Source organism: Trachemys scripta, chromosome 15, assembly GCF_013100865.1.
Source record: "Trachemys scripta elegans isolate TJP31775 chromosome 15, CAS_Tse_1.0, whole genome shotgun sequence".
Lineage (NCBI taxonomy): Eukaryota > Metazoa > Chordata > Testudines > Emydidae > Trachemys > Trachemys scripta.
Window position 1 is genome coordinate 12,147,889 of NC_048312.1, and position 72,089 is coordinate 12,219,977.

General features: G+C 39.8%; 2 protein-coding genes across 6 annotated transcripts; one reads left to right on the forward strand and one right to left on the reverse strand.

Annotated features, from left to right (window-relative positions):
- Positions 1–7,730: 7,730 nt before the first annotated feature.
- STX2 (syntaxin 2) lies at positions 7,731–48,149 on the reverse strand. Of its 5 annotated transcripts, XM_034791019.1 has the most exons (12): positions 47,954–48,148; positions 41,177–41,223; positions 37,795–37,869; positions 33,597–33,696; positions 26,269–26,343; positions 25,249–25,322; positions 24,954–25,062; positions 19,509–19,582; positions 19,264–19,401; positions 17,353–17,463; positions 12,149–12,274; positions 7,731–10,262 (listed from the first exon to the last, which is right to left on the reverse strand). In XM_034791019.1, the coding sequence occupies exons 3-11, from the start codon at positions 37,813–37,815 to the stop codon at positions 12,191–12,193; spliced, it is 786 nt and encodes a 261-aa protein (XP_034646910.1). In that variant the 5' UTR covers positions 37,816–37,869; positions 41,177–41,223; positions 47,954–48,148; the 3' UTR covers positions 7,731–10,262; positions 12,149–12,190. The 5 variants fall into 5 exon arrangements, with proteins under 5 accessions (XP_034646910.1, XP_034646907.1, XP_034646909.1 ...); XM_034791016.1 differs by lacking the exon at positions 41,177–41,223; XM_034791018.1 differs by lacking the exons at positions 12,149–12,274; positions 41,177–41,223.
- A 6,893-nt stretch (positions 48,150–55,042) lies between these two features.
- On the forward strand, positions 55,043–61,177 carry RAN (RAN, member RAS oncogene family). The gene is made up of 7 exons (XM_034791285.1): positions 55,043–55,267; positions 56,092–56,134; positions 57,165–57,249; positions 57,331–57,456; positions 58,375–58,562; positions 59,326–59,496; positions 59,628–61,177. Exons 2-7 carry the CDS (start codon positions 56,099–56,101, stop codon positions 59,670–59,672), a joined length of 651 nt encoding a protein of 216 aa, XP_034647176.1. The 5' UTR covers positions 55,043–55,267; positions 56,092–56,098; the 3' UTR covers positions 59,673–61,177.
- The last annotated feature ends 10,912 nt before the right edge of the window (positions 61,178–72,089 follow it).

Here is a 72,089-nt window from a genome sequence, read left to right on the forward strand (position 1 = left end):
CTGATAACACTTATGCCCAAAGAATCATAGGTCACATGGGATTCAAGTATCCTGCCTAGATTCATCCTTGGGTTCAAATCCTGATAGATAGCATGGTAGTAAAGAGAACCTATATTATCATAGAAATCCACACCCCCAAAATGGAATAGGTAAAGAGCTATAAAGAACTCTTCAAGACTATGCAGCTCACATGATGCAAGGGGTTGTGAAATACATGGGACTACAATCCTCCATTAGTGTCAAAGCTACTCTTAAACCAGATCTTACTCCATATTGTAAATATATGCCAGAACCGGAGTGGGGAAAATAGAAGGTCCCAGACAACAAACATCTAAGAGATCTCATTGATCCAGCCAGGATCAGGAGATTAAATCAAGCTGCCCACTTCCCCCATTTTTAAAAGCTTTGGATTAAATTAAAATAAAAACAGGCTCTTAAAATACTTAAGTATCCTTTATGAGAAGAGAGGGATCATGACAGGGAGCCACTACAATGGCAGGTCAAACTGCCCAGTATTTCAGTATTCCTTCCCCATGCACATCAGCTATCTAAGACAGGGGTTCTCAAACTGGAGGTCGGGACCCCTCAGGGGGTCACGAGGTTATTACATGGGGGGTCATGAGCTGTCAGCCTCCACCCCAAACCCCACTTTGCCTCCAGCATTTATAATGGCGTTAAATATATTAAAGTGTTTTTAATTTATAAGGGGGCTTACACTCAGAGACTTGCTGTGAGAGAGGGGTCACGAGTACAAAAGTTTGAGAATCACTGATCTAATGCATTATTCTGCAGAAATTCTCAGGGATAGGTGTCTAAAAAGTAATATTGCAACACCCTGATAAAAAAGCTCTACACTGTAAAATACTGATTTAAGTGATTTTTATGTGATTGCTCTACTCTTCTGAAGAGGAACTATAGAGTGAAATAACATTTTTGCCAATCACCAAATGAACAGAGTGGCAGAGGGAAAGGCTGTGACACTTCTGAATGTGTAATTGATGGAGGATTGGAACTACTGTAAGGAAAAAAATGATACTTTCTGCCTCAGGACTAGGCATCTATATAGTCAACTGCACTCAACTATTATCATAGCTTGGACAGGGATTGAAGAGATCCAGCATATCATTTTTTCCAGGTGGTCATCCATAACAATCTTTTGTAACTTTCAAGAGGGGACTAATTCAGCCCTAAGGACATGTCTACACTACAAGGACTACAGCAGCACAGCTGCAGCTATGGTGTAGACACTACAATGATAGAAGGGATTTTTCCATTGCTGTAGTAAATCCTCCCCCTGAAGAGGCAGTAGCTAGGTTGATGGACGAACTGTTCCACTGACCTAGCTGCATCTACAGTGGGCATAGGTCAACCTAACTAAGTCATGCACGATGTGAAATTTTTCACAGCCCTAAGTGACGTAGCTAGGTCAACCTACATTTTAGGTGTAGACCAGGCCCCAGTTACACTCATGTAACTGAATGATGGCTGGGAAGAGATGTAAGGTCCAGTGATTTAATCATGAGAACACCTGTCAGCTAGTCCAAGCATTGACACAAATTCCCTTTGTGGCCCTCAGCAAGTCTCTTTACCTCTCTACCTCAGCTCTACCCTTTGTAAAACGTGGATAACATTTTAATCACAATGGTGTTGTGGGGATTAGTGTTTATAAAGTGAGGCACTTTGAGGATGAAGCTTGAGATTTTTCAAAAGCTATCAAAGTAATTTGGACCTCCAGTTCCCAGTAATTAATATTATTCAATGGGGTGGCAAGGTTCTATTAGCCAGATTCAAACATCCCATGCTGTGCGCATATCTGAATCTCACAAGCCTTTTTGGGATTGGACAAAAGCTGTTAAAGCATTCTCATTCAATCTTGAGGCATGCTGTAAAGAATTGGGTTTATACATGTATTATGTTTCCTTCCTCCAGCTGAAATAACCAGCAACATATAACTGCTTACTTTTCAAGACATTTTAAGAAACACTGTTACACGACAAAGTTCTACCAGTAGTTGAGCTGGGAAAACAGGAATTCTTACAAGTTCTTTGTTCCTTGACAATACCTGTTAAGATGCAGTATAAATATTAATTACTTCACTAAGATTATCCTTTATAAAATTACATCACTTCCTTCTTGCGGGCCAAACTAGGCAAAAAAAAAAAAGAGGGTTTTCTTCTAATTAGAAACTGAGGGGGAAAGATGGTTCATTACTTAGAGCAATAGGTTGAGCCTTGGGAGAACTCGATTTAGTTCTCTGCTCTTCCACAGTTTTCTATGTGACCGTGCCCATGTCACTTAGTCCCTTTGTGCCTTAGTTACTCAGCTGTAAAATAGGGATAATAGCACATCCCTGTTTCAGGGGTGTTGTCAGGATAAATACACTAAAGATTGTGAGGTGTTCAGATACTAGGGTAGTGGAGGCCAGAGGTAACTTGGATAGAATTACAAGTTAGGCGGAATGGTGCCATTGACTTCCAGAGTTGAAATACCATTCTTCAGACGGTGTAGTATCTTACTTCACAAGCCCCATTGACTTCATGGGGTAAGGTATTATTCAGCATGAGTAAGGAGATCACAATCTAGTCCAGAGATAGTGAGCTAGAGCTTAAAAATAGGTTTTGTTCAACTTCAGAATTACACTTCTCCCTCGTGTTAAAAATATCAAAATCCAATTTTTAAAAGCTAGTGGTAGGTTCATTTTTCAGGGCAGTTTAAATTTCTAGCCTGAAATTTAGCCGTCAGAATAACCACCTTAAACTTTTAGCTAACAAAATCTGGTCTATGATCAAGCAAGGCAACAGGTTCTCCTTGGGGTCAGATTCTGATTCTCAGAGGTTTTAGATGTGTCACATAACTGAAATCAATGGACATTCTGATATCATGCTAGTGTAACTCTATTGATGCAATATCCATCAATATAACATCAAGTGATTAGTGTAAAACCTGAGAGAGATCAGAATAAGGCCTTTGAACTAATCAGCTTTACACTTACTTTTGAGAGTTAGAGAAATTCAAGACATCATGTTTCAGGGTACACCCCTATTCCCTACACTGCACTCCCTGTACTGGTTTGACATTGGGCAGTTCTCTGTTTAGATTTTTCTCAAGTTACAGTAGCTCCCAGGTGGTGACTATCAAACATTTCCTTGTCCTTCATTTTATGACTGAAACTGTATAGAAAAATAGCAACTGTACAATTTGTGTGTAAGTGATGAAAGGTTTTGTTCCTAACCTACAATGAAAAAAGTCTGAAATACATTTAGCTATTTGTAATTGGCAACCCATTCAACAGACACTTTATTATTACAGACATAATTCCCCTTATTCTCAGTGAATTAAATTAAACTGAACACAGCATTTAAAGGCAGTATGAAACACACTGAATAGAGTAAGTACCCATCTCAATAGTTGATAATACTTACTATTTCCATTCTTTTTTCTTTTGGGGGGAAAAATAATCTATCGAAGAAGCACTTTTATTCTTGCACACCTGAGATTCTATTGTATATTCCTCAGATTATCTGGTCTTCAACCCAGATTGCTGTTTGCAGATTCAGACACTGCATGTTTGATAGCGTTACCCAAAATAGTCTGTGACTGGCACTATGTAACTGAAGAGCCAATCACTGTACATGACAAAAAAGTTTGAGTTGCTTCACAGGTGCAAAGACTGACCCACTGACCCGAGTAGGAGGAAGAGTGCCATGATTATTTTTAGAAAGACATACGAGTCACAAGAACACAGAGTACATTTGATATTAGTTAACTGTAGTTTGAAGAACGTCCAAAGTAAATGTGCTTCAATTCCCATTTTGTGCTTGTTTGTCAAAGGAACAATATCAATGATGGCACTTTAAGAATGATAAATTTCAAGTGGGAAACAAGTCTGCTTACTCCACACATCCCCATTCAGCCATTCTACCATCACCACTGGCTGGATTTCCCCTTTATTTTATTGTGATTACATCCCTGAAAACACTGCAGTGCAGTACTAAAGGGATGCTTCATTGGAAAAGCTGTTGCCTTTAGATGAAAGACGTAATAGTTGCTGGTATCCATTCAGGAGGAAGTTTCAAGTCTCACCCCAAACGTGTTTCTGTCAGAGAGTAATACAATGTGTACAGGTACCTAATGTATTTTCCAAATAAAAACTACGGCATAAGACTTGTGTTCTAGTTAATGTTCTCTTACAAATTAGCCAGATTCAAACATCCCATGCTGTGAGCATATCTGAATCTCACAAGCCTTTTTGGGATTGGGATAAAGCTGTTAAAGCATTCTCATTCAATCCTGAGGCACGCTGTAAAGAATTCTAGGATAATGGTAATGTCCCAAACAAATATCTGATTGCAGACCATACAAAAGAACTTCCAAGCTTCAACCTAGTCTGAAAATAATGGTCTGAATTGAACCATTTTAGAACATTGCATGGCAGGTGCTGTCATCTCTTTCATCTTCCAGACGTGTAAGACAATGCATGTGACTGGATGCCAGTTGCAAATTAGGGACCATATTGTAAGTCAGTGCCAGATTCAGTCATTTGCGAGTGGCATCTCAGGTTTGAATCAAGCCACTCCCAAAGCCACCAGTGACTCACTAATCTGGACTTGGTTATTTGAATGTTGCTAGTCACCTCTCTTGCCATATGAAAGAAGTAAAGCGCGTAACTACTGCATTTGTTAGTACAGATGTTGCAACAACCAATATTCAAATTCAAGTACAACCTTACACTTAAATACATACTTACCTGAATAACGTAAGAGTATTCTACTGACTTCCTTGGAACTATACACCTGAGTAAAGTTCTTCAAGTGTACGTTTGCAGGATTGTGCATTTAAATATCTTGAATATGAAAGTGGCTATGCATTCTTTATTCCCACAGAGCAAAAAAAAGTTGCTGACTGTAACTTAACGTTAATGCCTAAAGATCTGGCTGTTCAAATTTTGTAACATAGGGCACAAAGTGAAGCAAAAGAGACTATTAATGTTGATTTTTAAAAGAATACAGTTCAAGTATTTTCCCTAGTCCATTTGTTTTAATTTCTTGTACTCTTCCACAGATGCACTGTAATGAGGAGCACCACAGAAATGCCTGTATGAACAATAAACAATTTTGAGTATCATGTTTGGTTTGGTAGCACAAACCTTTGAAGAAAAGCAAACATTACTCCCCAGCTCTGACATTTCTGCCAGTCACTCAACCCTTTTCAGTGAGATGACGGTTTAGCCTAACTGAACGCTAAGTTCAAAACCACTACTTTCATATACTATTTCTGACACCAAGGAGAAATAGCTTTAATGTAGACACAAAATTGTGCTATTAATCTTGTATTTTCATCTTGAGAGTGATTTCATGGAAAAGTGTATTTTAGCGCACATCAGAACCGCAAAGTGCCAATAAAGGCAGCACCCCCCTTTGAAGTGCACAGACTAAGGGAGAAGATGCCCCTGGTGCACATCTGAACTCAAAAGTACAGTGCATACAGTGGCTTCTCTGACAGTGTTCAGTAGCTGGCATAAATGAGACCTGGCTAAGCAGATATTTAGCCCTTTTGGCTGAGGGAAGAAGTAAGTTATCTTTTCTTTTTAAAGAAAATAATGTATTTCTCCTACCATTAAGGAAAACTTCTATGTATAACACTGTTAATGTCTGGTTTGAAAGTCCCCACTAGTGGGCAGAAATACTCCATCTTTAGCTACCAGCATTCTGTTCCGGTGCCAATACATTTCTGCATTCACACAGTAATAAATTCTTATGATTCAACTCCATTAATTGTATTACACACCAAACAGATTAAAACATTATTAAAAGTTGCAAAGTCAAGCATTCAAGAGTTAGGAAAAGCCAGAATTAAGGTTGCCTCTGCAACCTTAATTCAACCTGCTTGTACATATTCATTATTATGAACACAATCTTTAATTACATGCTTACATACTATTTTTTCCCCATAAGGCCCTGCCTCGTTCAGGATGGCTAGTGTTCACTTAATGAGAATTGTGTGCAATGGATGGCCCCAGGCCTCATTTACTGTACACTACTCAAATTCTACTCTGAAGATCATTTATTAATTTCATTATGGGCTTTTGTATAGCACTCAAATATTTATCAGTCTTCTCAACACCCTGGCGAGATGAGAGGGTACCAAAATTAGTGCATATTTTGACCTTGATCTCTGTGCCCCAGTTCCTGTTTGTAAGCATAATGAAACTGTTCCTCTGAAGAACCTCACATAAGAGAAGTATTTCAAGCCACAGAGTTTGTGCTTTTCTAACTAGGGAACTTGGCACCCACAACACCTGCTAGTTTAACAGCCCTAACTGATAGTGTGATTTATGGCCAGAGTGAGATACCTTTACTCATGTTGCATATAACAGTACCTTTGTCTGCTGGACATCCCATGGAACTCAATGTGATGTTTTCATAGACTAAACATTGTTCAATCAGATTAAGTGCATCAGAATCTGACCCTCAGTGATCTGAAATGACAAAGGCTATCTGGAAGCCGAGCTACAGATCCCAGCAAGGTTGAATGTCATTCATCTAAGTTACATCAAGTCCCTGACCCATGATTGGGCATCCGAGGTGCTATAGTAATACAAATAAATAAATTCCATGCAGTTAACAGGAGTCTTTCATCTGAGAGCAGAAGGCCCTGTCTGCTGTGCATACATATTAAAGATACTATAGCTCTACAAAAAGTCAGAAGGAATTTGCATGTTGTAGTGCTTAGCCAAAATTACCAACTGACAGCTCTGAGCTGCCCACTTGATCATTATGCAGTACTATTATAATCAGTCATCACTTCCTCAGCTTCCTCATCAATTGCATCAACTCGGACCTACATGGATTAAGCCTCTACTGTTGTCTTTATGTCCCTCCAGTCCATGTGACTCAGACTGATCAAAAAGTGTGCAAATTAGTGTTTGTGGATAGTTGCCCATTAAGAACTGGAGTAGAGGAACAATCAATTTCATGCAGGTCACTGAACAGCCCTTGGAATGGATGGTAACACCTTCTGGTCGCTGCTAAATTTAGTTTACAGAACCGCACCTATCCAAGTATGTACAATCGAATTTCTAAAAATGTATATTAAAAAAATCAGACAAAATCAGCTAAACCTCCTATTCTACCAAGAGTGAACTTCAAAGTCTCTTATTTGGGTTGAAGCAGTAGAAGCAGACACAAGATAACGTTAAACCTGCAGTGTTGAGGAGAAAGATTCCATGTATAATAATAGGCTGATACCAAACTGCAGAGCCCTTCAGGAACTCCCCCTCCTTCCTGTGAGTTTGTAGGAATTTCTAACTTCAGTTTACAGTAAACATTATAAGGAATTTGAAAAAACAAACCAAGCACCTGAACCTGCAATCACAGGAGTACCATTGCTAAAATGAGTAGCTCGACTGACTTCAAGATTTTGTTTGATAAAAATAATTGTTTTTCAGCTTTTTAAAAAAGCTAATGGGATTATTTCCTCTTCTAAAGTTACTCATATGTATAAAAGTTACTCATATGTATAAGTATGTGCAGTATTACTTCAGGATCTTGGCAGGGATTTTTTGAAAGGAAGTGCTTGACGCTATGGCTTATTCTCGCTCATTCCTATACACCTGTTTATTGGGACTTTACAATTGCTTTAAGAATCATGCCACCCACAATGAAATATTTCCAGTAGAATGTGTAAACATTTACAATAAACTCACCAACATAAAGTAGTCACAAGTGAAATGCTTGCATAGATAAATTTATTAGTGAATGGGAAATTAGAGGGTTTTTTTTTTTTAATTAAACTACAAACGAGTTCTTTGCTCCTGAAGTGACAAGGAAGTAAGCATGTGCACACCTGTGTGGAATTTGAAATATACTTGTATTTTCTTTTTTTAAAAAAAAACAAAATTGTGAGGCAAGTATATGAACAAATATAAAGTAGTAAAAACTGACCCTTTCAATTTATATTCTGAATGGATAATCTCTTGCAAATGAGTGTAAAAAGTTACACACTTTTTTTTGGTTGATGTAGATAAGCCACTTCTGTCAACAGCATTATCTGATTTTTCTTAAATAGAATAATCTGTACATTTCTATAAATAAGTTTTATTACTAAATACTAGAAAACAAAGCTATTAAATAAAAATACATTTTACTTAAGAACTGACCATTTCAAGTCAACCAACTGTCAGTATTTTGCATAGTCACTCCTGGGTGTCCGAACTCAAGGAAAGGTAAAGAAATTTGTTCATTAATTAAGATGAAAATTTCAATAAATTTCTTGATAGCCGATTTGTAAGAGTCCATGAATAATCTTTTACAAGTGTTTTCAAGATAAAATTACTGAATCAAGATCTTATTCAGCAATCCCAAACAAAATGCAACTAAAGAAGCCTATTTGTTCCTATCTGCTTTCACCATGGATCACCATTTGCAAAATACAATCTGAAGAAAATTTCACAGTATATTTGGACAGCATCAAGCAGGAATATCCTTCAACAGATGGCATACGTTGTAAATCTTACTAAGCATTTCAATTAGTTACATTTTAATGTATAACTTGCTTCTCAGACATTTTAAACAAGAACATTTTAATGTGTAATGAGTCAGTAAGCTGCAGTACTAAAAAGTTGCAACATTTAACATTATCTAAAGCAAAATATTTATCTTAAAACAGAAAAATGAAGAGATGTAAACCATGTTTTAAGAAGGCACCCTTTCTTCTTTTTCTATTTCACTTTAAGTGTAAATATATCTACATATCTATATGAACATATTCAAATGGGAAATCAAAATACAAATTATAAATATTTTACACAGAAATGATACAAGAACAAAAATAACCTGTAACATTAAATTCGGCTATTTTGGTTAACTTTGAAATGTTTAAAACTTTACAAGCAGCAATATATCTGTTATGATAGCTATTACTAAATTCTTCATACCTGTTACATAAATTCACAAAAGTAAATTTCATAACAAATCAGTGTATTATTAGCAAATCTAAACATAATGCAATTAAGGAAACCTATTCATTACTATCATTTCTCACCACCACTTGCAAACATTTGAAAATTAAGTCTTGATTTTTGCTCTATAAGGAACAAGATGAAATGTGGCTTATGCCGATCTGGTCAAAGTTGTAAAGCTAAATTGCTCTGTCAGTTTTAGTTTCACATGCACAACAAATTTTATTTTGGAATATCTTCCCAAACTGTTCAAATACTATATCTGTGCTTCATTATTGCATTTTTATACCAGGAAAACATTGCAGCCACTGTCTTGATTATATAGATTAGACACACATTTTAAGCAATTAAGCACAATAAATCTGATAAAGTAAATAGAACAATAAACTTCACAATAACTAGTGTTCCCCCCCCACAAAATCTAAGAATTCTAACATAATGCAACAAGCAGAAATGGACTTAAGTGCAATCTTCTAAACAATCTTTAGTTGGGGGGAGGGGAGGTTAAAAACAGTTCAAATTTTATAGTCACTATTAACAGAACGCTATTTGGTTGCTTCATAAGCTTTCTGGAAGCAGGATTTCCCCCTCAAATTAAAAAGAATTGTATAATATCTTTATGCACAAATTGATTTTTAAAATAAAATGAGGCACCATTAGTTGAAGAGGGAATTTTTTTCCTATAAAAACTGGACAGAGCAAGATGACTAACCAGTAAATGTTTTATGTAAAGTTATGTCTACATCGCCTACAAAACAGTGCTCAGAGAATCAATTATTTTGTTAACAAGAAGAGAACACAAATGTGATACTAAAATTCTTGATTAAAATTGCATTAGAAGTGAAAAAATTATACCAAATAGCCAAAACTCAATAGTTCCACAATTCCCTAATTAAATTCTGTGTTTATAACACTGAAATATCAAAAAATGGAATTCCCAAATCACTTTAGTTCAAAACCATTAAAAGCAGGCTTCACACTGACAGATCCATGTGGTTTCTGATGAAAATCCAATTCATTTCCCATATACACTTTGATTTACAGATATGATTAAACATTAGGTACCATTGTGTTTTCATCTTTAAATCACTAATAATAGGTCAGCATTGAACATCATGTGTAACATGGTGTAAGGCATCTTTTACCACAAAAAAGTTAGGATATTTGGTTTCACTGCAGATGTGATTTGGAGCCTGAAGATTCTTAAACTCTTGGAATGTGCTTGCTATGATAATGTAGCTGCTAGGATAATTCCAAGGATCACAAGCAAGACAGTTACACAAATAATTATGAATGTCATTTTCTGCAAAAAAGAAAAATCTACATTAATGTATCATCTCAGATTTTAAATCTATTTTAAGTAGTACATGCACATTCTAGAACCACAGCAAATAGTATATATGGACAGAAAATGTTGAGATGTAGTTGAAGTTTTTTGAAAAGCACCTCAATACAATGACATACTTATTGCCAGTATTTCTCTTCCAAATTGTACATATAACTGCAGTCAATCACAGCAGTCTTAAATTAACTTTTGAATATTTGCCTAACACCTATGTGTTTTATTTCATGGAATACTCATGTTTAAATCCATAAATAACTTCTGTTGATAAATTACTGTTTGCTACATATGGAAGCTGAGTTGATAAAGCATGTTTATGTCTGCAGTCGTAACTGGAAATTTGCGAAACTGCTCATCTTCTCCTTTTCTTGGATACTTGTTGTTCATTCTTATTAACACATACTGAGCTGAATAGAACGTAGTAAGAAAGTCAATAAGCAACTATTACATACTTGATAGCTCACCAGTAATTATTGCAAGAACAAAATGGGTTCATTGGACTAGATGTGTCACATAGGCTAATGCAAGATTAAGTGCTCCTGATTCTATGGTTTAATATGCAAATGACAGGATTTACTAAACTACAAATTGAGATGGTATTGTATTCGTAACAACAAAAACACACTCCATGTTAAAAAAGTGATAGTTTAAATAACTATTCCTGATGAGCTGTTTGAAAGAGAATGCTGCTTCTAATTATGTCAATATTTCCGGGTTTTAAAGATACAGAAGTAGCCATGGGCTGTTGTGAAGGCCAAAAGTATAACTGGGTTCACAAAAGAATAGGTAAGTTCATGAAGGATAGGTTGATCAATGGCTATAAGCCAAGATGGTCAAGGACACAGCCCCACACTATGGGTGTCTCAACCTCCAACTGCCAAAAGCTTGGACTGGACAATAGAGGATGGATCACTCAATTGCCCTGTTCTGTTCATTCTCTCTGAAGCATCTGGCAATGGTCACTGTCCGAAGACAGGATACCCAGCTAGATAGACTATTGTTCTGACCCAGTATGATCATCCTTTTAGTATACAGAGTATCTAAGAACATAAGTACAATAGAGTTTCCCTTTCAAGTTCTGAATCATTGACCTTTTCATCCTTGCAGATCATCAGTGTAGGTTGTGACTGAAGAAAATGTTGCTACCTAGATGACAATAACTTGTTCCACTCATATAGAAAAAGGCTGAGAAGTCTCAAAAACACAAATTTGCATTGTTATTTTAGAGTTAGTATCTTGTGCAGATTCCCACTTCTAAATATTGCCATCTCATAAAAGAGTGGATTAGAAAGCATATGATTTAAAAAGTCTGGTTTCTAATTGGGAAATCTTAACTCACTTGTGTTGCAAAACACACTCTGGCTTCAGAGTGGCATATGTAATATGGGTCTGTCTTGAAAGCTCTTTATAATTGTAAACACACTGTGATAAAAGTTAAACTCCAAGTGAAAATGATTTCTCACCTTGGGCAGATCCTCAGCTGGTGTACATTTTCCATGTAAAAGTTAACAGGCTTGTAACAATTTACACCAGCTGAGGATCTGTCCCATTGATTTTTAAAATCTCAAAAAATCTTACATAATGAGGGTGAAATCTGTAAATTACATAAAATTACCACTAGATCTCAGTTTTCATAATTCAAAAGATATCTACTTTTGAATATACCTTAGGGCTTTTATAGAAACTAGAGACTGACAAGATTCACTACTTCATCACGTCCATCCCCACTGCCTGGTCATTAGTATTACACTGTATATGTGTTAAGGGTTGGTACAAGATAGCTTGTTTGCGTAGTGAGTTCTCAAAAATAAACAACAGTGAAGCAAATTAGTTGATTAGTTACTTACTGCCGCATTGGCAGAGATATGCATGCTGAAGTTATCCAAGCATCATCGAATACCAACTGACAAACCAACAATTAGAGCAATTAAGGCAACCAACACCAGCGATATAATGACAATTATCCACTTTTTCTGTCAAAGAAAAGCAAGGAGATTAGTTTCAGAACAGTGTTAAACAGGCTCTGGATTTATTCTCAATCTTTAGAAAAGAAATTCAATCTTTTTAGAACCACCTTAATTTTTGAAGCCTGAAATGGTCCTGACTACCATTTTTGACTGCCACTTGGTTTCTTAAAAGGATCTCTAATCTAGTGAGGCTAGAGTTTATTGCAAATGTCAGAGTTATTAGCTTTTTTGCCAGCATTTACAAGGAAACATCTGGGCTCCCATATCTGATATCTACCTCATTTTAAACATATTAACAGTTCCCAATACTGAAAAAAAATATGTTTATTTAGAGGGTACTGGGACAGAAAATATATACACCTCAAACAGACTGTATATAATTTGCTCTTGAAACCAAAGATTATTTATCTATAAAATAATCTAAGTACAATTCTAGTGTCTCTAGCTAGAGTCAGGTCTTTCCATATGACTTGCCTGCTCTGAAACTACTTAACATGCCAAGAACAAAAATAAAATTCTTGCTGTAGTCTCCCTTGCCACCCCCCACCACACACACTATATTACATAACTCACAAAATTCCATTGCAGTTTTAAAAGAATATTACTATAATGCAGATGCTAGACTGCAAAACCATTAGTGTTCAGAGGTCAAAAAGCAATTGTTTTAGTAGATTATTGACTTCATAATGACTCATCTTGGGGGCTGAAGGGAAGAAGCATATTCAAACACGAAGCATTTTCAAGTGTCAATGCAAGTGAATTAAATGCGGCTTTTAAAAATAAACCTTTACAATGACATCACATCATTTCATTTCTTTGAACCATGTATGATGTCCATCAAATTATGATGATTCATACATTTTTAGAAGTGCATGTCAATGATAAACTGTGGCCACTGAATCTTTGAAAATAATATAGTATGAATGGAATTTCCACTTCGCTAAAGGAGATTTACAATGTTAGCAGAAAAATTAAATTATTTTTTTAAATATATTATTACAACCACATGTCCAGATAGGTCTTTCAATTATAGAGGTTCTAAGCCTTTATAAACATTTCAATCCTGAATAACTTTGTGCCATAGAAGTTACTTACCAGTGACACATTTTAAACACTTCTTTTGGGTGTACAGTTTTTATGCATTCAGAAATAATTTGCATTAATGAAAAAAAAGTTAATCTTTACTGCATGTGAATTGTGATATATTCCCCTCCCACAAGTTTCTACCCTTCAGAAGTAATATTCCAATTCACATTAAAGTCTATTCAGAACAAATTTGGTAAGCTATATCCTGTAATAACAAATGGAGTGTATAACAGACGGGAAGAGGAAATTTGGTAAAGAAATTGATTTCACTTTTTAAGGACATAGAGACCATGAACAATTTGAATATAAATTTTACAATCCAATTTCATTTGACCCATACATAGAAACTCTAAAAAAGCTAAGCGTTATTTCTTATATGTTCACATGCTTACAGTATAGAAAGCAAAACAAAAAAGGTTATTTACCTTTTCATAAATGTTGTTCTTCGAGATGTGCTGCACATGTCCATTACAGCGGGGGGGGGAGGGGGGAATTTCCTCCACGCACTGGTGCTGGGGCTTTAGATGTACTACTAGGGACAGCCACACCCATGCCTGAGCTGCTCTTGCTCCTAAGTGGGAAGTATAAAAGGAAGAACTGCCCAGTGTTTCCCTCAGTTCCATCACAGTGGAATGCCAAAGTAGACTTCACTGCACTGGGAAAGGAGAGTGGGTCTTCATTTGTCCCTATGAGTATGCAGCTTTGGGAAGAAAACTGGAAAGTATCTGTAGACTGATTCAGGTGGGAATCACACACTACTTTGGAGAGAAACTTAGCTGAACTTTGTCTTTGTAGACAACTGTATATTACTGATCAGTGCATTCTATTCCTCATGCTCCTAGTGGAGAGAATAGCCATTAAGAAAGCTACCATTGGTGAAAGGTGCAGAAGTAAGCATGATGCGAAAGGTTCAACAGAAGGGTTCATAAGAGCAGACAACATTAAATTCAAATCTCAAGATAGTGCTGGATCGCCACAGGCAGAAATAATCTAAACCTTTCGTGATAGAGTGAGTAAACACAGTCTTACCATCAATTTGAGCATGAAATGCTGAGATGGCCACCATGTGCACCATAACGGAGTGTGTGCTAGGTCTGACTCCTTAAAAAGTGAGAGGTAATCTAGAATCAATTGAGTCATTTTCTGAGTAGGTGGCATTATGGGAGGCCACCAGATGGAGAACTGTCACTTACTCAGGTAAGCCGCTCATGTGGAAGGTTTCCTGCTGTTAAGGAGAACATTCTGGACAGCCATTGAGCAATAAATATCTTGTGCATTCACTGATGAAACATGCCATGAGGTGCGGCACTAGGATTTGATAGAACACCAAACCATGGTTCTGTGTGACAAGGTCTCTGGTTATTGGTAATGGGAAGGGTTGTTGGTGAATTGGTTGTGTAGGTCTGAATACCATGGCTGTCTCAGATAGACTGGAGCTATGAGGATCATTCTGCCATGACCTTGTCATATGCATACAGATGGTCCTTGTCCCATAAAAAAAAACAGAAAAATGTTGGATATTGATTCTGGGCTCTGACCAACCCTGAAACAGAATCAGGGACATTTTCTACTTTGCCAGGCTGCAAACCGATCGGCCAACAGAAACCCTCCTATGCAGAACACAAACTAGAACAGCTGGGTTGAGAGACCATTTATGGTCTATGTTGAAGGATCTGCTCAGACAACCTGCCAAGCTATTTTGAATCTCTGTCAGGCAACATGTCCTGAGAGTGACGGAGCTCTGTATGCAGAAATTCCATAGCCTGTGCCAAGAGGCAGTCAAGCTATCTGACCTAATGCCACCCATTTATTCACATAAAATGCCACTGTGGTGGTGTTGGTGAGCACCAGGACAGTCTTGCCCTGAATGTGAGGCAGGAAATGCTGATGCATATGGAATATTGCTTGCAACTTGAGGAGGATATGTAAGCTGTATAGTCCACAAACCCAGAGTCTGAAGATCACCCAAATGTGCTCCCCACCCCATGACTGAAGTTTCCACTACTAAAGTCAAGCAATGCGGGGGGGGGGGGGGGGGAAGAGGGGGAGGGAGGACTCCCTTGCACACATTGTCTTGGCTCATCCACCAGCTAAGAGACGATGCTATCATGTCCAGAATGCATACTAGCTTGTCTAGATAACTGAGGGTGACAGACTGATCAGACCCATGTTCACAATGCTTGGAGATGCAGCCTGGCATTAGGAATAATATATGTACATTTGGTCATGTGACCTAGGAGCCTTAAACAATTTCTCTCTGTGGTCTGTGGATGATCCTTGAGGGGGACACAGAGGTCTTGTAGAGTCTGAAATCTGGAAAGAAGCAGAAATGCCCTGGCAGAAGTCAAGTCCAGGACCACTCCTTTGAATTCTATTCTTTGCAGAGGCAATAACATGGACATTTCTTCACTTAGTTTCAGACCCAGAGTATTGAACAAAGTTTGATGGACTATAGCCTGCACCTGGTGTCCAGAGCAACCCTGAAATAGCCAATCTTCCAGGTAAGCATAAACATGGATGTATCTCTAGTGGAGGTACGCTGCCACCACTGTGATGCACTTGGATAAAGATCCCCTGTGCCAATGATAGACCAAATGGCAGCCTGGTGAAACTGGTAATGATCATCCTGTGTCACAAACCTCAGAACTTCCATGTGACATTCCATCCTGGCCACAGGAAGTAGGCATCTTGTAAATCGAGGGAAGCATGCTCTCTCTCCTGAATCTAGGAAATGCCATGCAGAACTTCATGTTCTTGATATATTTGTTCAGGTTCCGAAGATCTAGGATGGGTCTCAGACGCTCTCTAGCTGTGGGTATTAGAAAATATTGAAGGGGAACCTTTTCTATGGCTCCCAATAACAGAGTCTGCACTTCTTGCCTTAGTACAGACTCACGAGAGGGCGTCCCTGAAGAGTGACTGGAAGGTGAGGTGGTGTGGACAGAAAGAAAATGCAGGGTATCATCCTGATTCCATCATGCTTCGCACACACACTTGTCTGAGGTGATGCACTGACTGCCAAGCATGTAGGAAATGGGATATTCTGTCCAGGGGGTACGGATGCGGGAGGAGAAGGATCAGTTTGGCCCAGGTCTGGTAGTATGCTGTCCTTGACCTAAGAGTCAAACCAATGCCTTGAGGCCTGGGGGATGTCTAGATGAAGAGACCAGGGAAACCGAGGGCAACAGCCTTCTCTTCTGTGACCTTCTTTGCCTTCCCTTAGAGAAGTCAGCCAGATAGAAGGGATAATACTGCTGTCTACGCTGGAACTGAGGATGGTAATTTTATCTGCTTTGCAGCCAAACTGTAGAGACCCAAGGACCTCAAAACCACTCAAGTCCTTCAGGGAGTGCAGTACTTTGTTTTAGATAAGAACAAGGCACATTCCTTAAATGGAAGGTCCTCAATTGTCTGTTGCACCTCCACAGGGATCCCCGAGGACTGCAACCAGGAGCATTGACACACAGTGAGTACTTGTCACCATAGCTCTCACTACAGAATCTGCCACGTCCAAGGAGGCCTGAAGAGCTGATAGAGAGACAAGGCAGTCCTCAGCAGCAAAGGACTGAAGAACCCTGTTCTCTCAAACCCGCTGTCACATTATTGGCAAACAGATTGCCTCCCAGTTAGAATAGCCATACTCACCAACACTGCATACGGATTGGCAATACCAAGCTGTAAACTTGCCATAGAACACAAACGCTCTGACCACTGACATGGATGGCAAGAAGGAACTCAGGGAGAGGTGGCTCCATCATTTATACCTCTTTCTTCAAAGCACAAGGAGGTTGGGAATGGTTGGGGCTGCCCCTGAGTATTGCTAGGGAAAACTCTCCAGCACTGGTGCATGGAACACACGCACACCCACAGTAGAATGGACAGGTGCAAGCACTCAAAGAACATCAAGTTACAGCATGTGAAATTAACTACAGTAAAAACTACCTTTATGTTATGCCATATCAATTGGGTTATTGAAAATCCAGGAAAAAAAACCTTACCCTTCGTGCTTTACTTTGATATTTAACTGCTTTTTTTGTCTCCTCTTTAGCATGTTCTACATAATCTGATGCATTCATCACATTCTTTTCTATGCTGTTGATCATTTCACCCTTAAAATAAAATTAAGAAATTTTTTTTTAAAACCACTACTGGAATTTTCTGGAGCCCTGCATAATGAACCTGAGTAAACAACATATCAAAATGATTTTAAACATGGAAAATAATTATGTATTAATGGCTGAAGTTTTTATTTTTGCATCCACATGTGATGGAAAAAAGGAATGGGAAGCAAGGTCTCATAGGAAAAACATTTTAACCTAAAAAGAAAAAATATTGGTAAGGGCAGGTAGGGACAAAATACTGCTAATTTAAAGCATATTCCTAAGAGAAAGGTATGCTTTAATAGCTAATCTAAAACTGGCATACTAAAGAGTTCAGAAGATTCTGAAGAAGCATATGGAAACGGCAAGAATACCTACAAAATATTCATCCAAAATTATTCACAGGTTTTAAGGAGGTGGATTCCTCCAAACTAACTACTTAGAATGCCAGTAGATAATGAATTTTAGCTCAGTTATGATGAATGAACTTTGGGAATGAAATGCAAGATCTGGAAAATATTACAGTAGATCTGTTACCTGTGTTTCTGTCCATCAGAAGAAATAATCAGCAGAAGTGAACAGCAAAGCATTAAAAATGATGCACAAATAACTTGTTCATTTCTCTACAAGTTTATAACATACCAGTAATTTTCACACTTATTCATTTTGTAACAAGGCAATATATCAGACTTATAGAATGTGAAATCCTCTAAAAAAGGATATGCTAAATATAGGCTGATTATTCACAATACTACCTACTGAATTCTTTCACAGTGGATCTAACACAGTTTACTTTCATTGTTAAAAAAAAAAAAAGTCAGTGAATCCCAAGAACAGAGTTTATACAGTTCAACTGAATATAATTTTTCATATTTTTATAAATACTGCAAATAGAGTTAATTGCTTTTAACCCTAAATGATCTTTTCTTCCCACCTCCTTATGAAGATAACATTTGTGAAATTGAGAGGTGGGGACACTGGCTATCACCCTCACGCTTATGGGCTTTGCTCCCATTAACATGAATGGAAATTAAAACTAAGTATGGGTATGTAGCATACCAATTCTCCATCACTGCCAATACACTTCTCACCCAACATTTAACCCACCACCACGTTAGTCTTCTGCAATAGCGAAGAAATTCTGTTGGTTTTCAAAATATTAACTGCCTGTTATGGCCTAGTTAGACCAAATTTACTCTTACTCTATGATCTAAATCTAGATTTGAATTCAGGTCAGTGTATTCACCCACCATATTATTTAGCCCTGATCAGGGAAAAAACGGTTACTTACCTTCTGTAACTGTTGTTCTTTGAGATGTGTTGTTCACGTCCATTACACACGACGTCCGTGCACGCGGCGCGCGCACACCTAATGTGTAATGGACGTGAACAATCACTCGAAGAAGAATTACACTATAGCACTAAAAATAGTTTTACACTTGTACTTAAATCTATACTGCAAAAATCTCATCCTTTAGCATCTGACACATTTTTGTATATCTTATGGATCACAATGGTAGTTATTCATTATCCCTAGCAGATGTGATCAGACATGGAGCTCAGACTAGACGATGCCTTCTGGCCTTTAAAAAATAAAAAAATCTGATGTGTAATCTTCAGTAGTTTGCCTTTAGTTTTTACAGGGTTGCGATTACAGCGTTTAAACAAAAAATGATACCTAAAAATATTGCAGTTATCAAGATTGCTAGATATTTGAATATGTCACTGTCCTGTATTGTTTTCACAGGAAAACTACAAAACATGCAAAGCATTTCATTACTAATACAATATTTGAATTGGTTCAGTTACCTGAGTCTCAACAAACATAGCCATGTCCATAAACATGTCATGTAGTGCCCGTATACTGGATTCCAGTTTCATAATATCTTTGTGTCGTGACTCAATTTCATTCAGAGCTTGTCTAGTAATTTGGGAGTCCGATATAATCTTTGAAGGAGGAAAATAGGAAATAACTAATAAGTATGTGATGGACATATTCCTGAATAGAAGAAATAGAATATGTGATAGCTATAAAGTGGGCTGTGAATACATACATCAGAAGTGAAAATAGAAGGATTACCACTTTCTAACATTTCTTCCAGTTCTTCATCAGTGGTGTTTTTTCCAGCTACGAAGAAAAGTATATTTTAAGGTTATAAAGTAATAGTACTTTATCTATTCAACATAAAGGTATTTTGCTATACCTAGAAGCCTGAGAATTCATCATGAACAATAATTACATACAACACAAAAACAACTTAAAATTTGTTAACTAAACATTAACTAATTGACTCTTTCAAACCCAAGTATTCATTGTGTTGTTTATGGGGAAGTGGTAGCAATGAAGTTATATTACAATCCCAGGAAAAATGTGCTAAATCCAGGATTAGGATTCCGGAGTTGATGACTCACAACTCTGTACTCAGACCTTCACTCCACAACAAGTAACAGGTTTTTAATAACAATTAGCATCCAAACCTCATGCCAGTGGGGGGGGTCTCTCAGCCATTAAGCACATGTATGAGAGATTCTGTAGCATGAAAATATCTGCAGCTGTGGTAACAGGACAGAAAAGAAGGGAAAAACTCACCTCCTGAAGGTAATGATTCTAGATTGTTGCATGGTCAAAACAATACCATTTTTAAGAAAGCTATTTTTCATAATAATGTATTCCCCTATCATGATGTCTCTATAAGGCGGAGACTGGAAGCTAAGAAACATGAGGTTTTTAAAGACAGTTTTCTATAGAAATTTGTCTTTGTGCAATCAAACTGTTATTCCTCAAGCTGTTTCTGATGGTAAGTAGTATTGTAAGAATCAAATCAAATATTTTTGCAGACACAATAGAAGGTTAAATATAATGAAAAAAATCATGAAATTCATTTTTCATGTTTTTAGTAAGCACAATAGGAAAAATTACTTTAATATAAAATGATAAACTATTTAACATTCATGTTTGTACAACTCCTATATTATATTGAAGATATTAATTCACATGAGTATCTAGGGAAACTATTTTCAAAATAAGGATCTAAATTTTTCTTTATGTAAGTAATGAAAACATATTACAAAGAGGAGATTAAAATTATTTTAATACAGGGTTCAGTTCACATTAGCACACGGGTTCTCAAACTTCATTGCACTGCAACCCCTTCTGACAACAAAAATTACTACATGACCCAACCCTGAGCTGCCCAAGCCCCACCGACCTGGGAAAGGGTGCCCCAAATCCTAAACCAAAGGGCTTCATTTAAGTCTTCAGTGCACACAAAATGCTAAAGACTCAACTTTAGTCAGAAACAATAATTTAAATAACTTTAAATAAAAGTAGCTATAGCTTGTGATATTTTAGGATTTTTTGCTTGTGGGTGAGTGGAGAGGATGGTAAACTGCCAAAAAAATTAATCAAGTGTCATTACCTTGGCAGGAGAAGCCAATGGAAAGCAGCAACTCAGTTACAAAAGGACTCAGTTACTACAACGACAAAAGGAGCAGCAACAAAGAGTTTTAATTCTCCACTACATCATGAGATCTTCACTCTTTCCCATATAATATGGTAGAGAGCTGATCAGATTTGCTGTCCTAGATTCACTGTAGCTCTCTTTGGTTTTACTGCTTTCCACATAGCTCCTCCCACTGAATAGTTGGGTTGCAGACCTTCCACTCAAATGTATTGTATTTATTTATATTGCTTCCCGCACGTATTTCTAATGCTACATGCAAGTCTCTGTTTTGTTTCTCTAGACCCACTGTTCTTTGCAACACCTTCTAATCAGTGTTGGCATCATAACATGGAGAACCCCAAGCTGATGGAAGGAGATGGGCAAGGAAAAACACCTCCAAAAACAAAGGCCTGAGTTTCCCCCTTTAGCAGTACCACTGCCAGAAGAGGTTTGGGTAGGATTTCTAGTAGTAAATCGTTTCCCTCACTCTCTGGGTTGAGAAGTTCATCTCCCCCCCCCCCCCACTGCATACGATTCCTGAGAGGGATACAGGATCAGCCTGTGAAATGCAGAACTTGCATGGGACACAGGACCCCCAGAAGACCTTGCTTAGCTAGTGCTCAAACATGGCCTAGTTTTAATTTGGCATAATTTGAGTATATTTATCTCTTCTGGTTATTTAAGTACAAAGTTTCCCAGACTTCTTAAATGTTAAAAGTAAACATACAAGTAAAAGTCAGGGAAAAACATAAGGGATATTTATTTAGTTTAAAGACGATCATTTGTTTTCATTGCTATTACTACACCAGTCATATCACATTTTGGCCACAAACTATTGTCAATTGTTGACTGGTTCATCCTTGAATTATTTCTTCAGTCATCACTAAAAAAAACAAATATTTTACTTAAACGAATACAAGTATGAAACACTGAGTGGAGAGCAACAAGTTACAATGAAGTAATGCAGTGGTGGCAGCCTGTTAAACTCACAAGATTTAAATGATTTAGGATACTGCAGCAAAACCAAATGACAATCATTTTCAATTTCTGTATAGTATCTGGAGATGTTCAGTGTAGGATGAGGTAGTCATTTATGATCATTCAGTGCTAGAGGCAGGTTGAAGCGTAACAAATACTCTTAGTGGTAATAAGAACAGATCATGAAAGAGTGAAGTGCTATTTAGAACTTGAATTTAACAGACGAAAGACTCTTGGTTTTTAGATCTATATATTACCAGATTGAATGTAATAGGAATTTCACATAGCACATCCAGATTCAATCCTGGATACAGAGATTTACAGACTGGTCTGTCAAACTTTGGTGGTTTGCTAATAGCTGGCTGATCATACGGTGCTGGCTTCTTCCGCCTTACTCCAGAGTCCGCACAAGTTGTGGTGCATCAAAACTTATTGACCCCATTATTGGATTTGGCTTTAGTCACATAAGGACCTCCACAAAATCCTGCCCAAGCTATGCTTCCAGGCCTGGCGTCTCCTCTCTTAAGCTCCTCTCTGTAAGGACTGCTGAGTTCCACCATACATGCGCTCCAGAAAACCAGTGACTTAAAGTTTCCCACCAGAATCATTTCTTGTGAAATGGTGGGGGTGGTCAGGCAAATACAGCCAGACTGCTACCAATGCATTAAATAATTTCCTAATATTGTTTTTTCATATAAGTAATTGCCATAGGGATGTAACAATGAAAAACTAAAGAGATGATGGTCTGTAAAATCATGAATGGATGGGCAGGAAGTCCACAAGAACCTCTGTATTAAGATGTTGTCCAAAAATATCAGAGTGTGTTAATTCCTGCTCAAAAAGTTTATTCAGAAATTTCTTTGAAGAATAAGTTCTTGATTTTTGTTGTAACTTGACATGATTCTGGTTAAGAATATAGAGAAAAAAACAGCTAGAAACAATTTCACTACTTTCTAATGTGGAAAACTTTGCTCCTCCATTAACTTAGGTGGAGGTACCAGAAAGGAGTGATCCCTTTAATCATTCTGTTTAATGCACTTACAGCAACCGATATTGTAGCAGGCAATAATAAACAAAAGTTGAACAAACCAGAACAGAACAAACCAAACCTCAGATGTGATTTACACTTCCCATGAACACGTCATCTCAATTCATAAGTTTGGATACAACACAGTGAAGATAGTATGAATTGGATAAAACACTTTTAGATCAAATATACAATGACTTGGGCAGCATTCCTACCAACATAGCCACACACTGTGTGGGTGAATCCATTTAATGCTGGGATTTTTAAAGAAGCTTAAGGGGATGTCCACAACCTAGTGACTTTCAGTAATCTGATTCCCTTCGGCTTCTTTGAAAATCCCCGCCATAAATTATAAGAGATGTACCTAACTAGTGAGGAAGGGAAAGTTAGTAGTGAAATAGTGTTACCAAAATAGTGATATTTCACTTCCTCCAGAAATATTCATGGATGGTTTTATGAATTCCACTAATTGTTAAATAGGTGAAAAAATTCAAGTTTTAAACTCCCGCCCCCAACAAGAGGATATCCAGTATCTTCTATTTTACACAAATGACCACACTGCACCTTTCAGTGAGGAGTGTCTGGTTTGCCAGGGGAGAGGGAATAGTGCTTTATGGGCCAAGGAGGGAAGGGGAGCAAGGCTTAGAAGCTGCTGCAAAAGGGAGAGAGAGTCAGCTTGGCAAAACTGACATATCCAGGGACTGAAAAGGCTGGGGAATTCAAAAGGGGCAAGCCTGGCGGAGGAAGTCTCTTTTCCCCAGACCAGGCAGAGCACCACTCACCCTTCTTCCCACTTAGGTGGCAAAATACCAGGTTCGGTCAGGACCTCCTGTGTGCATCGCGCTAGCCACTCCTTTCTATGGGGGCTGGGAAGGAATTTTTCCCTCACCACCAGATTGGCCTAGGTGAAGTGGGGGGTTTTCCACCTACCCCGCAGCAGGTTCAGGGAGGGCTTTGTTATGGTGAGGAAGGAAGGGTGTTAGGCTATTATGTCACAAGTCATTATGTAAGTGGGGGTGGATGTCCAGGGCTAGTACTCCAGAGGGAAGGTATACAGTGACCAGATAAATGGCTTGGTAAAGGACTTAAAAAGGGAGGTGTTGGTTAAATGAATGGAATTGCGGGGGTGGAGGGAAATCAGGGCTCCTATGACTGGTATGGCAGGGAGCCAACCCCCCTTTCTTATAGGCCACCTTAATCCTTGTTTGAGAGTGGGGGGGAATAGTAAAGTCCCAGGAACGGGTTGGCTGGTGGACCTGGATGGAAAAAAGAGGGGGGCTGGCACCAGCCCGCCAGGTAGATATTGAATGAACATGAAGTTTCCTCACTGTACACTTATCTGCCCGGTTGTCCCCGACATCTAATAATAAATTTGTGGCCTGATTACAACCATATCAAGTGTCTCCTATCCTTCTTTCGGTATAGCTGTACAATACAGGCTACAATTCTAAGAAGCAGGAGAGGTATAAAAACATTCAACAGCACAGGTCGACAATCTTTCTGGGTAATAATCTGGCAACTCTACAGTGAGTGAAATACTGGCTCATTGAAGTCAATGGGATTGACATTTTGCCACTGATTTGACTGTATATTCAGAAACTATGAAGGTAACTTTAGTAAAAGAATGATGATGTCTAGAAGTATCTACTGAAAACAAAATCAATGTTTAAACTAACCTTAACCTGTAGAATGATCAGTTCTTCCATATCAGAATCTATTAGACAGTTACACATAATATAAATAGCTGGTTAAATTGTAACATAAAACAAACAAGTAGAAGCTTATTTGTGTTATCATCTAAAGAGTTAAGTTCCAAAGGAGCAGCTATAGAGAAGTATGCAGGACTACATTGCCATTTTATTGAAAAAAACCTTGTCTGGTGGTACAAAATAAGAACTGGAATAGAGGAAAATAAAACTAGAAGACTGGGGGTACTATTTCAATTCTGTATAAACCAAAGCAACAAAAAGATGTCAATAAAACAAACAAACAAAGACCATTAAAAAAGTTAATTCAGCCACCTAGATCAGAAGAAAATTCAGATCACTTACTTATTTCTAACTGTCGCTGTATCCGTCCTTTGCTGCGTTCTCGAAATCGGGTCTGGGTCGTATTGTATTCTGTCATGACCTCCACAAGCTTCCAGGACAATACCGAGTGCTAGTTTTGAGGAGTAAAAATATATAGTACATTATTTTACAACAAAATGCACTTGCCCAAGTATAAAATAGTATGTATGCTCCAGCAATATTCCCTTTCCCCACCACACAATATTGTGTCTCTTTTGGAGCTTTGTTGATTTTGTTAAAATCCTCAGATTTCCCCATGCATACGTGATGATCATACCTGTGTTTTTTGTATCCTGAGGTCAACTGATGTTCGATTAGCATTTCCATCTTGATCAAAACTTTGTTCAATAGCTAGGAAGAATATAAGAATTCATACTGTAAGGTGTTAAGAATGCAACATATAGTAAAAGTTAACAAACATTTACTATTTTATAAATCACAATTAGTATTCTTTTCCTTTTTCCTACCCCCAAAAAGGTAGTTTCTATTTAAAAAGAGTTTCACCACATAATAAAAAGAAAACCTATTAAGGATATATTCTTAACCTTGCATTCTATAACTGTTTACACAGTCAAATTAAAAACAAAATTTTACAAGTATCTGTTTGTTGATGGGTATTATGTCATCTTTTGTGCTTGGAAGGAGCCTAACAAATTGGGGTTGCTACTACAATCTGAATAATAAATGCTGTTTGCCGGACAGAGGAATTTTATTAAATATTACTCTTAAACCTAGAAATCTATCAATGAAGAAAAGAATGACCTGAATGTAATCTAGTGGCACTAGAAAAAAAACAGTTATGTTTGAGTTGACATATTGTGAACAATTAAGACTCCTAAATACTTAATTAGTTGCCTAAATAACGGGCCTGATTTTCAAAAGTACTCAGGAGAGATATGAATTTTGGGCCAGATTCTCAGCTGGGGTAATTTAGCATAGCTCCAGTCAGTTTGTACCATCTGAACATATGGCCACTTATTTTAAAATAGTTGATTAATACATTAAACACTGGGCAAATATTTTTAATCTACAATTCTTTCCTTTCATCTGATAAAGGAGCATGTCTTGATACAATAAGTGAAACTAATTTTAACATTTTGAGTTCCAAGATTCTATAATATATACAGTGTATTATATTTTCTTAAAGTTTGGAACATCTCACTATGATACTATGAAAACCAAATTTGTATATACATATATTGACACCATTATATTGAGGGGCAAATTCCAAAGTTCTGGAGATACATATAAAAGGCTCTATATAGTATTTCAATCATGGAGGTTTTTTTGGACTTACCCTTTAACTTAGCTTGAGTTTTATTAGCAATTTTCTTGATTTCTTTGTTCAGGTCCTCGAGTTCTTCCTTTGTTCCTTTTTTTAAAGGAATGTGAAACAGTTTTTAGAATAATTAGTGATTGATTCTAAGCAGTACTGACAAGTAAGTATACCTTTTGGAAGGTATCCAAACTATCTTCTCTAGAACCTTACAACCTAAAATTGACTACAAGCATTAAAGGATGAAAACCAAACAGGTGGAGGATTGTTGGAGAGGGTGGGCAGCCCGAATCTTTAAATTACCTGACTTACTTGTAGTGGATTATATTAAATTTTATTGTATACTTAGGGTATTTGTGATGTATTTTAAGTTACGTTGAGGGCACCCAAAATGTAAATACCCTTTTTCAGCATTTATCTGCATCTCAACAAGTTGATTAACTCTCCAGTTACCTGGCTAAAATAAAGTTAGTGAGAAAGTGTGGTGCATGAATTCATTAAAAATTGTATAATTTTAAAAGAACATGAAACTATGCCAGCTGCCTAGTCTTGTGCATAAAGCAATGGACAGGGAGACAAGAGATCTGTGTTCTATGCCTGACTTTGCCACTCTGCTACGTGAACATGAGCAATTCACTCCCCCATCTCCCTGTGGCTTTGTTTTCCTAGCTGTAAAATAGAACTTTGTTTTCCTTTATTAAGTTCTTTGAGATCCTCAAGTAATAAGCTCTATAAGAGAGACGATTATATAATTTATGTGGAGTTCATCACTATTGTATCTCAGCTTCCTTCCACTGCTCATATCAATTTAATCATGTTTACTTAATGCTGACATTCACTCCTATTTTCTTGTTTATCATTCTGTTAGATATGCAAGAGGGTAGTAGACTAATTTGTGTGCCTGTAATAGAAGAAAACTGCAAAGATTAAAGCTTCATAGACCCTGAAAGAAAAACAATACTGGAGAAGCCACATTTGTTCAGAAGCGTTTGGATACTCAGAATCAAAACCAGAAAGAGGACTCTGACTTGATCATATTTCTAGAGAAACACCATCTGACACTTTAGATCAGTTGTCCCCAAACAGTGCGGTGCACCCTGAGAAACATTCAAAGGGTGCGGGGGGGGGGGGGAGAGCGAGCCATCCCCCATGAGGGCAGGGAGGGCGCGCCATCCAACTCCACTCCGCCCCCACACCTGCCCCCAGTCTCGGCCCACTTAGCTCCTGGGGGCAGGATGTGAACAGGGGTGTGGCCCTGCTTTCAGCACCCAGGTCGGGGCATGGACAGAGGTAAGGGGTGCAGCCTAGAAAAGTTTGGGGACCACTTTAGATTTAGATGCAAGAGGATTTTAGTTTCTATTAAGAGCTATTACTTTGGCCTACAGCACAGGAAATCTGAGAAGGTAGGCATCATGATCTTTGTTGTATTATGTATTAAGACAAGATTTTACATAAAGTCAATCAAACAAAAGCTTAAAGTATAGATGGCTCGCTGCCATATTTCTTCCTGAATGCTGGTACAATTATACAAGGAAAAGTTACTGAATTTACAAAAACAATTATTTGTCAGAAAATGTTTGAGCTGTAATGTTTGATTGCTGATATGATCATGTTGTGGATAGGGCTGAGTGAATAGTGGATTTTTTGGCTCAGGGTACTAAACCGCCCCCCTCTCCCAAAACAAACAAAACAAAAACAAAAACAGGAAAAATTCCAGTTCAATCCAAACTGACAACCTCCCAACCCTGAAAGTTTTTGAACCAAAAACTGAAGTTATTTACCCACAACCCCAAAAAAATGTCTTTCAGGTTTTTGTTTCAAACTGGCCACTTTCTGTGCCTTTCACCCTTTTTAGGGCTTTTTAAAAAATTGATCAAATATCAATTTGAAATGAAACATTTTGAAACTAAATGATTTGATTCTTGATGAAAAATTCAGTCAAAACCTTTTGCTGAATTCGACAAATAGGTGTCAGGACCTGAAAAGTTCCCCCCCCCCCCCCCCCCCCCCCCCCAAAAAAAACACCCAAAACCAAACCAAAACATAAGAACACAAAAACGTCTATACTAGGTCAGACTAACGGTCCATCTAGCTCTGAATCTTGTCTTTCGATAGTGGCCAATGCCAGGTGCTTCAAAGAGAATGAACAGAACAGGTAATCTTCAAGTGAGCCATCCATTATCATCCTCCCCCAGCTTTGGGCAGTCAGCGGCTAGGGACACCCAGAGCATGGTGTTGCATCCCTTGCCATTTTGGCAAATAGCCACTGATGGACCTAACCTCCATGAACTTATCTTATTCTTTTTTGAACCCAGTTATACTTTTGGCCTTCACAACATCCCTTGGCATTGAGTTCCACATGTTGACAGTGTGTTGTATGAAGAAGTACTTCCTTATGTTTGTTTTAAGCCTACTGCCTCTTAATTCCATTGAGTGATCCCTGGTTCTTCTGTTATGTGAAGTGGTAAATAACACTTCCTTTTTCACTTTCTCCACACCATTCATGATTTTATAGACCTCTATCATATTTACTCCTTAGTCGTCTCCTTTCCAAGCTGAAGAGTCCCAGTCTTTTTAATCTCTCCTCATATGGAAGCTGTTCCACACCCTTAATTTTTGTTGCCCTTCTCTGTACTTTTTCCATTTCCAATATATCTTTTTTGGGATGGGGCGACTAGAACCGCATGCAGTATTCAAGGTTCAGGCGTACCATGTCTTATTCCCTATATCTTTCCTAATGGTTCGTAACATTGTTAGCTTTTTTGACTGCTGCTGCTGCACACTTAGCGGATGTTTTCACAGAACTAACTATAATGATTTGAAAATCTTTCTTAAATTGTAACAGATAATTTGGATACTATCATTTTGTACGTATAGTTGGGATGATGTTTTCCAATATGCATTACTGTGCATTTATCAACATTAAATTTCATCTGCCATTTTATTGCCAAGTCACTCAGTATTGTGAGATCCCTTTGTAACTCTTTGCAGTCTTGTTTGGACTTAACTACCTTGAGTAACTTTGTATCATCTGCAAATTGCCACCTCGTTGTTTACCCCTTTTTCCAGATCGTTTATGAATATGTTGAACAGCACTGGTCACAGAACAGATCCCTGGGGGACACACCTCTATTTATTGCTCTCCATTCTGAAACTGAACATTTATTTCTACCCTTTGTTTCCGTCTTAACCAGTTACGGATACATGAGAGGACCTTCCCTCTTATCCCATGACTGTTTACTCTGCTTAAGAACCTTTGGTGAGGAACCTTGTCAAAGGCTTTCTGAAAGTCCAAGTACACTATATCTACTGGACCACCCCGTCCACATGTTTGTTAACAGATTGGTGAGGCACGATTTCCCTTTTCAGAAACCGTGTTGCCTCTTACCCATCAAATCATGTTCATCTATGTATCTGATAATTCTGTTCTTTACTATAGTTTCAACTAATTTGCCTGCTACTCAAATTAGATTTACCAGATTGTAATTACCCAGATTGCCTCTAGAGCCTTTTTTTTAAATTGCTTGTCACATTAGCTATCTTGTAGTCATCTGGTACAGAAGCTGATTTAAGCGATATGTAACCTATCAGTTAGTAGTTCTGCAATTTCATATGCGAGTTCCTTCAGTACTCTTTGATGAATACCATCTGGTCCTGGTGACTTATTACTTTGTTCCAAAACGTTCTCTACTGACACCTCAATCTGGGGCAGTTCCTCAGATTCACCTAAAAAGAATGGTTCAGGTGTGGGAATCTCCCTCACCTCCTCTGCAGTGAACATAGATGCAAAGAACTCATTTAGCTGCTCTGCAATGGGCTTATCTTCTTTAGTGCTCCTTTAGCACTTCAATCGTCCAGTGGCCCCACTTATTATTTGGCGGCTTCTTATTTTTAATGTACTTAAATAATTGTTACTGTTAGGTTTTGATTCTTTTGCTAGCTGCTCTTAAATTCTTTTTTGGCCAGCATTTGTGCACATTCACTGCTGCTGGTAGCCACCAGTTTGTGGGAAAAATCAAAGGGAAACACAAACCCTTTGCGAATCCGCACATACACAGTAAGTTCAGTTGGCATAGGCAGACACAAAAGCAGAGATTCCTTGGGTGTGACACAAGACTAGTGCATACATCAAATTAAACAAAATACTAATGTTATGGCAAAATTAAATTAATAGGAGGTTAAATCTACTAATGTCCACATAGGAGTAAGGATATCACGAGTTCTCATATAATGTTGCTTGTGCTGACAAATGGGAAAATAATCTTAGCTAAAATTATTTCAACAAGGCAAGCAAACAATAGAAATAAATTGCATTGCTGATAAACATTTAGATAAATTTTGTTTAAATGAGACCGATAAGTCAAATAGTAATTTTATAACCAAGAAAGCTAAGAGCTATGTATGCTCAAACTTGTAATGTCACAGGATTGAGATTCAATGGAAGGCACACAAGGAAGGATCCTGGATGTCCAAATTCAAAGTCCTTCTTGTAAGTTTCATTATGTTTAAAGGGCCTATGGGATTTCACATTAGGAGCAGGTTAGTGTTTTTTATGTTTATGTTTGTCACGGCAGGTCTTTAAGCTTGGGATACTTTACAAATAAACTTATTAACCAAATCAAGTCACAGCAATCCAAACCTAGTTCATTAAGAAGGTTACTTTTTTTTTTTTTTTTTTTAAAGTAGGATTTACTTTTTGGTCCAAATTTAAAGTTCAACAACTTAAAGTGCACTGAGTTTTTAATCAAGGGAAATTTTCAAATAGTTTTTTTCCTTATAAATAGTGCATTCTATACTTCTATCACTGATTCATTGTTTTGCCCCTAATCACATCCCTGTACCAGGCACTGCCCATTTTTCACTAGAGAATACTGTATACAGTCTAATAAGGAGAGATTTAGCTAAGCCTCTACAGTGAATCTTGGCACCGACAGCTATAATTAGCTTATGAATAATACCATTAGAGACATTAAAGGGTGAGATTTCCAAAGAAGCCTAAATTACTTGAGAGCACAAGCTCCACTGAAAGTTAGCAGGACTTGTGCTAAGTCACTTAGGCACTTTGGAAACTCTGGTCAATAATGCTGAATTCGCAAAAAGGGGTGAAAAGTGTGGGTTTTTTTTTTTTAAATCTAGAATGCATACAAGTGATGTTTTAGGCAACTGTGTTGTAACTAAGCAACTTTTTAAAAAATATGCAGTATTACAGTTAACTAGTTTCTCAATGCTTGCTCTATGTCAGCATCTTGCACTGATTTTGAAGGCAATTTTATATTATAAAGGCCATTTCTCACTAATGACCGCACATTGACTCCTAAATGTGAAAACAGTATCTAGCTATTAATAACACTTCACTAATTACAGTAAGTGTATGAGAGAAACATTGAGTGAAAGTAAATGTTACCAGTACCATTCAAATGAAAGCAGGGTCTTATGCAGTATAATTTTCTTTACAATAACATCTGTGTATTTATTGCAAATATTCAGGTTGAAAACTGAAAGTTCTCAAGGATTAAGGATTCACGAATGGGCAAAACAGTAATTCTTCACTACTGAAAAGTAGTTTGTGTACACGACTACAAATGCAAAACATGCATGTAGGCAGTGATACTGAAATTATGTATCCCTAATCCTTTCATCCATTAAAAAAGAGTGTTACAAACTTTACCAAAGGAAGCTTCAAAACAAATTTAAGATAGGGATTACCCATATGAATATTTTGGGCCGATTCTCAGGTCCAGTAGGACCCATTTGGGCTACTGACAGTGCAAAGGGGCTGTAAAGCTGGTCTAAGAGGCCAGCTACGGATTCCGCCAGTATAGAGCAAATTCTCGAGTGGTATATCCAACCCTACACCACCCCTACAGCCATTGGGATAAGGAGTGTGGCCAGAGTGCTTCAATGATCCCCAGCTGCCAGAATGGCCATCAAGGGGGACAATGCAGCTGGGTGCAACTTAGAGCAACCGTGGGACTGTTCTAAATTCAACCTGGAGTTAATTCAGCCCCCTGCCACCTATTAAATGTAGATTTGCTCCCACTCCCCAACTTGATTCTTATGTCAAATACAGCTCAGTATGATCCAAGAACTGTGCCCATCTTATTTACACATCTTCTAAAAAGTCTTTATCTTGAAGCCTGCCAACCACGTACATTGCCAGTTTATGTAATTATGTGCACCTATCACTGTTTCCTGCATCCTCCTGCCTCCAAATACTCCAACAGTTTGTTCAAACCCATTTGTTGACTCTCATCTTAAATTAGAGTTCAAGTTCTTTGGGGGCAAGGACAGCCTCTAAGCTATGTGTTTGTACTGGTTCCAGAACAATGGAGTAAATATCATCGTGATTAGTGACTTCTTAGACAACCAATATGATGAGGTTTAAACAGTTATTTAGTAGCAATCAGTTTTGAAGACTCATTACATGCTATGATGTGAACAGAGCCCTTCCCCATCTAGTTTAAATTAAAAAAAATACTTAAAGAAAACAATTCCATGTTTAATTGATACTAATTCATTTAAAAACAAATAAAGGGGAAAAACAGAACTCTGACCAAAAGAAAATGTAGAACAGAATACCAGTTGTAGAAAAAGCCTACTAGCGAATGGAAATAAATCAGCTTAGAAACTCTTCTACTCACTCAAAGTTTTAGTAGTCTTGCTATCCTCTATATAATGAATACTTATATTTACTTTTTATTCTGTGGTTTTGCTCTCAGCATCACAACTGTCTCTTTCCCTATGGCCCACCTTCAATATAGCTGGTAAATGTGTTCCTTTGATAGAGGAGGTCAAGGTGGAAGGCAGCTTTCACTGGAGACAAAGTTCTTTGTTCTGAAAGTGCACCTTTGTCTCTAAGCTGAGGGCTACTACTTCCCAAGTTGGTGCTCCTGATCTGGGACTTCACCATTACTGAAGACCAGTAAAGCACCTTGAGTGGGACAGTAGGTTCTCATTGTTGGAAAATGGAGGAAGGCGTATCAGTCTCACAGTTCCACCAATGTGTCCTTGACTTGAGATGTGAGGCACTTTCAGACAGAAAAGAAATGTCTTTGAGTTACTGCTTTTAGAAATGGATTAGGTTAAGTTTTAGACTGGCTTCTTGGAAAATTATGGAAACAATGTTTTGAAGACATTCCCTTTTTCAAATGGGATCTTAATGCTGAAATGGGCAATTTCAATTTATTTTATATCTGAGTCGTAAAAAATGTACATTTCATAAATTTTGCAACATTCACCTCCTACTTAAAAGTTCTATTCTCAATGAATATGGCTGTATACCCATAAAGAGTATTCATTCAGGATAACTATCCATACATATTAAATATCTAAAAAAGTAAAATACTTACTGCCTTCAGGATTTGGTGCAGACAAGATAATGCTGTGTTTCTTCTTAACTTCTTCCACATTTTGTGCTATTTTAGCTATATTGTTTCTGAGCTCCTCAACCTACAGGGAAAGAAAAATGTGGCAATGAAAATGCTAGAAAAAATTTGCTACCAACAGATTAGGAAGAAGAAATGCATCTTTGACTCTAAGAATTTCTGGAGTGAAAGGATAACTAGTCATTGGGATTGTCAAAAGTAGGAAAATACCATACCATAAAGAGGTCAAAAGAAAAATATCAGTATTGTAGATTCTTACAATACAAACCAAAGTTATTCAGATTTGAATACCAGGGACAAATGCTGATGGACCAACAATGCATAACATGAGAAAATGCAAAGAACCTTCTACATCTAAGGAGTAACGAGTCATGATCTGTGTCTTTCCCAGACTGAGGGTACATCCAATTATGATTTCCCAATATGGGGAAGGGAAATCCCTTTTTTCAAATATACACCAGATTTTGTCAGTATTTTAACACAGATAATATAAAAAATTTAAGGTTTAAAAAACATGCTTAACATTAAGATCAGTAGGCAGGGTCAGGAAGAATCTTTCCAACCCCCCCCCCCCCCACACACACACACAATTAAGTGCATTATGGAGGTTGTTATTCCTCTGAAGCATCTGGCATTAGTAATTGCTTAAAATGATATACTTTGTCACTTCCAGAACAAAAATTCCTACATCCCTGAAACTGAAGGCAAGATATAGTAAAGGAAGTTACTTTGGAGTTTCTACCAAACAAATTTGGCTTATGTATTTTGGGTTGGATTTTTTGTATTGTGAATAGACTATTTCAAAGCTCTCTTTTTTACAGTGTACGTTAAAGTCATGGGAACCTCAAGGACTTAGTGGTGAGTTGACTTAACCTGAGGAACTGTTTGAGACACCAGTTCAGAAAATCTTTCCTATTCAGATAAGCACTCAATCATATCCTTAACCATGTTTTAAACAAACCCATCCCTATAGAGGGCAACACTTAAAGGTGTTTAAGAGCTTGCCTAGTGGGTGTCACCCTGGTGTGACTACATGTGAAATACAAATACATAGTCAATATTAATAAATTCAGATACAAAATGATACATGCATACAAATAGGATAATGATATTCAGCAAATCATAACTTTTCCAATGACACCTTACATGCCCCATCTTGTATAAAATGCATCATAATGATGCCATAATCACATATCATCATTATGAAGAATGTGGAGTGCAGTGTCATAAGGTGAACTAAATGAAAGTTGAGTATCTTGACTGGCTGGAGTCTTCTAGAACAAACACTGTATAACTTTATTCGTATACCAGGCAATCAATGTATATGGTGGTTTACAAAGCACATTCAACAAGTTAAAAGACTCTGTTCTTGCCCCCAAAGAGTTTACAATCTAAACTGACTAGATAATACACACAAATTAACTCAAATGGGAGTGGGGGGAGATAGAAGAGGGTTCACGATCATTACATCTCTCCTCCCCCAAAGAGAAGAGGTACACAGCCAGTAAGCCTCTTCCTTAACAAACAAAAGTATCACAGCTATTAAATCCCAAACATGTCCCCACCCTCAACAAAGCAAACAACCAACATTAAATGCTCATGTAAATTAACCCCCCATTCCTCCCCCTCAACAATAGTCCCCTTCCCTAACCCCCAAATCCCCAACCAAAGCTTGCTGATAATATGAAAAGTTCTATGCTAATAAGTGATATATGTCATCACATCTCTGTAGATGTCCCTCCCCTTCCCGCTCAGTTCCTTCTAATCTCCCTGCTGCTGCTTGAACCCACTGTGTTTGCTGCAGGGAGGAGGTGCCACCTGCCCCCTCCCCTCCAGTGAGATCTGGGAATCTGTAAGGCTCTTGGGAGGAAGGGGGCAGCATGCCTGAAAACATTTTGATTGGTTGAAATCTTCTGAAACAGCAGCAGTTAGAAATAGAACTGAATGGCTACTGGCTGACTAAAATACAAGAGATACTTCATAATCTAGACAGCATGCCAGAAGTAGTAAGACATTAATAACAGTGACATAATAAATTATTCAGAGTCAGGAAAAAACAAAATAATTTGTATGGAAATTTTTTTTTACTAAATATGAACATGGAGAAACTGTTAAACCAAGTTCAAATTCTGTTCTTAGTATATGGCACATGTAGAAATACTTTTTGAATTATGTGTTCAGCTACGGTCAAAGACAGATTATTGAAGTCAAAGAGAAAAAGGGAAAACTGGTCTGCATCAAATTTCTTCTCTTGTATGCATTCTCCTTCGACTTCATTTTCAGCAGCATCATGAAGTCTTTTGACGACGGTAGTGATCTCAGTGACAATAAAAGTGATGCTAATTCCATTTCTTCATCTTCTAAAAAGAACTTTACTACTCCAACTGTTTCAATATCAAATTCCTACTCCTAGAAAGTTTTCGTATGTTCATTATATTGGTATTAGAAGGTTTTTGGATAGACAATCCCATAACCAGAAGAGTGAACTTAATTGTACATTTGCTAGAGGTATTCATGACAGCAATACACCGTTTTATATAGTCTAAAATCCTTATATCTTAGAATTTGTTAAAAAACTGTGCCCAATTTATAAACTACTAAATAGGAAACAGTTTGCAGGAAGTCTTCGAAATGCCAAAATAGATTACGTGAAGAAGAGCTGGTGTTCTTACTGCACAAGATCCTCATGTGTTGCTAGCATCTGCTGAATGGAGCAATACTCATAATGAGGGTGCCATCAGCTAATGATAACTCCACAACCAGTGGTTTACTCATTCCATTGCATAACTGAACATCACCACTGAGCAACAACCCAATATTTTGCTGACCATTTAAAAAATGTAATCAATTAATTGGGTCCACTGAAGGTTATTTCAGTTGTGACCGACAGTGCAGCTAATATTAAAGCTACTTCAGCTTTGTTGATAAAAGAGTGTCCAACCTTCTGTGTTATGATGTGCTGTGCATACGGTGCACTTTTTCCTCTGGTGATGTTGAAGATCTGACAACTTTCTCATCATGTGTCAAAAGTGAAAAGCATTGTCAAATTTAAAAAACAAAAACAAAAAAAACAACCAACCAAGTACCAGCAGCCATTTTTCAGCATCATTTAGTGCAGCACTCAATTTCATCCGCACTGAGTGAGCCTGGTCATACTCAATGGGCTTCTTCAATTAAACGTCTCGAAGATTTTCAGATATGTAAGGCGGTGCTTTAATCAACTACTGCTGAAAAAGAAGTGGCTAGGTGCCACCGATGAATAATCTGCACTGATATTCTTGACTACGATGTCTTCTGGATGTAAAACTCAAAATTCATTTTACTGCTTGAACCCATAGCTCAGTCCTTTCAGGATATGGAAAATGATAATTCTACATTTTTCATACAAAGAATGAGTTCCTGAGCAGTAAGTAAAATTTGTGAGAATACTGAACACAGATGACTTAAAAAAGCAAATTCTTTGAACATGATTAAAACATAATCCTGAAAATACATAAGATTTTCTTGCTGAAAAAAATCTCTTGCTCTGTAGTATCTGTTCACATTTTTACTACAACCTTTTTGCTTTAGCACTGAGCAGCGCTTCTTAAAATAAATCAAATGCCTAACTACCACATGAGAGCTTCCATTCATCTGTAACAATGCAAAGCTTCTCTCAGTTACATGATCTACCAGAAGAACATGCTAGGTATACGTGTTCGACACCATACGTTAAAGTAAGTCTGATGAGATCATAGTTATGTTTATACTTTACATTCCTAGAGGAAGTGTGCAAGAGACATTTTAGTTGGAAGTCCTGCAATATATTGGCAAATAGTACTCTCAGTGTTGCTGTGTGTTTGTTTTTGTATAGTGATTTTAGCCATCATGGTTACACACTATAATTTCTGCAGTATTATTTTTATATAATCCACATTTTCTTTATATCATGATGCCTCAACTTTTCCCTGACAAAGCTGGCTGATATAACAAAAGATAAGGCTTCGTTTATTTAGGATCATAAGGAAACAGGAATAATTTACAGAATATGGTATGAAAAGCTTTTTTTAAAAAGTTGATTAATAAATATACAAATCAAGAGTTAAGAGAAAAACCATTACCAAGATACACATTTTAAACTGATAAGTGTTGGAAAAATTATCTGCTCCTTGTTTCATTTTACCTGCTGGAAGAAATCATCCATAAAATAATCTTTTTCAACAACAACAGTTGTCTCTCCATCTTCATCTTTTTTACACTGTAAAACAAAAACAAAAAAGTTATTTAATTTGAGCATCCCTACGAAATGAAGCACAGGGATGTGTTCTGAAGCAGAATTAAGCAACTGATTACTTCTAGTTAAATAGACATAACTTTGTTGCTATGCCTAAGTACTACTGCTTTACTTTCCATTTACACTTTCCATTTGAAATCTTCAGCATAGCAGTCAACATTTATGAATGCTCACAAAAAAGGTGTTTTTCCCTCCCAGCCAAAAATTCACCAACATAAGCTAATGTTTCCTCTGCCATACTTATGATTCATGGGCAAGTAGAAACAACAGCTTTTGCTGCAACACAGACACATTGGGGAAACAGTTATACATCAAAAGCTCTCTCATATAGTTACAATTCAATATATTTTCCCAATTAAACAATTCTTAGTGTACAGGTTAAAATCATAATATAAAAATCAAATATTTTATTTTGTAGTAATATTTTTCTTTTTTCCCTTTTCTCAACAGAAAACATTCCAAAACAGTTAGAAGTCACTGGGAAAATGTTACTATGGCCCAAACCTGCAAACATTTACATACATGCTTAACTTTACTGTTTTCACTGAGACTATTCACAGTAGTAGTTTAGCATATACATAACTGTTTGCAGGATTTGGGCCAAAGTCTATCATTTGACTTCTTAAAATATTACACCTTAAATATGTATGAGACAGCCAACTGGTGATAGGGAAAAAATGACAACTCCTCAGATATTATATTTGAAAGTTGTAACCACCCAGGAAATGTAGATAGTACAATGGATTAAAACTAAGAGTAATAAGATGAAATCAAGTAAAGTTTAATAAGAAAAAATCCTAATGATAATTATAAAAACATGGAATAGTCTCCCATAGGAATTAGCAAAATCCTGACTGCTTGAGATACTTATAAACAGACAAAGCAAAACACTAAAAGATATATCATAAGGATCCACTATGCTCTACTGTCAAATTTATTATCCTATCTAATAGGATTCTTCCATGTTCTTATGTATTTATGTGCGGTATCACCCATTATGTGCTAAGTGCTTTTCAAACACGTAAGAGCAAAGTTTCTGCTAAAAAGGGGCTCGTAATCTAAAAGAAACAAGCAGACACATTGGGGAAAACCACATCTGACCACTACAAAATTTCAAAAGCTAGAGTATGTTTTCCCTTTACACAATATACCTCAGACCAAAAAGAAAAAGTGTGTAAAATCCACAGTAGGTTATGATTCAGAACCACCACCACCACCATCAAACCAAAACCACACACCAAAAGTTGCAGTTTCTGTATCATAACCCACATTTTACAAAGATACTAATGGACTGACATAAGAACTGAAGATATTTTTACCTGACAAGGCCATTCACATCAGGTAGGATAACAGCCTACTTCACTAATTTCCAGATACGAGGGGGTGTCAACTATTCTCACAAAAGCATGTGCCAAAAATGATGCAACTGCCTTCTCCATAAACTAGTCAACCAAATCTCTGTCCAAGCCAAGAATATCTTAGCCCAGGGGTGGGTAAACTTTTTGGCCTGAGGGCCACATCGGGGTTCCAAAACTGTATGGAGGGCAGATGTAATGTATTAAATTTCACTCCGTAGGAATGTGCTACTAACTGTGTACTACTTACGGCTGCCAGTCCTGGTGCTCTGAGTGGCATGGTAAGGGGGTGGGAAGCGGGGGGGTTGGATAAGGGACAGGGGATCCCAGGGGGGCAGTCAGGGGACAGGGGCGGTTGGATAGGCGTGGGAGTCCTCGGGGTCCTGTCAGAGGGAGAGGGTGTGGATAGGGGTCAGGGCAGTCAGGGGACAGGGAGCAGCTGGATGGAGCAGAGGTTCAGGGGGGGCAGTCAGGGAATGGGGCACCGGGGTGGTTGGATAGGCATGGGAGTCCCGGGGGGCCTGTCAGGGGGCAGGGGTGTGAATAGGGATTGGGGCACTCAGGGGAGAGGGAGCAGGGGAAGTTATATGGGGATGGAGTCCCAGGGAGGCAGTTAGGGGTGGGGGGTCCCAGAAGGGGGCAGTCAGGGGATAAGGGGGGGTTGGATGTTCTTAGAGGAGCAGTTGGGGGGGGGGGAGAGAGAGAGAGAGAGAAAGTGGGAGGGAGGGAATAGGGGGTGGGGCCAGGCTGTTTGGGGAGGCACGGGACACATGCCCACCTCCGCCTTAGTCAATAGAAGAAAATGGTGTCAGCCTCTGCTTACTACCTTTAGTTCTTGGGTGCTTCATTCAGAACTGACATCCTACAATGATTCGGATGTGTTCGTTGTGCCCATCCAAGGCTGTTAGTGTATTATAAAATTTTCTATAAAAGCAATTTTAACATTACACCACAGTGTAATGAGGCCTACACCCACTGATCTACTATATTTTTCCATCACTGCTTTATCACATATGTTAAATGATAAGTATCTTATTCAACATAAGGGCTAAAATATTACCGTAAAAGCGGTGTTATTTGTGTTACCAGAAAACTCTATTAATTGACATTTCTGATATCTCCCAATATCAATCTTCAATCTAGTAATCGGGACTAGTATATTTCTTAGGTTATGCAATTGCACATTCTGCACTCTACTTTTATGCAAAAGAGGCAGAAGACAAGCAAAAGCTATCAGGGATTTATTCAAAAAAGCAGCTTCCAGGTTGTGTCATAGGGTCATTTCAGATTCAGCCCTATCTCCTACATCTACAATGATTAATTGATGTTGATAATTATGACCTTGAGGCACTGCAAGATCCTGAAGTGCCTTCTGAATCACAAAAGAAAGATTAAATTATGTTCAGTATAGTTTTAGTGTTAAGTGTATTTTTAGTGATCTGGTTGTACTCCACGCACTGCCCATAGTAATATGTAGTGTCATAAGATAACCTACTCTATAGAAAACTTTTCCTGTATACAGTACACCTAAGTGCTTCAAGAAACCAATCATCTGCAGTGCAGTACTTCTACTGGATTGGTGATTAGCTGTATACTATTTTATAGTTTATTCATTTTATTGTATTCTAGTTCTTTGAAAATTGGTATTCCATTGGTAAGTATAACTGTTAGTTAACCAGAATTTTTGACTAACTGGCACCCCCTGTTCCCCCAACATGCCGGATAACAAATCTTTTACTGTAATCGTGTCACAAATGATAAATGAAAGTTAATATTTGTATTTCTACTACGGTTCTTTCTCCCCACAAATTCTGAGAAGCCGCCTGAGCCCAGTCCCTATGCTAGCATCATAAGCAATCCAATTACCATGTTCAAGGGGAGCTATAATGTCCAAATTAAAATGAGCAGAAACTTACAGTTTTTGTTATCCTCCCTCCACAATGCTTTGAGGCAAGGATGTAACCTGTTAGTATGAAAAACACAGCATATTCTCCTCAAATTTATTGAATATAAAATGAATTTTCTGAACATTTATAAAAGAGCCTGTTTGTTTAGTTTGTGTGTTAAAACTGGAACATCTAAGAAATTTAGCATCTGAAGGATCTTAATAATGGAATACACAATCTTTAAACTTTCCATTTAGTTAAAACTCATTGAAATCTTGTGCAAAGGCTATAGCTGAAGTTAGGTTGCAATTAAGCTAATTTATTAACAACTGTATTATAGCTACCAAATTCACGGTCCATTTTGGTCAAATTCAAGGTCAGAGGATTTTTAAAATAGTAAATTTCAAAGTTTGATATTTAAATCTGAAATTTCTCCCTTGCAGCAGGAGAAGGCCTCAGAGAGAGTTGAGTACTGGTGGATACTCTGAGGAGACTAACCCAAGTTATGGATTATATGATAAAGAGCCTTGTAACCCTGATGCTAGTTATGGGTTTTATGGTAAAGAGCCCTGTAACCAATTAAATGCCTAGTACAGGAGAGTATGGGAGATGGCAGGTAACAACCCCTCCCCAGCGTTAAAATTAATAAAAGTTGCGGCCTAGTGCTTACTTGCATGACGTGTGTTTCATTTTGCCACGGTGTCCAGATCAATTACTCACGTTCACTTTTAATTATCTCTTCTTTAAGAGAGCTGCGCATTAATACAGCACTCCCGTAAGATTCCAGCTTGACAATAGTGGATAATGATGTCCTCTGTCTATTTACCCTAGATCCACTGCTCCCATTAAAAATACTCGAGGCTTTTGACCCTTTTTACCCTGGGCTAGGACCCATTTACTGAATCTTTATTTTAGAACCTTAAAAACCATCACCACACACATGGTTTAAGGCTGGTTCAGACTAGTGCAAGTTAAGCACTTTGGACAGAGTGAATTGGTTCAAACTACACCTCTACCGTGATAGAACGCTGTCCTCGAGAGCCAAAAAATCTTACTGTGTTATAGGTGAAACCACGTTATATCAAACTTGCTTTGATCTGCCAGAGTGCGCAGCTCTGCCCCCCCCTCCCCGAGCGCTGCTTTACTGCATTATATCCAAATTCGTCTTATATCGGGTCACATTATATCGGGGTAGAGGTGTAGGTTTAAATCAATTAGCATGAATTGTTTCATACACAGTTTAATTCCAAATATGAACCTTTACCATATAGGAACTGTTTTATCTCAGAGAGATGAATGGCAGGAAAATAAGCACAGGATCATCTGGGAGCTCCTGGAATAACTATAAGCTGGGAAAGGGAGAGGAGAGAGAGAGGAGAGACAAACTAGGTTTCCTTGCTGTCAGTCACAAGGCCACAGTCTCCCATTCTCCCTAACCTTCCGTGGCACCATATGGGCCAGGAGCTACAATACAAAGTTCTATCGTATATGCAATTTTTAAAAAACTTTTTGCCCTTTAAAAAGCATAGGGAAGCTACATTAGAAAGAATGTTATTTAGGTGGCAAAAATCAAACACTAGAAAGATTTAAAGTGCTAGATTTGTGGTTGCCCATCCAACCTTAATTCAACAACCTTGTGCAATATACAGGCTAGTCATTACATGAACACAAACTATTTTTATCATAACACCCCTTCCTATGTCAGTACATAGGATGAGCACACAAGAGGGCAGAAATGAGGTTGCACAGGCAACCATAAATCTGGCACTTCCTATCTGTCAAGTGCCTGACTTTGCAACCTAAATAAACTTCTGTTAACATATATAACATTTTCTACACATAATTACTTACATATTACACTACTACGTATATCTTAATGTAAGACTGTAAAATATACTTCTAATATTTATACTTCATTTCTCAACTAAGTTTTCATTAATTATTGTTAAAAATTGCAGGCAGAAATTGATATTAAAGCATTTCTTCAACCACCCCACATGAAACACTTCGAGAGCCAGATTCTCCAAAAAGCCCTGATCCAGATATCAACACACACAGACTGGAAACACCTTAAAATATGTGATGTTAAAGTGTACACAGAGACCTATTTACATTGAAAAATTGGCAAGTCTTTTATTCAAGAGAGTCAATCTATAGACCAGATGTGGGCAACCTATGGCCCGCGGGCTGGGCCCAGCCCCTGAGCTCCCGGCCAGGGAGCCTAGTCCCCGGGCCCTCCCCGCTGTCCCCTCTGCCCCGCAGCCACGTGGGCTGCGCTCTGGCCTGCCGCAGGAGCGTGGGGAGTGCAGCTGGCTCTGGCCAGGTGTCACGGCTGCAAGCTCCTGCTGCTGGTAAGGGGGCAGGGGGGTTGGGTAAGGGAGCGGGAGGGTTCTGGGGGGGAAGTCAGGGAGGAGGGGGTGGTTGGATGGGGAGGAGGTTCTGGGGGGGGGCGGTCAGGCGATGGGGAACAGGGAGTTCTGGGGGGCCTGTCAGGAGGTGGGGATGTGGATAGGGGTCAGGAGGGCAGTCAGGGGACGGGGGGTGGGATCCCAGGGGCAGGGGATCCTGGGAGGGGCTGGTCAGGGGACAAGGAGCAGAGGGCGGTTGGACAGGGGGTGGGAGTCCCGGGGGGGCTGTCAGGGCGTGGGGGTGTGGATAGGGGTCGGGGCAGTCAGGGAACAGTGGTTTGGATAGGGGGTGAGGATCCCGGGAGGGGACGGTCAGGGGACAAGGGGGGGGGGGGGGGTTGGATGGATTGGATGTTCTGAGGGGTGGCAGGGGCCAGGCTGTTTGGGGAGGCACAGCCTTCCCTATCCGGCCCGCCATACAGTTGCGCAACCCCGATGTGGCCCTCGGGCCAAAAAGTTTGGCCACCCCTGCTATAGACAGTTTAATAGGTGTATCTGTATGTTTTGATTTAATCTAATAGTTAATAATGTTTTTAAATACTCATCTCTACAGAATCTCTATTTTTTTTTTAAACAAAGGAACTAAGTAAACTGAATTCAAAGAAAGCCACCCAACTATTTTCTCTAAGCAAAGGATTCCTGTCCGCAAGTCTAATGCTTTTGCATTTTCTTTGTACTATTGCAATTCTACCAGTTACTACAGTATTCCAGGGATTTGTGGTTAATTTCTTCTTCTCCCGCAACCAAATACTTCCACACAGATTTCACCAGTCATTAGTTAAATGTACTTTATGTTAAGCTGCATTGTATTAAGAAACTATCAATATCTTCAGTTCTGTTCACCAAGTTACAAGCCTCTTATATTTTAAAAATAAAGCACAATTAAAAAAAAATAGAACTTTATTTCCCAAAGGCATCATAAAAGAAAAAGACACAGGATAAATTTATGCAGATGGCAGGATGCATTTAAAATGATGTAAACAAAGCTCAAAGCAGACATGACAGATAATAGGATAGTAAGCTTTACACCAAATTGAGGAAAAGCACACTAAACGTTTAGCTTCCTTAACAAAGAGAAGGTTTATATCTAGACTTTTTAGAATTGCTTTTTTAAATAGAAAGAAAATTGCTCATTTTATTGAACAGATTTTTAAACGCCCGTTGGATTTTAAACCTTTATATTGCATGTGTATGCTGAGCTTGTTAATTGAATACAGACTATGAAAATACAAGATTTCTAAAATATATTACTATTCCTTTGGTGGGGCAGGGAGAAGGAATCCAAGACTGAGTTGGAATAGGGTTAAAGATATTTAACACAAAGCTTTGGATTTGAGCTCCAGTGCAGTTCAATTCTTTCCTGGGATGCAAAAGAGATCATTTTCACAGTTTTAACCATCCACAGAGCAGACATTACAACACTGCCAAGAATAATTTGGAAATATCCATACAAGAGAAATAAGAAGGGGGAAGGGATAGCTCAGTGGTTTGAGCATTGGCCTGCTAAACCCAGAGTTGTAAATTCAATCCTTGAAGGTGCCACTTAGGGATCTGGGGTTTAAAAAAAAAAAAAAAAAAAGACACTGTATGGGGATTTGTCCTGCTTTGAGCAAGGGGTTGGACTAGATGACCTCCTGAGGTCCCTTCCAACCCTGATATTCTATGATCTAAGACATAATCCCCCACAAAAAAAAAAACAAATACATCCAGGCCCATTTTCCTCTGAAAGATATGTGTGACTAATGGGAATTCCTCAATACAATGAGGGAAAACTATATACATTCATATCTGAATGTTGCAGTTGCTCTTTTCATATTTGTTCCGCTTTAGGAACTGTTTTAGCTAGTGTCCCCATCCTATCCAAAAATTACATAATTTTATTTGTCTAGAGACCAGACTTACAAATAGGGAAATACATTCATTTGACAAGGTTAACAAGTACTAGCTATTTAAAAAACCACGACCCCCATAAATAACTTAATATTATAGTTGACAAAAAACAGAACATTTGCTCTCAGTAATATTTAAAGAACAACCAAAAATTAGAAATCCCAAATTTAACTAGAGAGAATCTAGGATAGAAGCTTTCCCAAGGAGGTTGAGGTACTTTCACTAAATGTATTAACATAGACTTGATAGAACACCATGACATCTTAAGTTATTTATACAGCATATCAAGCACGCTGGGAGAGGAGGAGCAGTGGCAAAGTTTATAAATAAGCAAATTATCAATTTAGTGTAAAATAGTCTAACTCCTTGCCCTAATGTAGGAATGCTACGTGATCCCTGAAGGTTCCCCAGGCTTTGGCAGGTTACTGTTTAAAAACTACAGAATATAATCCCATTACACTTCAGTTAAAATATTTATTAAATCAAAATGCAATGACGCTATATTAAAACAAAGACAGGCTTAAAAACATAGGTAACAACATTCATATAGCCCACATGATTTCTCCAGGTTGAGATTTAAAAAACAAAAAAAACAAAAACAAGTCATCATTTCTGTGCTTGAAAAAAGCAGAAATTCTGCTCTGACAAATTCACTCTGACAAAAAAAGCTGCTGTAGTGATAGAAAGTTTTTGCTAATATTAATGAATATCTTCATTTGTGATACTGCAGTGAGGGAATTTTTGGGAAGATGAGAGGGTGATAACTTCGCTGTCCAAGTTTTCTTTGCACATTAATTTAGCCTGAGTGATATCATCTAGCATGTGTTCTGTTTTACATGTGTCCCAGAAACCAAAGCTACACATTTAAAAATGATAACATTTGGGTTTCGATGGTTTTTGCTCTTCTGACTAAAATAAGTGTTGAAACACTGAAAAATTTTATGCAGTCAATCCACAACAAGCACCTCAGGATTTTAAAATGAATTTTACAGACTGTACTTTAGTTAAGTGTTAAGTATTTTATTACTACACATAGTGTTTACTCTAAAGTCATAAATACATAAGCATTCATACCTGTTTTGTGTCTTTGTCTTAAGCATTACTAGATGCTAACCTACAAACTACTACAAATGGATAGCATTTTTTTAATTAACGTCAAAGTTAATTCTGTCCTTAACAAAAACAACATTGTTGCTTCTCCTCCCATTCCCAGGCAGACTGAACTCTGAATATGCTAAGTATCACAGATCTAATTCAGATTGTTGCTGCTTTCTTCTCCCCTCTCCCTTCTAAAAGCGTGTGTGCACTATATTAAAATTTGACACTCACCCATATAACGTGTAGGGCAGAAGTTTAGAGTTTTTAAAAAAAAAAGGGAGAGAGAGAGAGAGAGAGAGACTGGAGGAAGAAGAAAGCTGTCTGAAAAAAACAAAAACACAGAAACACCCCCCACTATTCATTAGAACAATAGCAACCCTGACACACAGTTTTTTCTGGTTAAGGATACTGTAATAAGCATTCCAAAAGGCCTCCCACCCCTACAGAGAATAGAGGAAAGAGACTACTCATTCTATTTACAAGCACAATTTCAATACTTGAGTTTTTTCTATCTCATAATATATTATTTTTAAGGCAACTGGTCCCCAGTCCTGCAAGCAACTTTGCATAAGTGGACTCCTGTACATACCTGGAGCCCTGATCGATTACAGAGACTCCATTTGATGTGCATTCTCCATTTTTCCCCTTTTGAAATATAATCAAAAACATTCTTATTTTGTTCAAGCCATATCCAGATAAAGTTAAACAAAAGGCATTTTCCCCAAACTCCACCCTCTCTTCTTTTCAGGATAAGAATGAGAGGAAGGAAAAGAATACAGAAACATACTGAACTACCACTTTATAAGTATATACAAAACATACAATTGACTTAGACAAGTTATCTTTTAACCGGATAACTTAAAAAAAAGAGACAAAGCCCTCCATTTCACTCTTGCCTTTACTATCTCACTGTAGATAATTCAAGCGCACAACAATTATTACCCATTGTCTCTGTCACTCAAATATTAAATTTGGGGACGGGGGGGGGGTCTTCATCCCCCCCCCCCCCAAAACAGGATTTGAAGTTTGTACGAGGAGCCCCAAAGCTTTCGAAACGTCTCCCCATCTCTCGGGAGTGGATATTCCGCCGCCGCCTCCTCCCAGAGACAGGAGCTGGAAAGGAGCCTGGAGCAGCTCAGAGATCTCACTGCCTCCAGGGACGTGTCTGGGGCGTTGCCTAAGCGATCCGAGCAGAGAGACCCGGGAATGTTCCCACCTCTGACCGTTAGCTGAGGATACAAATAATGAGCCACCAGCCCTCCCCACTGAGTCCCCGCCATCCCACGCTGCCCCTGACTCGCTGCTTTTTGTCCCCTCCAGCACCCCCTCCGCCCGCTACCCCTCTCGCCTGCCCCGTACCCCCCGTCAGCCCCTCCGCCGGCCCGGTCCCCGCTCCCTGAGCCCCCCTCACCGCTATCAGCTCAGCCAGCCGGTCCCTCATCCCCGCAGCAGCTCGGCGCCTCGCTCACTCTTCACACCGTTACTCGTCCGCCGCCGCCACCTCCCTCCTCGGCGGGGCTCAGCGGACGGGCCGCGCCGCCTCCCCTCACGCCGTCCGCGGCACTAATCCCCCTCCTCCTATGCCCGATGCCAAGGCAACCACCCAAGCCAGAACCCGCTCTGCGCATGCTCCGCGCTGCTCACTCAATCACAGCTGGGGGGGGGGGGGGAGAGCCAGGACCACCCACTGTGAGGCAGGACATGACAAGGTGGGGGCGGGGCTATGCAAATATTACCGTCCCAGCGCAAAGGGTGACATCAGCAGGTAAAGGGCAGCCCGGTCAAGAAGTGGTTGAAGCAGGACTGCCGGGTTCTAGTCCCAGCTTTGGCACTGAATGTCTTTGGGTTTGAGATCTGGGTGCGCCACTGAAATCAGTGTGGGTTTTGCCAAGGGGAGCAGAATCAGGGACCTGGAGTGCTTGGGCTAATGACTTCACCTGTTTACTTTTTTTTTTTTTTTTCACCTGTTTACACTTCATTTTCTCCATTTATAAACCAAGGAAAGCACCAATAGTCTGACCCTCTCCCACACTGGTAGGCAGCTAGGCTCCTGCTTGTAAAAAAGATTTCAGATCCCTGCAGGGCAGCAAATGCAAATTAGTATAATTGACTAGTGTATTTTAATTTTAAAAGTTTAAATCTGGCACTCTAAAAATCAAAATAGGGAGGGAGAAAGACATTCGACAAAAGGGAAGAGGGTGCATAGAAAATCCCTTATGTGTGGCTGAGGGAGGCATGAGAGGCACACAGAGCCCCTGGCAAGGGATGGAGGGATATGAATGGGGGACAATGGTATGGAGGGAGGAGGTGGCATGTAGCATGTACCAGAGGAAGGCATGGTAGATACAGATCCCCTGGCATGAGGGAGGTTGTGGGGGGAGTTGCAGGGAATCCCTGAAATAAGGGTTGTACCTAGGGCATATGGGGAATGGAGGAATGCAAAAGCCCCTGATGGTTGTGAGGTGCTTGGCTTACTGAAGCTAGGAACTGTGAGATATCCTAGTGATATTTAAGAGGAAGACTGCACTAGTAATACATTGCTATGCAAACTGTACAGTGTGGTCACTCAGGAATTCACAATAACTTCCAGGAAGACATTGATATTAGAGATAAAGAAGATCTGTTTCAGCTACATTAGTAGTATCAAAACTGACAATAGTTGTGAGTTCCTGCAGTAAACTGCACAGCAGCCAATATGGAACTGGGGCCTATCCTAATTACACCCCTCCACATTTAGTGGGTTGAATATGGTTGAGTTTATGGCAGGAGCTGGGATTGCTAAAACAGAATGAATTAGACAAAATATATTTTGTTTGTTTACAATGTGCAGTTAACAGCACTTTGTGTACAGTCAGATCCATGGTTTAGTTCATGGCAAAATTCCACCACTGCTCTGGAGGGAACTCGCTGATCCTATGGTCTACAAGGCTCTGCTTTGCCAATAAAAGAGACAGGTTTCAGAGTGGTAGCCCTGTTAGTCTGTATCAGCAAAAACAACGAGAAGTCCTTGTGGCACCTTAGAGACTAACAAATTTATTTGGGCATAAACTTTCGTGGGCTAGAGCCCACTTCATCAGATGCATGAAGTGAAAAATACAGGAGCAGGTATAAATACATGAAAGGGTGGGGGTTGCTTTACCAAGTGGGAGGTCAGTCTAACGAGATAAATCAATTAACAGCAGAATACCAAGGGAGGAAAAATAACTTTTGAAGTGGAGCTGGGGCGACGGGGGGGGGCCTCCCCGTGGGTGCTCCAGCCCCGGAGCACCCATGGAGTCAGTACCTATGCTCTGATGCCTCATGTCCTGGGTGCTGACAGATGTGAACAGCAACAGACACAGCTGTTCTATCTGTATGCCATTACTGCCAGTTAAATAAAATGTGTCAAATGAATGCAGTTTAATCCCTCCCACCCCCAGCATTGATTAAGCCTTTAGCTTCAGTTTTGCAACATCTAACTTGTAGGCGCCTTGCTTCCCGATGGACTGCACAGTGATGAATTAGGTACCAGCCTCTTTATACAATGAAAGGGGAGTGAGGTGACTAAGAATGGAGTTCACAAAACCAAGCAAGTTTAGCTAGCAGGAAATCCTGAGGAGAGGGGTATCTAAACTCTAGACGGGTAAGTGGTGCCTTCCTCCACTTGAGATTCACATGAGTGAACCCTCTCCTAGATTTAGATGCCTAAGCCCTTCCTCACAAAATTTCTGCTTGTTCAGTGATTATTGCACTCACCCAGGATGTGGGCTCAAATCCCCCCTACCTAATTCATTGGGCAAGAAAAAGTCAGAATTACTCCATGGCTTAGTGATTAGGGTACTCATGGGAGACCCAGATTCCAGGCCCAGCTCCAATGAATATTTTTAAGTATCTTACACAAAATGGAACAGCTGCAACAGGAGAGAATGAAAATAATCCAACCCATCTTCCTTTAAAGCCTAGTAGTTACGGTATCCTGATGGGAAAACTGGGTTAAAGTCCCTGCTCCAAATCAGAAAGAGTGGGGATTCAAAGATGTCTCCCATATCCCAGGTGAGTGCTCTACCATTAGGTTAGAGTGTGTAAGGGAGGGCATGGCAGCATGTTTTGGGTGGTGCCTGATCTAGTAGGTGGCATCTGGACACCCATATTGGATCAAGCTGCACTGGTGAGATAGGTGAGAGAACACCTAGGTTAAGGATCTTGCTATGTCTTAGGGTACGTCTACACTTACCTTGGATCGACGCTGCAGTGATCAAGCCACTGGGGGTTGATTTAGTGGGTCTAGTGAAGACCTGCTAAATCGACCACAGATCGCTCTCCCATTGACTCCGGTACTCCACCAAAACAAGAATCTTAAGGTAAGTCGATGGGAGAGTTTTTCCCGTCAACTGCAATAAGTCGACCTAAGCTACGTAGCTGGAGTTGCGTAACTTAGGTCAACTTAACCCTGTAGTGTAGAGCTGCCCCAGGGCACTGATTTGCTCAGCAGTGTAATGATTTAGGCAACTTTGCACATCTCCACCAAATGAATTTAGGCACCTTTCTTATTGGCAGAAACATAGCTGTTCTGGGAATTTAGGTGCCTCCACTGGTTAAGCAGCAGCTGAGTGTGGGGAATTTTGAGGATATAAATTTTGGGATTTAAATCTCTTTGTGGATCTAGTGTGGGGGCAGATTATCCTACAACTGCCTCCAGCAGGGTTCTCATTCAAGCCTCTGAACCATCTAGAATTGGCCACTGTCAGAGACAGAATACTGGCCTAGAGAGAGACTGAAGCAGCATGGCCAGGAGCGCTGCCAGCTTTTCTGCCGCCCTAGGTGGCGAAAGGTCCCGCCCCGAAATGCCGCCCCTCACAGAGGCAGTGGAAGGTCCCGCTGCTGAAATACCGCTGCGGTTGCCGCCCCCCAAATTGTAGTGCCCTAGGCAACCGCCTAGGTTGCCTAATGGGTTGCGCTGGCCCTGAGTATGGCACTCTCTATGTTCCTATTCATAGACAAATGGTCTTCCTTTTCCAAATCCACACTACTGCATTCCCCCCAAAGGCTATATCCACGTGTAGAGATTCCCAGCTCTCCCAACTTGAAGTAGTGTGCTAACAATAGCACAGTGTAGCTGGGGTAGCACAGCAGGCATCTTGGGCTAGCTACCCTGTGTATGTATCCCGCTGGACTCCCTGCATATGTACTAGGCTGGCTAACCCAACCTGCCACCCTGGCTACACTGCTAATGTTAGCACATGACCTCGAGTAGAGCTAGTGCAGGTATGTCTATGCAAGCTGGGAATCAGACACCCCAGCTCGAAGTGCAGATATAGCCTTAAGGAAGCCTTCTGTGCTCTCTAACTCTCTGTATGTATGACTTCACAAAACGTAGTAGCAAAATTTTAATACACCCAAAATTCTCTCTCTCTCTATATATATATATTTATATATAATCCTAAATCTACACACCTTCTGTTAACTAAAATCCTGAAATGTATTCATGGTATTTCTAAAGCATTTCAGATCACTGAATTAGCTTAGTTAGAACATCATTCAATGACTCTGTTTGAAGTAAAACAACGTTTACTAATTATCTGGACCAGTATTTAGAAACTCATAAAATCTGCATTTAACCACCATACAAATAAAGGTACAGACTGAAATGTTTTCTGGCCATGTCTGTATTCTTGTTAAAAGCTGATATAACGCTCATGCAATTTATTGTTATGGACTTCTGTTATTAAATACTTAGCTCCTATAGGCATAGTTAGTTTTAAGGAAGAAAGATGTGACTCAAATGATCATTTAGTACATGGAAGGAGTGCTTTATAAAGAACTCTGCTATACTGAAAGAATTTATGGTGAAAAAAGCTACGTATACTGGATGTGATTAAAAAAACCCTCTAAAACCAATTCCTTCTTGACCTCTTGAAGCAACGAGAAAACTACTGTAGGGGGAAAAGCTCTGTAAGTCTTAACCAAAGGAAAACTTCAGTAACACTTTGCATTTACAACAAGGAGTCCTTGTGGCACCTTAGAGACTAAGGGCGTGGCTACACTTGCAGATGTAGAGCGCTTTGAGTTAAACCAGCCTTCGTAGAGCGCAGTAGGGAAAGCGCTGCAATCTGTCCACACTGACAGCTGCAAGCACACTGGCGTGGCCACATTAGCAGCTCTTGCAACGGCCACAGAAAGCAGTGCATTGTGGTAGCTATCCCAGCATGCAAGTGGCTGCAACGTGCTTTTCAAATGAGGGGAGTGGGGTGGGGTGGAGTGTGACAGGGAGTGTGTTGTGTGTATGTGCGGGGAGAGAGAGTGGGTTTTGGGGGGGCTGAGAGCATGTCATCATGCTGTCTTGTAAGTTCAGACAGCAACAGACTCCCCTCCCCCCAGCACTGCACAGTAATGGTTGCTTTGTCTCAGAGCAGATAAGCATGCCGGCTGTCAGAAACGGAGCTTTCAAAGGGCATATCGGCATACCTGCAGTGATTACAAAACAATGACAGGAGTGGCCACTTGATTTAAGAAGATTATGGGACGTTTCCAGAGGCTGATCAGACCACAGTAATGCAACACCTTGCTCACACTGACTCCCAGGCATTTCAGCCAATGCGCACCAAGTGTTAAATCTTCTCACTGAGGTGGAATACCAGGAGTGCTCTAGCGCTGGACTCAGAGCACTCTACGTGCCTTCCAGTGTGGAAGGGCAGTGAACTAGGGCGCCCGCGGCTGCTTTAATGTGCTCTGACTCACAAGTGTAGCCAAAGCCTAACAAATTTATTGGGGCATAAGCTTTCATGGGCAAGAACCCACTTCATACGATGCATGGAGTGGAAAATACAGGAGCAGGTATAAATACATGTGGAAGATGTGATTTATCTTACTAAGTGTGAGGTCAGTCTAACGAGGCAATTCAATTGACAGCAGGATACCAAGAGAGGAAAAATAACTTTTGAAGTGGTAATGAGAGTGGCCCATTCCAGTCAGTTGACAAGAAGGTGTGAATAACAGTAGGGGGAAATTAGGTTTAGGTTTTGTAATGACCCAGCCACTCCCAGTCTTTATTCAGGCCTAATCTGATGGTGTCCAATTTGTAAATGAGTGTCAGTTCTGCAGTTTCACGTTGGAGTCTGTTTTTGAAGTTTTTTTGTTGAAGAATTGCCACATTCAGGTCTGTTATTTAGTGACCAGGGAGGCTGAAGTTTTCTCCTACTTGTTTTTGAATGTTATGATTCCTGACGTCAGATTTGTGTCCATTTATTCATCTGCGTAGAGACGGTCCGGTTTGGCCAATACATGGAAATGGCAACAAACAGTACAAGGCTTTTAAAACCTTGATCTTAAACTCAGGTCACATTATATGAAAATTATCTACATAGAAAACCACCAATAAATAATAGATTATGTTTAATAGCACAAAGGATCTGAACCACTTAATAAATTATAGAAATGCTAAAGTGATGCCATCTCTGAAGTAGGAATATGTCATCTAACTATTGCAAAGAATAGTTATACAAGGAGAGTATATTTTGGCCGAAGACCTAGGGGAAAACCAATATACATTTTAAAAAGATGCTGTCAGATCTTTGACTATGGGCTTTTGATGTCCATAATCTCAAGGAAAACCCATTAAACTACATGCAAGTTGGTTTATGACTGGTAGAACTGATCCTGCCAAGCTTTGAATGTGGGGAAATGAGCTATTTCAAATCTGACGCTTAAACCACTCTATTAAACATGTTGTTTTATTTACACATACACATACATTCCTGTGGAAAGCAAACCAGAGCAAAAAGAACAATAACTGTCAAGACGATAAAGCATGTGTACTCTTTCATCAGAGACATAAAGGGCAATAGCCTGAAGTTAGGCTTCAAATAAATGTGTTGGTCTCCAAGGTGCCACAAGTGCTCCTATTCTTTTTGCGGAAACAGACTAACACGGCTGCTACTCTGAAACCCGTATCCTGAAGTTGTTACTCCCAATTAAGTCCTTTTGCTGCTTCTAATTAGAGCCTGCGAGGGGGCCAGCGAGATTGGCTCCCCTCGCCCCCTTCTCCTCCATCTCCACCGCCAAGGCTCTGGCTTCAGCGCCGTACCGGGGGCTAACACCGCACGAAAGGCAGGGCGCTGAGCAAGCTAGGGCGCTGCGGGGCTGCCTGTAAAACGGGGAGGGCTGGTCCCTCCTCAGGGTGGGGTTGTGCACACGAGGCCCTGGGAAGGCGGGCGGAACCGGCGCAGCGCACTCAATCCACCGCCCCGGAGGATGCAGGAGAGGATTTGTTTTAGGCAGGGGCGTGGAGCGGAAGAAAGAACGTGGGGGGGGGGGAGGGCACCGCGCGCGCGCAAACGCCGCACGGCCGGCTTCTTAGCCTGGGCCGCGAGCGAGCCCAGCGCCATCCCCAGGCCCTGAGCGAACGTTCTACGTCACACCCCGGGGGCGGGGCGCGAGCGTCTCGATTCCCGCGCCCCTAGACCCGGAAGAGTGGTTGATTCCCTTTCCGCTCCGTGCTGCTAAACTAACGCGTGCGCGTGTTCTCGCAGCACTCCAACGGCGGTTAGAAGAACGTCTAAGGAAGCGGCGCGCGCTGGCGGAGGGAGGGCGCTCACGGTCCCCGCTCCTCCTATCACGTGACGCTCGACCACTCCCTCCGCTCGTTGTGTCCGCGCGGCGTCGCACTCCGGGTATTTGAACCGCGCTTCCGCCATCTTTCCAGCGCCTAGTCACTGAGGGGAGCGACACCGAGAGACGTCTCGGGAAGGTAACGGGGCTAGGCCTCCCCCCATTGCCCGTAGGATCGGGAGACGTGGGATGGGTTTAGGAAGGGATAGAGGGTGCGTGAGGGGGGTGGGAGTCGTCGGTCGCCGCCTAGGAATGGGGCTGGGGGAGAGGTGAGGTGAGGCGAGGCCTGGCTGGGGGCCGCTCCCGTCTCCTTTCTTTCGCGATGGGGCGTCTGGGCCCGTTGGCCACACAAGGAGCGGGACGGGCCTGGCTGGGGCAGCAGAGGGGGGCTGATGCGGCCTGGGTGCCCGCCGGGGGGGAGGGGAAGTGGCGCGCGCTGCTCCGTCATCGTGGCGCGGGGAGGCCGCGGGGCCCGTTGGCGGGGTGGGGGGGAGCGGGAGGCTTCCCGGGCCCCTCCGGCTTCCCGGGCCCGGGCTGACCGGGAGATGGTCTCTTCTCAGCGGCGGGATGTTGGCTCGGCGCGGAAGGAGAGAGTTGAGCCGGACGCCCCCCAAGTCCAAGCTCGTCTTCCCCCGGGGGTGCCTGGCTGGCCCCGCGGTTCGTCACCCCGCACCGGGCCTGGCGAAAGAGGGGTTCAGGTGGCTCCCTCTGTAGGGCCCAGGGGGGCGGGTGGGGAAGGGCGGCCGCCATTATCGCTCATTCTCCCGCCCCATGCGGCGCGGCGCTTCCTGTCCCGATGAATGGGGCCGGGACCACGCGGGGAGTTGGCGGGCTGGGAGGAGCCCGGGCCTCTGCGCCGGAGGCGGCTGGTGACCGCAGCGCAGAGCCCGGCGCCCAACCCCCGCTGGCCGGGCCCTGCGCCGTCTGGCGCGCTGAGCTCTCATGCTGCCATTTCTCCCGCAGACCCAGCATGGCCGCCCAAGGAGAGCCCCAAGTGCAGTTTAAGGTAAGGAGCCGGCGTTGCGCGGGCAGGTCTGACTCGCTGGGGCAACTTCATACGTGATTCCCGGCCGGCGTTAGCGCAGCCGCGGGTTTGGAGCGGAGGTTTTGATCCCACTTACCATTGTACAGTAAGTTTGCTCAGGTTAGGGCCTAGAGTGAATTTCTACTGCCATGCATGTTAGCTTCTATACCTAATTCGAATTGTAGTTTAATTAACTTTTTAAATCGTTGTGGTGCGCAACATAAAACCTACTCCGATTATGAATTAAAAGTACTTCCAAATGCTCCCTCTCCCTAGTTCCTTTGTCGCTTTTGCTTTGCGGTAGTCTCCTAACTTACCACTTCTTTCCTGTGTTGTGTGGAAAAGTCAGATACCAGGGAAAACTCATTTTAGGTAGTGTGCACTGTGTTACACACACTCTGACTCCTTGCTATAGCAGTCTTGGGTGTTTGTGTAAAATAGGAAGACAACCACAAATTATTTATCTGCTGTCCTATTAAACACTGGAAGATAAATAGTCTTTTCTTTTCTAAAACTGAAATACTGTCATATTGCATGTTTCTTGGTTTGGACAATGCAAGTCAACTTCATACTGTGGCTCTCGTGCTAGTCCAATGCTGTAGTGTTGATGGACAAGCACTGTAGAGGGTCTTGTTAACTGAAAAATTGAGAAGGTTCTATACAACATTCTAAAAAGAAGTGCTTTAAGAATTGGCACTTTCAGGCCAAATCTAGAATGTTCTTTTATCTGGATTTAATAATCTGTAACTGGTAGAACCAAATTTAACACTTTTTTCTTTTAATTTAAAGCTGTGTGGTGTTTGTATAAGGCAACTTGAAACTGGTAATGTCAAATAATGAAATATATAACAAGCTGGGCATCAACTGCTTTTAGGTAGTTTATAACTAAAAAACAAAACAATGTAATTTCCCTGCATGGAACAATTTATAGGATTGGTGTTTTAGTTAAAAATTACGTAAAAGTGACTTTAAAACATGTTCGCTTAATTTGTTTTCTGAAATCTTTCAACAGCTTGTCTTGGTTGGTGATGGTGGTACTGGTAAAACAACATTTGTAAAACGTCATTTGACTGGTGAATTTGAGAAGAAGTATGTAGGTATGTTTAAACTCTTGGAGATTCTAATACTAGTTTTAAATATTACATAAGCAGTTTCTAAAATTAACATTTTAATTGCAGCTACACTGGGTGTTGAAGTCCATCCTCTGGTGTTCCACACTAATAGAGGTCCAATTAAATTTAATGTATGGGACACGGCTGGTCAGGAGAAATTTGGTGGTCTGCGGGATGGTTACTATATTCAGGGTAAGTGTAAATTTTCTGTAGTTTTACAGTAACTCCCCTGTAACTTTACAGGGAGGGGTCAGTAATATGACAATAGTTGTACTAAAAAAGAGCATCCCACCCTAAGCAAACTGTAGCCATGCCAGCATGAGGAAGTAGTCACGCTATTCTGTATATTGTGTTTCGTAATAATCTGTGGCACTCTCCAGTAAAGTTAAATGGCATAACAAACTAATCGAGAAATGGGTTGCCAGGCTTAAATTTCCCACTTAGAGAGAATCGGAAACTGCATTAAACAGGAATATTTCCCTTTATATTTTTCTAAAGTAGTTATTCTTTATGTATTTGACTCAGTTAATTCTTTGCAGAACATCTCTAAAGAGTTTGTCCTCTTACCTGCCTTTAGAAATACGAGGAATTAAGTCTGGCCTCTTTGTTCTTTGAAAAGCTCCTTGGATTAGGGGGGGAGACACAGGGTCATCCTGAGATATGTACTGTAAGCTCTCAAGTTGCTGAAGGCCTGGATAGGTTGTCTGAGACTGGTTTACACCTATTTGAATCATGTTTTTGAGAAATATTTGGGCAAATCAAACTTCTTGGGGAAGCCTCTGTGTGTACCCTATCCATGTGACACTCTGGTTTTCAATGGGACTACTTGCGTGAATAAAATTACTGGGTGCCTTAGGGTTTGTAGGATTGGGCCCTAAGATGTGAGCAGGCAAATGATCCTGGGCTGGTCTCAGGAACTCCTATATTCTTTTCTTATTGAGCAGAAGGTATCCTGACAGAATTATTAGGTGGAAAAGAAAAAGTGAAATACTCTAAGGATAGAGTGGACTGAGGGTTGTGCTTACAGGAGGACCACCCATTCATATATCTTTTATCCAGCGCTAGTATACATTTAAAGAGATAATTTAAGCTTTCATATTTATCTTTCAGCTCAGTGTGCCATCATAATGTTTGATGTAACATCAAGAGTTACATACAAGAATGTACCTAACTGGCATAGAGATCTGGTACGAGTATGTGAAAACATCCCTATAGTGTTGTGTGGCAACAAAGTGGATATTAAGGACAGAAAAGTCAAGGCAAAGTCAATTGTCTTCCACAGGAAGAAGAATCTTCAGGTATGATGGCTATCTGTTTTCAGAAATCTTACGTTTTGATTTTTAGTCTTATTGACCTAAAACAGTACTATTGCAGCCCTTTTATTCTGAAGGTAAAATGCAATGCTGAGCACTTACACATTTCTCATTACCATTGATAGTTAACTACAAATGCAGTAAAACATCAAATCAGTTTTTTCCATAAGAACAGAATTGAGGATCTTAACAGTTGACACAGATAGGAAGTTAAAGGTGTTGTATTCCCTTCATTAGGACTAATATTGACTTCTGCCAGAGATGTAAGACCCTGAACTCAGTATTGATATCAAGCTCTTCATCATTTAAAGAAGTTAATAACAGAGTAAAAAGGAACCCTAACATTCATTAGAATTTGATTAAAAATTCAGAGCAAGTGGGCCAAATGTGAACCTGTTCAGAATGGAGCTCTTTACAAAGTCTTGTGCACTTAAGAAAAATAAAAACAGATTCTTATTGGAATAAAAATCAAGGTTTAGGTCCAAAAATCTGATGCCTTGGTAGACAACTGAAATGTCTTAACTTGCTTTTTTGTTACGGGACTGTTTAGTGGCCTGTTTCTATCGTGTGCCAAACCACTTTAGCTTGGCAAAAATCACTGGGAGTAAAGCAGGTGAAGACCTTGCAGTTGAGACCCTGGTCAGAGCCAAACTTGGCAGTATAACAAGGTCTGACTTTCAACAGTAGATGTGTCAACATAGTTCAGCTGTGTGAGAGTATGTATATATGACCATCCTCTCTTTTGCAGTACTATGATATCTCAGCTAAGAGTAACTACAACTTTGAGAAGCCCTTCCTCTGGCTTGCCAGGAAGCTAATTGGAGATCCCAATTTGGAGTTTGTTGCCATGCCTGCTCTTGCGCCTCCAGAGGTTGTTATGGACCCAGCATTGGCAGCACAGTATGAGCAAGACTTACAGGTAACTGCTCTGACAATGGTACAGAGTTCCAATGGCTGTCCATTTCTCTAACATTGATACCTGAGAAATCAACTGCTATAAGGAGTTCAAACTCTATAGCTAGTTGCTAAATATAATTTTATCTGTTTCAGATTGCTCAGACCACTGCCCTGCCAGATGAAGATGATGACCTGTAAGGGATGAAGCTGGAGCCCAGCGTCAGAAGTCTAGTTTTATAGGCAACTGTCCTGTGATGTCAGTGGTGCAGCGTGTTTGCCACTTTATTATCTAGCTGAGCAGAACATGTGCTTAATCTTTGGGATGCTGAGAGATGAATGGGCTTCGGAGTGAATGTGGCAGTTTAAAAAAAAAAAAAAAAAAATTCCTTCATATTTTGGACCTGCATATCTAGCTGTTTTTTGGACTGCAATTACTTCCCCTTTGAGTTTCAAATCTAACTAAGACTGCTGCAGTCACATCACAGTATTCAGTGGTAAATCTTGTTTGTTACTGTCATTCCCATTCCTTTTTTGTTTAGATCATAATAAAGTTGTATTTCAAATATCTAAACAAGTGAACTTTCATGCATTGTTAGGAGTAAGTTGAATAATGTCTCCTATCCTTGAATAGATGCTAATATAGTATTGAATTTTAATTTGAATTTTTACACTTGTAATAGGTATGCAACAAGTAATTAAAAGGTAATCTAGTAATCTTACAGGCTTCTTGAAGCCTATCTGATTTAAACACTGACTTTTAAAACCCAAAGTGTAACTTAATTAGAAAACACAAAAGCAGTGAACATCTGAGGGCTTGTCTACAGGTTAATGTAGTGCATACTGGGGGTGTGTGAGTAGTCTGTGTGGACCATGCTTGTGCACGCTAAAAGTTCCTTAGTACTTACTAGGTAGAAGCACACCAGGGAACTTTGAATGTGTTCAAGCCTGGTTGACATGGGCTAACTACAGCATGTGTTAATATGCTTTTAAAATCACCCCCTTGTGCATGTTACCCTACCATGTAGACTGTCCCTGAAGGATTGGCAAGTGTAAATGGATTGGAAACAAGTGTAAAATGCAGGTCTAAACCTGTTCTTAATGGCTGCATTTGAAATACAGATACTGGCTGCTTGCAGGGATTCTTATTTTAGGAATACAGTACCAAGCTCAACCTCCATGCTACCTTTTAAAAAAACCCAATCTTCAGTTCTGGTTTGCAGTTTTTTAATCTATTAAAATGAACTTTGAAATTCAGAGGACTCCATACTATAGCAACCAGAAACTAGTCAGCAATAGGCCTGTTTATATTAAGTGATGTACAAATTATAGCAGAGCTAGTGTTCTGCTATAGTTAAGGCTGAGTGTTCCTCAGTGAATACAGTGAAATGGGCTCTTCGCTGAGCATTGTAACTCACTTTCCACTGAAGAGTTACAGTTAGTAAAACTTGAGTCTAATTCCATGCTTGACTGAACTACATAAGTCTTTACCAAACGGCACCAAGGTCTAAATTTGAAAATAGCTTATTTCAGCACAGATAGTGGAAAATGTCAACTTTAACACTAAATTTACTGGCACTTAAACCAGATGTACACACCAAAATGGAAGTTTTTAAGGGAAATAATTTTCAGTAGTGTTCAATTAAGTACATGAATCCGTCAGTTTTGTATTTTTGGTTTCTTAATAAAGTGAAGCATTTCATTTATTCCTCAACTTGCATGTTTATGTACGTAGTTATTACTGACAATATTTTTTTAAACTTGGATAATACCACCAACCTAAAGCACCCTTGTTACCCGCAACAAGTGGACTACCATAGTCATTGTCACATTTCCTTCCAAAAACATTTAGACATGATTAGTCAGATTTTTAATTGTCCAGATTCACTTTGGAAACTAGTTTACAGATAGTTATGGCTTAATGGGAGGAACTGAAATGGTCCTTCAGGGGCAGGATTAATAGTAGCCTTTTCATTTTGCATTTGATCTTATCTACAGTCAAGACATCCAGGTTCTCTTCCCAAGCTTCAGCTGGACTGATCTTTTCACTAGCACAATCTGCTTGAATCAAACAGCCCCTGAACATAGGCTTCTGCTTCATGTATTCTGCCACTAAGGTTTTGGCTATGTCTACAGTTTGAGGTAGAGCTGTGATTTGATTCCTAATCTGAGGGAAAAACATGCTAGTTCTGAGCAGACTTGTACACTTGTCACAGCAGCATGAACAATGGAATGGGCTAGCTACATGGAATGTGCCTGTCAGAGACCCTCCCTCTGCACTTCAGACAACTAGCCCCTTGTACTGCTGTGGCTACTCTCCATTTAGCATGCTAGTTTAATCAGAGCTAGGGTGAGTATTTTGTCTTGAAGTGATCACCTCCACAGCTGGGAATGTAGCTGTACCTTAAATTGATGGTCTCCAAGCTGGGGTGAGGCATGGAGGAACATTGAGGAGGGCAGGGCCCCATCCACTCTGGCTCCAGCCCCAGCTGTGGCCCTGGTTTAGCCTCAGCCCCCTCACCACAACCTGGCCCCGGCCCTTCTCATAGCTGTGGCCTCTGCTGCAGCTCCGGCTCCCTGGGGTGTGGACAGGTTACATTATGGCTAAGTGGGGACACAACATAAGTTTGGGGACCACTGCCTAAATGAACACTTGGCTAATGCTGCTAGGTTTAAACTCACCCACTTATTAGGTTCTACAACATAGATTTTTGCTTTTAAAGTTCAAGTAGCTTTATGTATTAGTTTGTAAGTTGGCCCTAGCTGCCTGCTCTTCCTGCCACGTTTCCCTTCCTCCCCCCAAATGGTTTCTTGTCACCACTTTCACCCCTTATTGTTTTAGCAGGAGAAGCCCTAGTACCTCTGACTTTGTTTTGCATGTGTTGTGGCTTCTGCAAAGTAGGGGAGTATGGCTACATTATTGTTTTATTTGATGTGCACATATCTTAAATATAAGATATCTAAAGTGTAAACAACTTCATGAAATCATAATTTTTTGTAAAACGCCATATGCTGAATCTTTCAGTTGTTGGAGTTTGACCTCTAGTGACCTTCCTATTTCCCCTCTCAAATCTATCAGTCTTCCTGGACCTTTTTACTGCAATATTATTTGGCCTAGTAGAGTAGGCTGGAATCTTTTTTGAAGTCTCATTGCAGGTTTTTCAGGTGACTGGAGGATGGTGCTGTAGAATAGCAAAATTATTCTATGTTTATAGGGCTGAGATCATGTTCTGTCCATGGCATTTCTAGGGTCTGTTAGACTAAGGACCTGAACTGATCCTGAATTGTCAATGAGGCCAATATCACATATTATCTTAGTGGGTACCTGCACAATTACAACTTTTGCCAGATTTTTTACATATACACTCTTGTGGTTTGTAAGAAATAAGATTAGTTTTTGCTAATGTTTCAGAACTAGTGTGTCTTAGAGGCCCACACTTGCTAAATTTAAAAGCATGATGAAATTTTCAAGTCTTGTAATGATGGCAGCTTGTATATGTTAAAAGGGCTTAACTGAGTTATGTTTTAGAGCTGCCAGTTGATAGTATTATTTGAATGTTTGCAAACATAAGAGAAAATTAGGTAGAACATTTCCTGATAGTCTTGAATTATCTGCATAACCATGTCTTCTTTACGTCATTTAAATCCACTCATCTCAGCCTAAACTACAGTGGTGCTATCACCCCATAATATTCTATTCTGCCTGTATATAGTACCTTTTGTCCTAAAGTGATAAACTGTTGCAGGGGTAAATTAATTCTATTTATTTTCTTTGATTTCCCCCCCCCCCCCCCAAAAAAAAATGGTTGATATTGCTTGTCTCTTAATAAATGGTCAGGAAAATTAAACTTTCCTTAAACTGTATGAATACCTCCACCTAGTGGTATGAGTTGTACATTAGAATACAGTACTTATTCCAAATGAATGCCTTAATCAGTTAGATCCAAACTTTGCACTTTTTGATATTCTACTTATATGGCTGCTGAATTTTCATATTAACTTGGGATACAAGTAGGGTCACTTCATATGCTGTCCTTTTCACATGATTTAAGTAGGCAAGTCTGTCTCTGTATGAGATTTACAGTATTTGAAATTTTGCAACCTGAACCAAATATGTTCATTTTTTAAAAAATTTTTATTTTGTCCTTGAGGTTCTGTATTTTTGTTCTAGCTTTCAAATCTAGAATGGGGTATTGGCAAATATACTATGTCTGGTAATGTGCTGAAGCTCCAGTATTTCAGATGCTCAATCTAATGGACATTATTGAAAATAAAACATGAAAATGTGGCAAAGATCCTGTACAAGATTTTTCCACTAAATTTGCTAATGATATTGAGCCATGTCCTAGACTATGCTAAGCATTCATTTTACCACTCCCATTGGCAAAGGAGACTGAAAGCTGCCCTTAGTGGACAGTTGAACATTTCCACAGGAAATCTGTAACGGAGCACTGTACTGTATGCTATTTTCACCCATTTGGGGCCCAAACATGTTTTTTGAAGCTCTGACCTTTGATCTTTTGTAACTAAAATGGGAGGTTGTAGGGCACAATTTGGACTGTCAGCTGCTTTATAAAAATACAGATGCTTAAATGAAAGCTGTATTTTATAAATTTCAAGTGTTTTGGGCCTGGGTTCTTCTCTAACAGTGTAACTTCATTGCAACAGTTGAGGTATTCCTATTTCAGCCATAGTAATTTTTGGTGTATAAAGTTAAAATTGCATTTAAGTCAGTTTCTCTTTCTTGTCTGGTGTCCAGAACTTAGTATGGAGAAACTGTGTAGGATTATATATAGTGGGTACCTGCACAATTACAACTTTTGTAAGAAATAGAATTAGTTTTTGCTGATGTTTCAGGCTTGACAGGATAACAAGCCTTGTGGATAGGGGTGTGTGTCATAAATATAAAGGGAAGGGTAACAACCTTTATGTATGCAGTAACTTAAAATCCCTCCTGGCCAGAGGTACAGAATCACTTACCTGTAAGGGGTTAATCAGTTCAAGTAACCAAGTTGGCACCTGACCAGAAGGACCAATGGGGAAAGAAGATGCTTTCAAATGGGGGTGGAGAGAGACCAAGCAGGTAAACCAGCTCCTAACAAGATCCAGAAATGATACATCTAAAATTGCAGAAATTGTAAGTAATAGCAAGGAAATGCGTTAGATTCTTTTGTTTTAGCTTGTGAATTTTCTTGCAGAAACTTAACTACTCTGCTCTCAGGCAGAGGAAAAAACCTGCAGCTGCTCTTTAAAAGTGTCCTTTTAAAATCCTAAGGTCTGTACTTCTGGTTCAAAATGATCCCACTGTGCTGCCACCATGTCAGGGTTCCCTCCCCACTCTGAACTCTGGGGTACAGATGTGGGGACTTGCATGAAAGACCCCCTAAGCTTATATTTCACCAGCTTAGGTTAAAAACTTCCCCAAGGCACAAATTCCTTTCCTTGTTCTTGGACAGTATTGCTGCCACCACCAAGTGATTTAAACAAAGATTGTTATTCTTCCCTTTATATTTAGGACTGGGGGAAGCGGTAGATCTGGTATATCTTGACTTTAGTAAGGCTTTTGATACTGTCCTGCATGACCTCATAAACAAAGTGGAAGGGTATATTGAGTGGGGTCCTGCAGGGATCAATTCTAGGTCTCATTCTGTTCAGTATCTTCATCAGTGATTTAGATAATGGCATAGAGAGTACACTTACAAAGTTTGTGGGCAATACCAAGTTGGGAGGGGTTGCAAGTGCTTTGGAAGATAGGATTAAAATTCAAAATGATCTGGAGAAATGGTCTGAAGTAAATAGGACAAAATTCAATAAGGACAAATTCAAAGTATTCCACTTAGGAAGGAACAATCAGTTGCACACAACAAAATGGGAAATGGCTGCCTAGGAAGGAGTACTGCAGAAACAGATCTAGGGGTTATAATGGATTACAAGCTAAATGTGAGTCAACCGTGTAATACTATTGGGGGAAAAAAAAAAAAAAGCAAACGTCATTCTGGGATGTTTAAACAGGAATGTTGTAAGAAAGAAAAAAAGTATTTCTTCTACTCTGTGTTGCTAAGGCCTCGACTGGAGTATTGTGTCCTGCTCTGGATGCCACTTTTCAGGAAAGATGTGGACAAATTGGGGAAAGCCCAGGGAAGAGCAACACAAATTTTTAAAGGTCTATAACACATGACCTGTGAGGAAAGACTGAAAAAATGGGTTTGTTTAGGCTAGAGTAGAGAAGACAGGAGGGACATGCAGTGGCGGATTGGGGGACCCTAGAAAAATGGGCACCCCTGGTGTCCCACCCGGCTCTTCTCACTTGCCCAGCGCTCCTGCCGGGGAGCAGGGTCAGGGCATAGGGACTTGGCCCACTCTGCCCACCCAGCGCTTCTGCCGAGGAGTGGGGGAAGCACCCATGCCCCGACCCTGCTCCCCAGCAGGAGTGCCAGGCGGGTGGGGCAGAGCAAGCCCCTGCACCCCAACCTTGCTCCCTGACAGGAACACTGCGCAAGCAGGAGTGCCGGGGATGGGATGGGGATGACTGCAGGTGGAAGGGTTGGGAGGGGCCCCTACTTGCTCTGGTCCAGGGCCCCCCAAACCCATAATCCATCTCTGGGGACACTAACATTTTTCAAGTACATCAAAAAAAAATTGTTACAAAAAGGTAGGTGAAAATTTTTTTAACCTCTGAGGATCGGACAAGAAACAATGGGTTTAAATTGCAGCAAGAGAGGATTAGGTTGGACATTAGGAAAAACTTCCTAACTGTCAGGGTAGTTAAGCACTGGAATAAACTGCCTAGGGAGGTTGTGGAATCTCTGTCATTGGAGGTTTTTAGGAACAGGTTAGACAAATACCTGTCAGGAATGATCTAGTTATTACTTAGTCCTGCTCTGAGTGCAGGGGACCTGACTAGATGACCTATTGAGGTCTCTTCCAGTCCTACACGTCTATGATTCTACAATTAGTGTTTTCTTGTACATTATCCATACAACAGCTTGCCAATGGAAACTAACTAGCCCTGATGATTTTCTCTTGGCTTCCATTTGACTGATTAAGGCATGATAGGCCGGATCATGAAAAAACAGCCTGCACAGTGGGGTTTGGTGCAACTAGTTTCACAAATGATAGGATCTCGCAGAAGGTTAAATCCTGTGTTTCTTCTTTGTTTTGGCTTCTCTAGGTTGACCCCATGTGCAGTAGTTTACAGTTCTGTTCTATTTCACTGAAGCTAAAAAATTGTTTGGTCTCAAGAACATTAAATTGCAGCAGATTTTCCTGCCAAAATATGATATATTTGAACATCTAAAAATAGGAAATTGATCTTGCAATGGGCATGGTGAAAACTCCAGGAGGTTTTTTATTATGCAGTCAACCAAAGAAAGATGAATCAAGTTGGGAGAAATTGATGGGAACATAAGAATTGTTATACCAGATCAGCCCAGTATTTGAGTAGTTCAGTATTCTATCTCTGATAGCCCCCGGTTCCAGGTGCTTCAAAGGGAGGGTTTAACACACAACCTCAGGCGATTACGAAATAACCTAGCTATCGGGGAAATGTATTCCTAATTCCTGACAGCAAGTGGTTGTTTTATGCCCTAAAACTTGAGGGTTTAAATCACCTGTAAATATAATATCTTAGCTAATAGAATTGTGGCTTCCCCAACTTGTTCCCTGTATCACCTCTTTTCTGTTATACCAGAGGTGGGAAGAAGGCTGCTGCAGGAAATGATGGAGCTGAATTTCCACCTGCCAAAATGGGAATTTTCTACTATCTGGCAGCAGCTGATTAAGGCCAATTTGTACTGCTTATTTGATACAAAGGGGCTTGAATGGACCAGAAAAAGGGTGATATGAATTACTTAAAAAAATAAAAGAAAAACAGATTATTACTTTTGTAACAAAAGAGATCACTAATGAAAAAAATACAGAAAATAATAGTATATTTTAACGGTGCGTAAATGTAAAAACATACAGAAAAATTATAGAAAAGCAGTCATTTGAGAGAAATGACTTTGTTCCTTCTATATTTTTTATCCAACATAGTAAACTGATACAGAGGGGAAAAGAATTCAGTTTATAACAATGTCCTACAGCTCTATCACACTGTAATGGGATTCTCTCTGATCTCACAAGTTGAGCAGGGTCAGGAGAGGATGAAGGAGAGATCTCCAACAAAACAAGGTAGGTGCTGGAAGTAATGGCAGTGGATTAGTAAGGTTGGAAAGACACTTTGTCAGTTATAGAGTGGGGGTCATTATTCTTCTGTAGGTGCTATCTTTTGAATGAGGCATAAAAGTCCAGATCACATGTGGACATTAAAATTCCGATGGCATCTATCTACAGTTAGGCACATTAATTAATATCTTAACCAAATTCCAACTTGGGTCAATACCTAATATTGTTCCAGCAGTTTCAAGAGTATTCTTTATGTCCTTCCCTAAAATGTTAGGTAGGTAACATTGGCATGCACTGTTAAAAAGCTATATTTCAGTGTTGAGCAAAGCACTTGTTCATCATTTGTAAAATGTTTTGGAATCCTTTGGGATGACAATAAATATATAAATGTAGGTTTTGATGATATCAGCTTTATTGTCACCAGTATTAAATGCCAAGGCAATTGGTACTATAGAAATACCTAAAATTAACAATTGTTGATAAATACATTTTTCAAAAAATCAACTGCCTGTCTGAAACATGGAGAAGACGGGTAGTCGAAGATAATAACAAACCACAAAAAAGTGTTGCCAGCTCTAGTGATTTTATCATGAGTCTTGGAATATTTCGTGTTTATCTTTAAGGCACAGCTCTTGGAACCTTGTGATTACCTGGGAATCTCAGCTTTTTAACTCTTATGGTTGGCAATAACACAAATATAATAAACACAAATGTCAGGGTTTCTGAGCGGCAGCAAGTCTGTTTTGCTTACATGTATATCAATAGTATGCTCTATTCTTTCTGGCACAGACAAAGCAAAAGGATAGCTAGAATGAAGATCTGATTACTATGCAGGAATAATTGTTTAGAGGAGGAAGATCTCGTAGACATGACGCTCTTGGGATTCATGTGTTTTAAAGGGCACTCTCATTGAAGCAAATAACTTTTAAGAAGGAATCTTTAAAAGTGTGCCTTCCTTCATAACCCAGATGGTGAGAACACTACTCATATTCCTTCAGTGCTGCATGGCTCTTCCTGTTATAACACTTACTCTGACTCCATTCCTCCAAGTTTGGAGCAAAATAAGAGCACAAGGGATTTGGCTTAAACACAAGCAAAGCAAGCAGCCATACAGGGCATGATGTCCCTTGCAAGATCTACAGTTCGCAAACTAGCCCTGTATTTGCCAGATGTCTCCAACAGCTTCCTCCCCTTTAGAACACTAATAATTTCAATAAAGTGGAAAGTAACTCTGCCAATTTCCTCACGTGTCAGCTTAGGTAAGTAACAAGGCTGGAGAGAAGCAATATTTCTTGTTTAGAGTGAAAGTACAGAAGGAAGAGAATTTGGTGGAAGTTTTGTATTGGATGATGATTCATTGACCAAAAGAACACAGCGTGAGTTTTAGATATCAGATGGGGTTTGCAAAGCTGGTACTACCAAAATAATTAATCTTGGACATCTAGAATCAGCGTTTAGGCCTTTCTACCCTACACATGGCTTGGAAGAGAGGAGTAGGCATCATCTGTGAGAAGGCAGGGGCAACTCCGGGCCTGCTTTTTCCATCTTCCTCCAATGAAAGTTAAGCTAATAAAAAACAATGAATGTTACTGTGGTACCACTTTTAACCACACGGAGGGGCATGACATCCATGCAACTGCTGTAGATGGGTTGCTCTGATCAAATGAAATTGTATTAAGTGGTCAAATGCCTTCCAGGTTGCACAAACATACATTCCCGAGGGGAAAAAATGATGTGGATGCTTTTAGGTTGATTAACAATAGAAAATGACTGCAATACACTTTCACAAGTTATTAAGTAGAAAAAGTTTCAGAGTAGCAGCCATGTTAGTCTGTATCCGCAAAAAGAACAGGAGTACTTGTGGCACCTTAGAGACTAACAAATTTATTAGAACATAAGCTTTCGTGGACTATGCATCTGAAGAAGTGGGCTGTAGTCCACGAAAGCTTATGCTCTAATACATTTGTTAGTCTCTAAGGTGCCACAAGTCCTCCTGCTCTTTTTAAGTAGAAAAAAGCAGCTCCACATGTTAGCAGGACCAGTGGGGTGTACTAGTAGCTATTACTTGATATGGGAGTTCTGGGCTGAAGAACACTATCATATTCTTTGTGCAATATTTCTGTTCTTTGGAAAATAAGCCAAATATAATTGTATTTTTTCCTAGTTACTTGTTCATCTTAAATTAAATCCACCCAGATGGCGAAATAGAACAACTTAGTGAATTACTGCTCTGCCATCCCAGTGCTGCTGACAAAACATGGTTGAGTTATTGGCATCTTATACTTAGTCATGTTTTCCTATCATACTGCAAACATAGAGTAAAAAAATGCAGGTCAGTAAATAGAACCAGTCAAGATCTTGATAAATGATATCAATTCAAATAAATGTGATGAGCTAATAAACCCACTAAAGAACCTGCTGACTCACTAATGTTGGTGCATAAAATAATTATCCACTATGTGCTAATCAAGTTTAATTCAATACAATTTCATATAATATCAGAGTTAGGGCTTAATCTTGCAGTCAAGACTAAGCACAGGTGCCAGTGACCTTGCAGGATTGGGGCCTTAAACATTAACTAGTCTCTCCCACTGCTAAGAGATGTATGCAAAGGAGAAAAGTTACATCTTTAGAGATCTGAAATAAGACAGAGGAGGAAGTCACCCCTGCACATGTCCACTTACTCCAGCTATGTTGGGACAAAGGAGCCAGAAAGGGGACCAGAGAATATATCAAGCACGGTGGCATCAGAGCCTACATACTGCCCCTGCAGAAGACTCTCACACTGGGAACTTATTGGGGGTGGGAGAAGGTGTGGCTGAGGTGTTCCCTCACTCTGCAGTTGCAATGAGGCTCATAGGTGCCATGGCAACCTGAGTGCAAATTTAGGGAAGCTCTAGCCAGCATAGGGGCCAAATCACTACCTGGGATCCCCTGGATCAGGAAAGGACAGGCGGCTTCCTCTCTATCTCTGGTCCTGGCTGAATTCAGCCCAGAGAGTCAAGAAGGCAGAGCCACAGGAAGAGTGTTCCCTTTGGCGGGGACTTGGGAATAGGTAGCTCTGGCATTAAGAGGGCTGAGATTGTGAGAAGGGAAACAGAGAAACACAACTTGGTTTACAAGAAGGGCATCCAGCCCCAAAGTCCTGCATGAATTAATCTGAAAAGAAGTAAATTAGGAACAGAGGACAAAATATCCTTTTATCCTCTGCAAGTTGTGGCTGCCACCCAGCTGCTAATGATTAACACACCACTCAATAGCAAAACAGATTAGTAACAATTATGCTTAATAAGAACCTGATCTTAGACATCAAAACAAACTGAAGGAAGAGTGACAGCAAGGAAAAACTACATAGATTAGAGGAGTGGGTGAAATATTAGGGGGGAGGGGGAGAACTCTGCCTGGCAGACTGATCCCATCAATGGAAATGTTGCTGCTTTACAGAAAAAATGAACATCTTAATAATGTCGGTTCATCACCCCAACAGAAGGCAAAAGCTGCCTACACTCCCCATGACCGAAGCTAGTCATGTTGCTTCCATGCACTGTTGGAAAGCATTCAGATACCACATTGTAAAAACCTGAGGAGAAGAAATATACTGTAACACTGAAATGTAGTTGGGCCACTTACTCAGCTGATTTAGATTGGCACAGTCCAATTGACTTCATTAGAACTTTGCAGATTTACCCCAGCTGAGAAGCTGTCCCAACATTTTCCACAAGCTAAGAAGCCTTGCGAAAGCTAGTGGTTCCTCACAATTTCTTCTAGCTGATAAACAATTTTACTTTCCAGATCAAGCATTGTTTCTATAAACAGTGTGGATGTAACAACCCTTAAAGGATGAATAATGCTATTACTGTAAGCATGCATTATCACACATACTTCTATGCTACAGTTCAAGCTTTCGTCTGTCCCCAAGGCCATATATTTTCCTATGTCTGTTTTGTTATTTGCTTTTAGTTATGTGGGTTGATCTGTTTTTTAAGTATTCAGTGCTACATATTATTATGCTGAGAGATACTGGTGACTATATCCATCATAAATCATTTTGAGACTGTGTGTGAACACTACCTTTCAATTACCAAAACTGTCAGGATGAGTTAATGAGAAGCCCCCCAAACTATGACAAAAGGGGGTGCTGAACTCACCTAGGAGTTTGGACTGAGGGACCTTTTGCTGAAGATGAGTGTAGGCAAGAAAGCCAAGCAGTACCCTCTGACTGGAAAAAGAGAGAGAGCTTTTGGGCCTGCTGTGGGCTAAAGAGGCTTGAGGCTGTAAGCTATGAAACGGCTCCTTTTTTTTCTCTTGATTCCTCCACTGTTTAAAGAAACAGGAATTCATGTATTTCTTGTAAATAAATAAGATTATATATAAAAAAATACCTGAATATCCCCTATTTTTTCCTTCTCACTGGAAAATTCCTATGGTCCTGAACTTTGGCTAGCCACTCAG

What these genes read in the sequence shown, in the direction of transcription:
- STX2 (XM_034791016.1), bottom strand. Translation starts at nt 47,983, where the DNA reads ATGAGGGACCGGCTGGCTGAGCTGATAGCG. An exon ending in GGCTGGCTGAGCTGATAGCG is followed by an intron (nt 37,870 to 47,953) that starts GTGAGGGGGGCT and finishes TTTGTTTTACAG; the next exon opens with TGTAAAAAAGATGAAGATGG. An exon ending in AACTCAAGCTAAGTTAAAGG is followed by an intron (nt 25,323 to 26,268) that starts GTAAGTCCAAAA and finishes TATTCTTCCTAG; the next exon opens with CTATTGAACAAAGTTTTGAT.
- RAN (XM_034791285.1), top strand. Translation starts at nt 56,099, where the DNA reads ATGGCCGCCCAAGGAGAGCCCCAAGTGCAGTTTAAG. An exon ending in AGCCCCAAGTGCAGTTTAAG is followed by an intron (nt 56,135 to 57,164) that starts GTAAGGAGCCGG and finishes ATCTTTCAACAG; the next exon opens with CTTGTCTTGGTTGGTGATGG. An exon ending in AGTATGAGCAAGACTTACAG is followed by an intron (nt 59,497 to 59,627) that starts GTAACTGCTCTG and finishes TATCTGTTTCAG; the next exon opens with ATTGCTCAGACCACTGCCCT.